Here is a 72,089-nt window from a genome sequence, read left to right as displayed (position 1 = left end):
CAATTAATACACTCGAAAAACCCGTACGATAAGGTATGTTTACATGTGCATCGGAAAAGTCGATTCGTTTGAAATAGTGTTCGTTCGATCGACTAACGAACTATCGGCTCTTAGATAGGTTGATACCTTGTGTGTGTATATGTTGATGAAGTGTGAAGTACGTATGATTATGAGAATGTGTATTACTAAAGTGATTCATTTAGCTATGTGAATGTAATACTTTAGTCAAAGCTGATTTCATTACTTGAGACTTACTAAGCATTAAAATGCTTACCCCGTTGCTTTGGCTCTTTGTTTTCTAGATTTTGTTCGTTAGCTATCGGATTCGGGATCATAGAAGTCGAAGTCATCCACACTATCAAAGCCCTTTGGTACTCTTTTAGTTGAACTCTGGATATGGCATGTATAGGACTACCCTTTGCTGTTTTTTTCAAGTACGTTTTGTGATGTATGTGTGTACAGCCATGCGAAAATGGCTCGTAAAAGTAGAGTATGGCATTAGACCATTTGTGTTTATGTATATATATATGGTTTCATGATGTGACTATGGACTGGAATGGAAGTGTTGGGCAATGATCAGCCCTTGGAATGGCTAAATATGATCATATGTGGACCTATGTATGACAAAACTCTAGTTGGTCCATGGAAACCACGAAATAGGTAAGGTTTACCTTGAAAACAGATGCTGACAGCAGCAGTGGTGTGGATTTTAAAAATCACTAAAAATTGTAGGAATGGAATTAAATAGTGAATAAATTATGTAAATGAACCTTGATGAATTTACTTTCATATGGAAGAAACGAAACGGTCATATGAGTTATTTGTTAAGAGATATTAAAGTTCTCGTGAAACAGGGTCAGAACGGTCTCTGGATCCCCTGTTCCGACTTTGGAAATTCATTATAAATTAACCAGAGATAATTAGGAGTCATGCCATATATGTATAGATTCCTCTCTGAGTCTAGTTTCTATAGAAACAAACGGCATCAGTATTGAAGCCCTGTATAGGGAGATATCCAATTCGTAATGCGTAAAGGTCAGTGTAGTCGAACCCTGGATTAGGGGAGACTTTAACTAATAAACTGTACTAATTGGCCAGACCAAAAATTCTAGAAAAAAATATGTTGATGGACTTATGAGTTTAGTTTCAGAGAAAAATTAAGAAACTGATTTTTGAGCTTTAAAACTCAAGATATGATTTTTAAGGCGACAGTGATGCAGTAACCAGCTAGTCTGGAAATTTTTTTTTATGGACTGTGAAAACAATTAAGTTAAGTCTGTGTGCACCTTGTGTTCGACTCCGGTAATGGACTCGGGTACGGGGTGTTACAAAAACATTCCAATTGCTAATAAGAGCTCATCCACCCGATAACATACCAATTGCTCATAAGAGCTCAGCCACCCAATAACATGCCAATTGCTCTGAAGAGTTAATCCAATCGAAGACACGCCGAAACAGGGAGTATGACATGAGAATTCGCAACAAATTTTGAACCTCAGCCTACTCGGGTAAAATTTATATATCACACCACATCAATCTCCACTCAAATCTCCACATAACACGTTGTTATTCAATTGTACTCTATCTTGCACTCATCCGATCCAAGTATTGAAATTCAATAATGTTTCTCAAACAACTTTACATTAGTAACAAAACTATTATATCTATTATATCATATTATAACATCAAACATTTATTGAATTATAAATCATACGAACTTACTTGGATTGAATTGTAGTAGTTAAAGAAGTTCAAGGACTAATCCACGATTTTTCCTTTTCCACGAATATCAATAGGGTCTTGATATGCAAAGCTTTATGTTTGATCGAACTTGAAGCTCCAAAAATGGTGAATTTTTCTTTTGATTTTTCGATGGAAGAACATGAAAAATGATAGCCAATATTTTTTTATTAATCTTTAGTTAATTTACTAAATTACAAATTTACCCTTAGTTATAACCTTATAATTTAACAATTTAAAAGCCTATAAATTTCCATCAATAACCTTATGGACTAGTTATTTCCTATGTCCCTTTTCATTTAGCAATTAGACTATCAAGTTAACAGAATTCAATAATTACTAAATTTTGCACTTTTTTCAATTTAGTCTTTTTTCCTTAATTAGCTTAGTAATCTGAACGTTAATATTTCTTAACCAAATTTTAATACGACTCTAATGAATCCATAAATATTCTATAAATAATATTTACAAGTCAACATTACAGAAATTTTTCGTCCCAAAACCACTGTTCCATCACCACTGAAAATTGGGCTATTATAGGAACCAAGAATGGAGTATCTAAAGTTTCCAATAAGCATGTTGTTGGTTATGCATAAATTTCATCATATCCATCATAATTTACAATTTTGATTTCTTCATAGTGTTTGAAGAAGTGGGCATAGGAATAGTCAACTCAGAACCAACAGTTGGTTCAACTAACTTATCAGCATTTGGCTCCTCTCATGGTTTAGAGACTTTCTGTTCCTTTATCAATTCTAGATTATTCAGTTCTTCCTCAGATTCTACTTCTTCTATCTCAGTTACTTAGTTAGCCTCAATTTTAGATTTGTTAGATGACTCATCATTAGGGGTGAGTGTTTGATCGAATCGAATGGAATCGAATGAAAAAATTTCGAGTTAATCGAGTTGACGAATCATATTTTATCATCCTAATTTGATTTGAAATTTTCTCGAATTGAGTCTAGTGAGATGGAATTCGAATCGAATCGAATCGAATATATTTGTTTGAGTTAAATTTTAAAAATAATTTTGGGTCCTTGTAACCACTGTCACCTATCATAATAAAATTTGTCCACATTAATCAAATTTTTATTAACTTTCATCACCTTATAATTTATTTATTAATCTTTTATATATGGGTTAGCTTCTTTGCTTACTTAGTTGTTTCAATTATCTTGATTCTTGTCACTATGTATTTTGGAATTAAAAATATATTAAATTTAAAAATGTAATTTTTAATAAAAGTTATTTTAAAGATAAAATGTGAAATTGATACAAATATAAAATTTTAACACGAATATTTTATGGCATAATTAATAATTCAATTTTAATATAAATATTCAATATGACTAAACAATTCAATAATATAAATAATATAAAATGTGAAATTTAATTTAATAATATAAATAGTATATATAAATAAAATTATTATTATTTATGTTTAGTGATTTTTTGAATAATTTTGATTTTTTATTTGAGAGTAAAGGGTGAGAAGTAAAAGTTTAGGAGGAAAATAAAAAGTTTTAGGTAATAAAAGTTTGAGGGAAAGTAAATGGGGGAGTAAAATTTTGGAGGGAAAATATTAAAAAAATTTGGGGGGATGGGTTTGGGGTAGATGGGAGGTGGGAGGTGGGATGGGAAGGGAGTAAAAGTTTTAGGGGCAAAGTGGGAGAGAGTAAAAATTTTGGGGAAAAATAAAAAGTTTTGAGGGTTTTTGGGAGTAAAATTTTGAGAAAAAGTAAATCGGAGAGTAAAATTTTGGTGGTGTAATAGGCCCAATTTGCCCAGGCTATTAAAAGTCTAAAAAACAGAATAAACCAAATAAAAGAAAAATAAAGTTTTTTAAAAACAGTCCATTTTACAAGGCCCACAGATACTTAAACCCAATGCCCCAATTACATCCAAGCCTATACCGTAGCCTAAATACTCAAATACTCAAATGCTGCCCAAAACTCATCAGACCCAAAATACACAGGGCCCAAATGGCCCAAATAGTTAACAGAAGACAGAAGGCCTAGGGTTTCTGAAAACCCTAGGCGCCGCAAGCACCAGATGAAGGCTCCTAAACTCGCGCCGCAATCGGCGCACCAATCCCACCACCGATAGATTCGTGCCATCAACACCCCTCATCTCGCGCTACAATCGGCGTGCCAGTGCGCCATCATCAGCGCCCGATCGTCGCCGGTTTTCTCGTCATCACCTGCAAAAAGAGAAAGAAATACACAGCAAATATGGCAAGGAATCGAATAGAAGAACACACCAAATTTGTACTTAGAAAATAGGGGCTATAAAAGCCGAATATCTTCACTGTAATAGGGGACGATTTTTATATATATACAAACAGTTACAAGCATACAAAAAAAATACGAGCAGTTTCTTTTGGAAAAAGGTGATTTTAGTTATATATTTTGTTCTTTATAGTTTATTTCTTTTTATTCAAAAGATATGAATTGTTTTTTTACAAAAAAACTATCGGTATTTGAAAAAGAGAAGAGATCACCTGTGATTCGCCTGAAAAAATGAAGGCTTTTAACCTTCCAACCGCCGTGTACGGCGGCGTGTGTGGCGCGTGGGCGCGTGCAGCCCGATGACTGGAGCTTGGCCGAAGGCCGGAGCCTGGAGGGCTCTTCTCTTCTCCTCTTTCAGAGGATTTCAAGTTTTTTTTTTAAAAACTAGCTCTTAAAATGAATTTTTGGGCCCAAATCTGATTTATATAGTATTATAAAAACGGTGTCGTTTTTGCTTAGTTTAAGAAGCACCAAAACCGGCCGTTTAAGTGAAGGATCCGCGCGTTGACCCGTGACATGGGGAGGATCCGCGCGTTTTTGGTAGATGGGATAATTGCCCAATTGATCCTTCCGCATTTTTAATATTTATATTTATAATTTCATTTTATTTTTATTTTAATTTGGCCATAACCTTTTATTTTTGTTCCAATTTAGTACTAATGGCCATTATAAAACTTATTTTGGGAATGACGTCGTTTTGGGATTAGGGCTAATTGCCCAGTGAGTCCCTCGGATTTTAGCACACGTTTCAATTAGGTCTAATTTTTATTATTTTAAATTAACCCTAGAGTTTTATTTTTATTTAATTTTAATCCTTTTAAAATTTTTATATATAATTTATTTATTTTAAATATTTTAAATATTATTTATTTTACTATAAACATTATTTATATATGTAAAAATTATTATATATATTATTTTTATTTATGTATTATTTATTATATTATTTATATTTTATTATATATTTTATTATATTTTATTTATATATTTTATTATATATCATTTTATTATATATATTATTCATTATATTTTTATTATTATATATATTATATTATATTATTATTTATTACTTATTATTATGTATAATTTTTAAAAATTTTATTAAATAATACATATATCATTATTGAATATTTAGCATATAATGTAATATTTTAAAATTTACTATAAAGTTTTGCTCCTATTTAATATAATATTATTTTTATAAAATATATATTAAATTATTATATCATATAGTATTCTTTTTATTAATTAATTAACCATTTTTTATAAAATTCTCCTTTATTATTTATATATTGTTTTAAATATTTTAATACATCATTTATTTTTAACGAGATTTAGTTTTCATCTTTATTTTTTAATTATTTTACATATGTTCATAATTTGTTGATTTATTTTCGTTTTATTTATTTATTTAGTATTGTTTTAGTATATTAATTTTACCTCATACATTATTTGTATGTTATTTATTGTTTTATATATTTGCATGAAAATTGATCATTTATGTTGCTATTTTTAGGTTATACTTGTATGAAATATTATTATGTGTACCATGTAATTTTATATTTTATGTTTATTTGCATGACATGTAAATGTATACATTATGTAGTGTATATTGCTATGTTATATTTGCATGAAATATTATTGCACATATATTATGTAATTTATATTGTTATATTCATTATTTTCTATATTATATTTGCATGAAATGTTAAAGTATGTATAATGTAGTTTATATTATTTAGTATTGATATCTCAGAATCATTAAATGCATCATTGTTTTAAAATTTATATTTCATTTAATCCAAAAGAATTTTAAAAATGAGGCAATGTTTTTGTATTTAGGAATTCGGGAAGTATTACCCTAACATGCTAGGTTGCAATTTCCCGTTTGTCTAGATGTCAAAAGTATCCTTTTAAATAGATTTTGTAAATCACGAGATGATTTCAGTTACGAAAGTTTAGGAACATCGTGTCCTATCATGCTGGAAGTGATGTTTGTACTCTTTTGGAGTGAAGGAATCTTGATTTTCAAATTATATTGGTTTTAAAAAAGGATCTTATTTTTAGTTCTTTCAAACTTTTGACATTAAGACAGAAAACTATTCAATTTGGTACCAATTTTGGGCGTTACAAGGGTGCTAATCCTTCCTCGTACGTAATCGACTCCCAAACCCATTTTCTCACATTTTCATGACCAAAATGTTTTATAAGGTGATCCAATCACACCTAAAAAGGTTGGTGGCAACTCCCGTTTTCAAAATTCTCCCTTTAAAAAAGGGGTTTCGACAGGTGGGAAATGGATTTTGGGTAGATTGGGAGGTTAGGATGGAAGGGGAGTAAAAGTTTTGGGGGGGGAAGTGGGAAGGAGTAAAAGTTTTGAGAGAAAAGTAAAAAGGTTTGGGAGTTTGGGGTAAAAATGTAAAATATTATAGTTTGATATTCAAATTATTCGAATTATTCGAGTTATTCGAATTCAAAAACTCAACTCTATTCGAACTCGAAATTCGAAAAAAATTCGAATTGACTCGAATAACTCGATTTGTTTAACTTGAAATTTGATTTTTTTCGATTTTTCGAGTGGAATCGAGTTTTGCTCACCCCTACTCGTTAGTTTATGGTTCTGTTAGTTCCCTCGGTTCATTTGGGTTTAGTTCATGGACAATTTCCACTAACCTTTCAATATCATGGGTTGTAATGCAACTTTAAACATGTGGGCCCTTCAAGTTTGCTTTTATTTTAACTTGGGCCCTTAAGCAAAGTGAAGTTATCAATGATGGAAAATAAGCACTTCCAGTCTTCTTTCTAGCACAATCATGGATTTCCTTAAGAATGATCTTCTCAACATTGATAGACCTGTCTATCATAATTGTATACAACAAAAGAATTCGCTCCATCGAGATGGTGGAACTGTGTGAAATCGTGATAAACCATAAAAGTAAAATGTTTTTAATCCCATTATTGACACGTTTTTGGATGATTTATTATGTAAATTAGTGAATTTGATTCTCCTAATCCTTTAAATTTATGTTTCTATACTTAGGTGAGCATAAGGAAGTGAAAGGAGTGAAAAACAGGCCAAAATTAGACAAAATGAGCTATTTTCAGGAACCAAACGACTTGGGCATTTCCACATGGGCTAGGAACACACCTATGTGAGCCACACGCCTATGTGCCAACCCGTGTCGATACCGCTCCCTGTTTCCTAAACACGAGAAAAAACCCAATTTTTAGGCTTTCTAAGCATTCTAAAGTCTATAAATACACAGTAGAAGAGGACCTAAGGAGCAATAGAGAAGAACAAAGAAAAGACTTGAAGAACGCCATCGGATTCATTTCAGAAATAGATCTTCTTCAAGATTGAAGATCTCCATTTAATTTCTTTAGAAGTTTTATTAGGATTCTTTATGTCTTGTTGTTTTCCTAACTTTGAGAAGATGTTGTTCCAGATTATGAACTAAATTCCCTAGATACCTGGGAAGATGAAACCTATATGAATCTTATTATTTGATTTCTGAATTACATGATAAATACTTGATTCTTGTTCTCAATTATGTATGTTTATTTCATGTTTTAATATTTTTAGGATATTAATTCGTGCTAATGTGCTTATTCTAATGGAGCGAAAGTCATTGTTTAAGAGTAGATCTAGTATAATTGAGTGGAGTTGCATACAATCCTAGAAATAGGAGGAACATAAATCTACCAGATTAGAGTCAAATCTAATAGGGGAATCCATAGACCGAGTTTATGTGACAATAGGGATTTTAATTAGAAAGAGATTTTAATTAATCAACCTAGAGTCAGTTGTTCTTATTCTCGAAAGATATATTAACATAATTTAGGGATTTCTACGGATCAAGGCTCAAGTGAATAAATCATTTAATTTAGATTCTAAATAATAAGTGAGGTCTAGGTGGATTCTTTCCTGGGTATTTTCTATCTCATTGGTTTATTCGATTATTTTCTTAATTCATTCTCTGTTGCACTATTAGTAATTGGTTTAGTTAATTTTAGATTAAAAACAATTCCTTTAATTTATCGGCTAGATAATAGAAAGATAGTAATTACTAGTACTTTTAGTCCTTGTGGATACAATATTCCCGACTCACCATAGCTATACTATTATTCGATAGATGTACTTTACTTTGTCGCAATTTTAGTTAGTCCAGTGAATCATCAAATAAGCATGAAACTATATCGAACAAAGTAGAACCATACCTTAGCCAAAGATTTTAGATATTCCCTTCGACAATAATGACTACCATACTTTCTTAAAATCCATTGGGATCCCGGATTTGTCCCAACATTAAGCACTTGTTGAAGAAAATCCCAATTTATATTTGTCATCATGGAAAAAAATTCATCTTCTTTAACATCAGGTAGGTTAAACAAATCATTAATTGGCTTAGAAGTTAGCGGTACCATCTTTTTGTGAACAAGAACTTTAATAGCATCTGGCTTATTTAAATTGGCATAGAACTCTCGAACTAACTACTCTTCGGGTAATCATCTTGCATCGCAAAAATAATTCCAATTGAAGGCATCAATCGTCTTTCAAATCAGCAAAGGCACAACCATCTTATCATTGTTTTCTAAGTTGAAACCTTTTTTTGGCATCATAGGCTGATTTTTGAAAATAGAATCAAACATTTCTTTAACTTCCTTGTCTTGAATCATAATGGAACTTTCAACAGAGGTGTTGGAAGATCTAGTTATTTTGCGAGACATGGTGACTTTTCCCGAAAAGTAGGCAGAATTCGAAAATGGATGAAGCAAGGGGTTTTGCAAAGGCGATAGGCTTGCGACAGCAATAGGTTTGCTGTGATGATAGGCGTGCGGCAACGATAGGGTGCTACAGAAATAAGAATGGGGCGACAATATGGTTCTCCAGCAAAAGACTTACAGTGGCAATAAGCTAGGGTTTTGCAACAAAGGAAGAAATTTGGGGAGAATTTTCAGGATTTTGGCCGACGAGTAAGAGGAAAAAGAATAAGTGGCCAGGGTTTAAGCTAATTGCTTGAAGGATTGTGAATAATATGGTGGTAAAGAGGGTTTTATATAGTGATGAATTAGGGTAAATTTGTAGCAAAATTGTAAGGCCTCGAAAATAGGTCTAGTAGTTTTAGGTAAGTTTACCGGGTTCCGAGTGAAAATTGGGAATTTAATCGGGTTAATTAGTGATTTATATTCTCAATTAATTAGCTTAATTTTATTTAAAAATCGGTAAATAATATTCTGAAAAATAAAAATATTTTTAGAAAAATTAATTTTATGATTTTAAATAATTTTTGGGTAGAAATAAATATTTTGGGTTAAATTGGAATTTAAAAATAATTTTAAATGGGGTTTGATTGGGTGATTTAAAATATTAATTAAATGGGACTAATTTGAAAAACAAGAGAAATGTGTAAGAGGTGTCGAAACCATTTTTTGTTTAAAAATGATCGACTTGTATTTTATGAAAACGAAAAACGTGGGAGTCGCCACCAATCTTTTTTTATGAGGTGTGATCGGGTCACCTAATGATTAATCGTTTTAATAAAACACTTTGATTTACTAAAACAACAATTTTGGCCTACAAAGTTCAAGAAAACAGGTTCGGGGTTCGGTTCCGTGCGAGGAAGGATTAGCACCCTCGTAATGCCCAAAATTGGTACCTAATTGATTAATTAATGTCTTAACGTTGAAAGTTAAAAACACGAAAAGAATTTAAAAACACAATCCTCTCTAAAAAGCTTGAATAAATTAAAATGAGCATTAAAGGCCTTCTCGTATCGAGATAACAAAATGTTACATCCCGTAAGTTAGGACACGACATTTGAACCCTCGAAAATAAGCTTGTCTTTATTTTCATTTGAAATTTTATGCATTTTAAAATTGAAAGGGTGTTTGGCTATCTAGGTTTAACGAGAAAACCGAAACTCCATAAGTTAGGGTACGATTTCTCGAATTCCCAAAAGTGAAATATTACTTTTGTTTTCAAGATTTTCCCTTTTTTACAAATTTGGGTAAAAAACAAATTAATGAAATATTTAAAAAGATATACATTTAATTGATTATGCTTAAAAAGAAATTGTTTAATACGTAAAAAAGGGGTCATACATGGCTAGTAATGATAGTGCAACATACATTCGAAATGACGATGACATAACATTGCATAATAAAAATTTGCACATGGCATTGACATTAACGGATCATAAAGTTAACAAGCATGAATAATAACAAGAATAACGATGCAAATGATAATCTAGGAACAATAATAATAATATTAATAATATAAGTAACAACCACAATAATGATAATAATTTTGAAAATATATTGAAATGGGAAAATAAGTAAAATAAAAAAATTAATAAAAAAACTGAAAATAATAAATAAGAAAATGTGAAAACGAAATAAGGGAAATATTAAGTAATTAAAATGAATAAGGCATTTGATTAAAAAGGACTAAACAAATAAAAAATTGCAAACAAAACAATTTGTAAAAAAAAATTGAAGTTAAATAGACCCAGGACCGAATTGAAATTAAAATAAAATTAAAGGGCAGAACTTAAACAAAAAAGGAAAAGCAGGGCCTAAATGAAACGCGTGCAAAGATACGAGGGCTGAATAGGAAATTATTCCTCGCCCCTAAAACGGAATCGTTCCTCCGGAGACCAAAATGAAAATAAATAACATTATGGGTAAAATTTAAAAAAAAAAAAAGAAAAAGGAAATAGGACTAAATTGAATAGGCCAGAAAAAGCGAAAGGGGCCAGTGCGCAAATAGCCCATTCACAATAGAAACACGCGAATCCTGAGGGCAAACGGGTCGGGTTGTCGAGTCGAATGTAACACCCCAAACCCGGCCTAGAAGTCTAGACTAAATTCGGAATGCTACATTGACCACTCGTGAGAAAATCTTACAAAACTAGTCATTCTTAATTCGATTCCTGAAATAATTAATATTGAGTATTAAAAAAAACCAGAATAATAAATTGATTAAACCGTAAAACAGAATTATACCATAGTGTTAAAAACCTTATATTCAAAACTGAATAACAAATAAAAGTTTGAAACCACAAACTAATAACTTATTAACCTCAAAACTGTCTGAGCCCTCCGCATACCGAGTCTAGCATCCAAAATTCTAAAATGTACTTGAAAGGGGAAACAAAAAAGGGGGTAAGCTATACGAGCTTAGTGTGAGATCAAGCTAACAAGTTACCGAAACATAAATAGATACAGTAAACCTGAAAATAGTTCAGCAGCAGAACACACTTACAGAGTGACTATAACAAAACAAACCATATGTAACTTTACAGTCATATGGCTCTGTTAGACACAATATCAAAAATTCTCAGAAGTCACGAACTGGCCTAAGTTTTTTTCTAGAATTAGAATCAGTTGGGCCTTATCCCATCCAACAAGGTTTCTTTAGACACGAGTGCCTTTCAGTCAAATAGTACAATCAGACTTCTCAGTCAATCAGACAATCAAATAGTTCAGTCAGACAATCAAATAGATATTGCAATCATAGAATCACATAGACGCATATGAGTGCAAATGAATTATAAAATAACCCACCGATCCAACCAATACACCATCTCCGTCCAACCCAACACATCCTGTGGGGATTTAATCAACCCACCTATCCCTGCACTCCAAGTAGGACCTCGAAAATCCCATCCAACCTTAAACTCCATAGAACGTCATTCCCGGTTGCTCGACAATGATGATCATCAATATTGTCCTCGACCTTCAGGGAATTGGGACCGCCCACGACCCTCTGGGTATTATTAAGGGCTATCAATAAGTTGTACGGTGCCATGCGGAAGACCGTGGTACAGACATGCAGTATAACTGCCAGATCATATGTGCTACGCAGCAAGACTAGCGTATAAGCTGTACTGTGCAATGCAGTGAACCGCGGTACAGATGTGTAGTATAACTGCTAGATCAGATAATGGTACGTAGCGTAGCTAACGTACATATGGTACAGTGCAAGGTGGTAAACCGCTATACCGTTATCAGTAATGTCCACGACCCTCAGGGTATTGGGACCGCCCATGACCCTCTGGGTATTATTAAGGGCTTTCAGAATACAGACAAACTGCCAAATCGTAAGTCTCCCTTCTTTTCAACATCCCACCCAAAAATATTTATGCATATGTATGTATGTATGCAGTCAGATGTACACAATTCAGAATACAAATTCAGACAGTCCATCAAAAGCAGACACACACATCCGGTCACTAAGTTACAGAATCAAACATGTGTACCTTCGTATCTTGAATCCAATATCAACTTATCTTACAACCAATCACAAATGCACACATATCAAGCCCAAATCAAGGTCATATTTACCCCCAGTAAGGCTTAGTTGGGGGTTGGAACACACAGAGTCGCATTTGCACTTGCATTTGACCTAAAACCCAAAGTTTGGAGAGATAGGGCCACACGCCCGTGTGCTCTAGCCGTGTGGGGGTCCAAACAGCCGTGTGAAGGGTAGCACACGACCGTGTGATAGAGGCACACGCCTGTGTGGTGTAGAAGCATAGCAGTGTGATCAGGCCGTGTGACCCAAAATCTCAATCCCTAATTCCCAAAATCACACGCCCGTGTGGACCAAGGGACACGACCGTGTGATTTTTGACAAAAATTCCCAAAACAGCCACACGACCATGTGGCTGGGCCATGTGACACCAAAATTGGCCGAAACCCTAATTTTCCAAATCCACACGGCCGTGTGCCACGGCACAAGCCCGCGTGGCTATTGGGAAAGCCATGAAACCACCCAGAACAGCCCCGAAAACACCATTTTGGCCACCAAACCATCCCTCAACTTTGGTACTATCGAAACCACATCAGAAAATGGAGTATCATACTCCCTTTCAGCCTTCAAAGCTATGAAACTAGAGAATTAAAGCATTCTCATAAAAAGCCGAAACAACACTTGTAAAAAACAAAAGATAAGTAGATTAGTCAGAGTTGAGTCCCACACCTATTTCGATGACGAAGAAGACAACAGAGGAGTAGAAAATCAAGGTCCTTGGACCCCACAACACCACCTATTCCAAAATGTAAAAAGAAGAACACAAGAACAAAAACCAAGAAGAAACAGAACAGAAAATAACGTGCCAAGTAAAAGCAAATAAAAATAAATTAATAATAATTAATAATAACACTAAAGACAAATAAATAAAATAATTATTTAAATTGAAATCAGAAATAACTAAAATGTTTTCTAAAATGCCCACACAGGGACTCGAACTCAAAACCTTGAGGTATGCTAACACTCATTCAACCACCAGACCAGTAGGCCAATTCTGCCACTAAACTGCACAACTTAACTTATGTGTGCAACCTTCCTACTATCCTTACACTCAAAACCCAGAACTTATAGGCCCAAAATTCGGGGCGTTACATTGAGCCCCCCAAAACGACGTCGTTTAGGGCATTTGGGGGGGCTGATCAAAACGATGCTGTTTGATCTTGCTATTTAAGCCTAAAATATTTTTAAACTTCATTTTCAGCCTCCCTTTTAAAAAAAAAAACTCTCCAAAAACCCTCTCAAGCCTCCCTACGTTTGGCTTGGGCTCCGGCGAGCCTCCACGTGGCTCTGCCGTAGGCAGTGGTCGGAGGCGCACAAAATCGAGATTTTTTAGCCCTTTTCAAAGATGATAACCTATGGAACATGGATTTGAGACTAAAATCCCCGAAAGATGGAACAAACTAGGTGAAAAGAAAGGAGAAATACTCGTTTCTCTCCCTCTTTGGTGCAATACAAATAAAAAACCTCTATTTTCCTTATTGTTTTATTTTTTACGAAAAATAAAAAAAATAAAATATCAGGTACAAAATCACCTTCGATTTATCAATCTTTTTTTTCTATTGATATTCTGTGTATCCGTAAAAAAAATTACATTTCTTTACTGCTCTTTTTATAACCGAAAAAGAAATACAATATTTTTGTTTTTTCTTCGTCTTGCTGTTGTTTGTCCCTTTTTGTAGGTGCAGAAGAGACGTGTCGTGTGTTTAGAGGGCAGGGACTGCTAGTGAAGTGTACAGAGGTTGCTAGTGGCTGTTGCGGCACGAAGCAGGAGCTAGGGTTCTAAAAAAAAATTTAGATTTTGGGCCAATGGCTGTTATAATTCGGGTTAAGGTTTGTTTGGGTTAAGGGTTAATTTGGGCCTTTTTGAGTCTGTAAAGTTTTGGGTTTTAAGTATTTTGGATTTTAGGTTTAGATTGGGCCACTGTAATTGTTTTGGGCTACTGTAAATGCATTGAACTGTTAATTATTATTTTTTTGTCTTTTGTTTCTGCTTATTTTGTTTTGTCTCAGGCCTGGGCTAAATTGACCCATTACAGTTGCCCCTCTTTGCTCATTGTTGTGTAACAAGAATGGAGCAAAGACTATAAAAGGGCCAATTTTTCCTGGACCTGTTGAGTCTCGATGCTTTTTTTTCTTCTTTAAGTAACCTTGTTCTGATCGACTGTATCTTCAGAGGTATGAGAATTGGTGCTTTGATCTGCTCCAATATAATTTCAGGGAAAAGAGATTTGCCGCTTCGATCTACTCCGCTAAAACTTCAAGGAGATAAGAATTGGCAATTTCAACCTGCTCCATTGCAACTTCAGGGAGATAAGGTTTGTGTATTTTTATCCTGCTCTACTGCAACTTCAGAGAGATAAGGATTGTGGCTTCGATCCACTCCAATGTAATATCAGGGAGAAGAGATTTGTAGCTTCGATCTACTCCGCTAGAACTTCAAGGAGGTAAGAATTGGTAATTTTGACCTGCTCCACTACAACTTTAGGGAGATAAGGTTTGCGACTTGTAGCTTCAATTTGTTCCGCTGTAACTTCAGGGAAATAAGATTCGCTAGTCTGCTCCGCTGCAACTTTAGGGAGATAAGGCTGGTGGCTTAAATCTACTCTACTGCAGCTTCAGGAAGATAAGATTAGCCAAAATTTGTAGCTTCAATCTGCTCCATTGCAACTTCAGGGAGATAAGATTCACTGTCTTCAGTCTGCTCTGCTACAACTTTAGGAAGATTAAGCTGGTGGCTTCAATCTGCTCCACTGCAACTTTAGAAAGATAAGATCCGCCATAATTTGTGGCTTTAATCTGTTCTGCTGCAACGTCAGGGAATTAAGATTCGTTGTCTTCAGTCTGCTCTGCTATAACTTCAGGGAGATAAGGCTGGTGGCTTCAATCTACTTCACTGCAACTTCAGGGAGATGAGATTTATAGATTCATCAATCTTGCTACACTGTCCTCTAGGGGACATGACCTGTAGTATCGATTTCATGAGCCAATACTTATGCCAAATGATTAGGATGCCATGATCAGAATGAATCAAATGCTTATAACTAGATGTGTTATGAATGATATTCGCATGAATACAGAATGTCATTTTGCAAGAATGATCCCTTTTTAATACTTAGGTTGTCATTACTCGTTGTTCATCAGGGTTTTATCACTATCGTATTACGCTGCCTTCTTGCTCAGCTGGTATCTTTGACAGAAAACCTAAAGAAACAATCACATTTGCTTAGTTGGTTTGCTCTACTACAACTTTAGGGAGATAAAATTTAGTTTCTTCCATCCATCCTACTGCAACTCAAGGGTATAGGATTTGTATCATCTTCAGTCCATCCCACTGTAACTCAGGGGTATAGGATTTGTATCTTCTTCAATCCATTCCAATTGCAACTCAGGGGTATAGGATTTGTATCCCAATGCAATTCAGGGGTATAGGATCTGTGGCTTCTTCTATCAATTGATCTATTATACCAATCTCTACATAACACGACCAGATGTGTATGCAAGAATGTAGAATGTCATTTTTTTCAAGAATGATCCCATTTTAATGCTTAGGTTGCTCGTTATTCGTTGAGGTTGTATCACTGATGTAATATCTTGTCTTCTCGTTCAACTAATATCTTTGACAGAAAATCGGAAGAGATAGTCACAATTTAAACTTCTCTTTCTCAAACATTTCCAACCTTTTGGTGAGTTCTAAATAACAGTTTTGTTTCAGGTTCTTGTACTATTTAGAAGCCTCCAGAGTAATATGCATAACTTCTTTTGTGAAAGTTTTATCAGTCCATTAATCATTATTTCAATCCAAAATGCTTGAAAAAGATCATAACAATAGAAAAGAAGGAAATCGGGAGCATAGCTCGAAATGAATAAATTAATCAAAGATAGCAAATGCAATAAGAAGGAAATTAACTCGAAATGAATAAGTTAATCAATGATAGCAAATGTAATAAAAAGGAAATTGATTAGGAGCAAATTCAATATGGGTAAGATGAAAACTAGGTGCCCCAGATATCACAACCTAAGCTTCTCTGTACGAACTTCTTAAGGACCATTTTGAGCTCGACATGTGTTTAGGAGATCTAGAGTACTTTGTCGATGCCCCAAGATGTAGCGTACCTCCTCCTTGTTAATTCAGGCATAGCAAGACTACCGCATGCCCCACTTTTTATCTGAATTTCCCTTTACGGGTTTTCAATTCAAAACCCCTTTGGTCTCAAAGCGCCCTTAGCCTCTCATTTTTTCTTTTTTTCTTTTCCTTTTTTTGTGTTTTTTATTGTGTGTGTGTTTCTTTTTTTTGAAAATACTAAATGTGACTAAGTCTGAATTCACCAAATTGGGCAGGTCCTTGTCATCCATCTTGGTCAATATCAAGGCTCCTCTAGAATAGGCCTTCTTTACTACATAAGGTAGTTCCCAGTTTGGCATCCACTTTCCTCTAAAGTCCTTTTGTATAGAGAGGATCTTCTTCAATGTCAGGTCCCCTTCGTGGAATTCTCTAGGATGAACCTTTCTATCGTAAGCTCGTATCATTCATTTTTGGTACGTTTGACCATGACGGGTAAATTTCAACCTCTTTTCTTCAATTAAGTTCACTGGATCCATTTTCTTCATCTGATTCTAATTCAGCCAAAGCTTGAAGAGAAGGAATCTCGATTTTAATGGGAAAACTGCTTTCATTCCATAAACTAATGAGAAAGGTGTTGCCTCGTCGAATGGCCTGGCCAATGATCAATAAGCATAGAAGGTAAACGGTGACTTCTTATACCAATATTTACAAGTCTCGGTCATTTTCCCCATGATCTTTTTTTTTTGTTGCTTTTGCTGCACTATTCATTTTGGGGTCATATGGCGTCTGATCTTAGGCAGACTACAAACTTTTGGTACAATGCTATTATACATTATTAGATATGATCCTTTCTGGCATTCCTTGTCAGCACATGATCTCCTCTTTTGGGGGGGAATTTAATGACTGTTGACTTTGTGACATTGGCATATGAAATGACTTTCACCCGCTTAGTGAAGTAATCGACGACCATAAAGATGACGATATATGCTAGAAGCTTTTGACAAGATCGGCCCAATAACATCCATGCCCCACATAGAGAAAGTCTATGAAGAAATGAAGGAGGCACATGAATCTTGTCTCCATAAATTTGACATTTACGGCATAATTGATGCGATCCCCTTCCATGGTGGATCAGTAATGCTCGAACCTCATTATTTTCCTGGCCATTGTAAAACCATTAGCATGTGTTCTTCAGGCACCTTTATGGACCTCTTTTAAGATATTCTTAGCCTTATCAGTATCCACATGTCTTAGTAGCCCAGGTGTATCTTGATACGATCACGCGAAAACATCTTTGAATTCTTGAAATAACTCAATGATGTCTTGTTTTGTCTCTGTGGTGATATAGGCTCCGATCTTCACCTCTTTCTCTTCTGCTAGGCTCGCAATGTCCATTGACCCTTTGTAAGGTAGGATCTGTTTCTCATCTTGTACTACCATCCTTAACAAATCAGGAGATATGCTACAGTCTCTATCATCTTCAAAGTCATGAGATCCCTCTAGACACATATCTTGCTCAAAATGAGATTCTGGGTCAGTAGCAATGTCGCTCATGTCGTTGATATCTGGAAACCTGTTGTAGGTACGAAGGAATATTCTAAAGAATAATAATTATTTGTATGGCATGATCATGAATGAAAAATAAAAGAATATTTAAAAATAAAAGAATATTTGAAAGAATGTCCAAAGAACAAAAGAATCTAAGAGTAATTATTTGTATAGAATAAAAGAATATTTACTCGAAATGATAGCGAAGATGCATCTTATTGAAACAGAGATTTTGGACATAGCCTATTTCACAGAAGGATTCTTATTGCTTCTAAGCTTAAAGTAACAAGCGTGTTTTGAATATTACTCTAAATTGGCTCTAAGAAATACAGGGATCTCTTCTATAGTCCCATTGTTCAAAACACTCCCAATTCATAAGGGCAAATACCCAACAAATTTTCTTCTCCAGTTCCCTCTTCAGATATGGCGTTAATGTTTAGATTTCCCAACATTCCCACTTGACCTTCAATATTTTCATAAAATTCAATTTCTTTATTACCCATCATGTCTTGCACTAGGGCCCGAACTCGATGCATTCTTGGATTTCATGCCCCTCTTCATTGTGGAGCTCACAATAATTCCTTTTCCTTTCATATACCTCCTCTGAATTTGATACGATCAGTCTCCTTTTTACTATTTCTTTCTAAACCTGTCTCAATAGGGTTTTAATTTCTACAACCTCATATTTAATTTTCTTTCTCCCACCTTCATTTATCCCATTTACCCCTTGGTCAGCATGATTGGGTAGCAAGTTTCCTACTAAATTCGATCCTGATGGGTCGTCAAACTTTACAATACCCATTTTTATGAATCTTTTGATTAACTTTTTGAACGCGGTGCAATTTTTGATTGAATGCCCAATGATTCCAGCATGGTATTCGCACTGAGCATTTGCGTCGTACCATTTGGGAAAAGGAGGTCGCATCGGTTCTAGGTAGAAAGGGGACACCACGTGTTCATTAAATAGGTTCTAATACAACTCCCTATACATTATGGGTATAGGTGTGAACTGTAGCCTTTCTGTATTCGTTCCCGTATTGGATGCTTTTCTTGGGGGGCCCTGATGGTTGGTGGTTACTGTCTTCGGCTGGCTCACAGTAATTGACTTTGAATGACCCTTGTTTTATATGCTCATGTTATTCACCTCATTCTCCCCTTGTCTTAGGGTTGATCTCTTGGTGCTTTCCCCCGTATCTATCTTATCGCTCCTCACTTCATTTTCAATCATTTTGTTGGCCATTACTATGTCCGAAAAGCTTTTAGTGGCACTTTCCAAATATGAGTGATGAATGGAGCTTTTAAAGTGTTGATGAAAAGCATTGTGGTTTCTTTTTCTAGGAGAGGTGGCTAGACTTGTATGGCAACTTCCTTCCATCTTTTGGCATATTGCCTGAAGCTCTCATTTTGTTTCTTCTCCATGTTCTGCAAAGTGATTCTGTCAGGGGTCATATCTATTACATGACTATACTACTTCATAAAAGCTTGTGCTAGGTCATTACATGAATTAATCTTGGTACAGCTCAATTGGTTATACTATTTGCATACTGCCCCAACCAGACTTTCTTGGAAACAGTGGATCAATAGTTGGTCATTATTAACATAGCTTGTCATTCGTCTACAGAACATGGTGATGTAAGCTTCGGCACAGCTAGCCCCATTATACTTCTCAAACTCCAGAGTTTTGAACTTGGGGGGAAGCACTAGGTCCGGAACCAAGCTCAAATCCTTAGCATCAATTCCACCATGATAGTTGGCATTTTCCATTTCTTTAAATTTTTCTTCTAACCATCTACAACGGTCTTCAAGTTGTTTCGGGAGCTCCACCCTTGCCTTTTTTTTTTCTACCACATCATCAAGATCGAGGACAATGGGATTAGTTGGGTTATCACCCAGATTAGAGCCTGAGCCGACTTGGTAATTTATCGACACCGAAACACTGACCTGAAACTGTTAGGGCCAATTATAACAAATGGCCTTCGCAGGTACACCTCGGGTTACGTTTGAACATTGGTCTGGGTAAAACCCGGGGGTAAAGAGGATCTTCATTATCATCTCCAGCATTGACCACAGGGTTCTTTCCTTTTTCTAGCCCACCGGTCAGTAGTTGTGTTAATTGGTTCATCATATTCCTTGGGGATTCTAGCATCTGATCCCTCATATCTTGTTGGATTTTGGCATATTGTTGTTGCATTTATGTTTGCAGTTGCTCTTGCATTTCTTTTTGAAGCTGCTCTAGCCTTTCCAATCTTGGATCTATAACTTTTGTCTTTGTATGAGTACTGTAACGATGTTTAGTTGGAAGATTTTTGTCGGTTTCCAGATTAACTAAAATAGTTTTTAACCAATTAAGGTCCTTTTGTGACATTTAATGCATATGATGCAAGGAAATACAAATGCATGGGATGAATGTAAAATGAAAGAGAGGCATTGATTCTGAATTCAATTATATTGGACAACTTTTTCTAAAAAAAATCTCCTTACATAAAACGGAAACATATATGGCCTTGCCCTCATATTTTAGGCCAATGCATCAATCCCTTTCTTCATATCTAGATGTTAAGATCAAACCTCACGAACTTTCCAATGAATGCCTCTACTAGCTCCTTTTTGCTTGATCTGGGCTGCGACCCATTGCTCACTCATCCCCGTGAGGCTTGTTAGCTTTTTTAAGGAAGTCGAGACATTAACAGCTTTCGAATAGTCTTTGTCAACTTGAATCCTCGGGTAATGGAGCAAAGTCGTGTATTCCTCTGTTAGACTGTCACCCTTCTCTCGTTGCGTTTTCTCATACCATATTCGGATGACCGTATTGTCTTCCCCTTTATCAAGAAATCTATTTTCCATGACAAGCTTTCTATTTAGTAATTGAACGTGAATCAGCAACTCTTTTCTATGATGAAAATGCAATGCAATCACAACCAAAACAAAAGAAACACATCAGTACAAAAAACATAAATGACAGACAGAGCACTTATTTGGGTGACCACTAAGGTTTGGAGTGGCTCTACCTAGGGTGGGCTCTTAAGGCTCGCTATATGAGGTTTGGTTCTAGAGAAAAGGTACCCAAACCAGAAGATTCCTCGATCCTCGCCCATTATATGCTCATATGGACCAAGTTCAGTTTAAGGGGATACATTTCCCTATGGCTGTACGGAGATAAAAATATCACGAAGACATAGGTATGGATGTAACCCGAAAGCAGTCCACTATCCTGCATGGAGGTGAAAACCTCACGAAGGAATAGTTTCCCACTCCCACTTAAAAGGGTAAATTGACCGATCATGCGATGCAAATGTGCAGAAATATATCAAGAACTCAAACCAGTAAAGCATACAAAATAATGAAGATCATAACAAAAATAGATGAAATACAACGAGAGGATCATAAATTTAAACCAAATTTTCAACTATCAACAAAAAGACAAAAAGTAATCAACTCGTGGCTTGACTCTCTTAAGTACTTCCCCAGTGGAGTTGCCAAGCTGTCGAAACCAGTTTTTGTTTGAAAACGACTGACTTTTATTTTAAGAAAATGAAAAATGTGAGAGTCGCCACCAATCTTTTTTTATGAGGTTGGTCGGGTCACCTCATGATTGATCGTTTTAATAAAACGCTTTGATTTACCAAAACAACAATTTTGGCCTACGAAGTTTGAGAAAATGAGTTCGGGATTCGGTTACGTACGAGGAAGGATTATCACCCTCGTAACACCCAAAATTGGTACCTAATTGATTAATTAATGTCTTAACGTCGAAATTTGAAAACTCGAAAAGAATTTAAAAAATGATCCTCTCTAAAAAGCTTGAATAAATTAAAACGAGCATTAAAGGCCTTCTCGTATCGAGATAACAAAATGTTACATCCCGTAAGTTAGGACACGATGTTTGAACCCTCGAAAATAAGCTTGCCTTTATTTTTATTTGAAATTTTATGCATTTTAAAATTGAAAGGATATTTGGTTATTTAGGTTTAACGAGAAAACTGAAACCCCGTAAATTAGGGTACGATTTCTCAAATTCCTAAAAGTGAAATATTACTTTTGTTTTCAAGATTTTCCCTTTTTTAAAAATTTGGGTAAAGAAAAATTAATGAAATATTTAAAAAGATATACGTTTAATTGATTATGCTTGAAAAGAAATTGTTTAATACGTAAAAAAGGGGTCATACATGACTAGTAATGATAGTGCAACATACATTCGAAATGACGATGACATAACATTGCATAATAAAAAATTTGCACATGGCATTGACATTAACGAATCATAAAGTTAACAAGCATGAATAATAACAAGAATAACGATGCAAGTGATAATTTAGGAACAATAATAATAATATTAATAATATAAGTAACAACCACAATAATGATAATAATGTTGAAAATATATTGAAAGTGGCAAATAAGTAAAATAAAAAATAAAAAACACAATTAATAAAAAATAATCAAGATAATAATAAATAAGAAAATGTGAAAATGAAATAAGGAAATATTAAGTAATTAAAATAAATAAATAAGGAATTTGATTAAAAGGACTAAATAAATAAAAAATAATAATAAAAATAAAACTGTTTGAAAAACAAATGAAGTTAAATAGACCCAGAACCAAATTGAAATTAAAATAAAATTAAAGGGCAGAATTTAAAAAAAAAAGGAAAAGCAGGGCCTAATTGAAACGCTCGTAAAGATATGAGGGTCGAATAGGAAATTATTCCTCGCCCTTAAAATGACGCCGTTCCTCCGGAGACCAAAATGAAATAAAATAACATTATGGGTAAAATTTAAAAAAGAAAAGAAAAGAAAAGGGAAATAGGATTGAATTGAACATGCCAGAAAAAGCGGAAGGGGCTAGCGAGCAAATAGCCCATTACCATAGAATCACACGGATCCTTAGGGAAAATGGGTTGGGTTGTTAGTCGAGCCCCCCAAAACGACGCCGTTTTGGACGTTTGGGGGGCTGATCAAAACGACGCCGTTTTGATACTGCTATTTAAGCCCAAATTTTTTTTAAACTTCAATTCTAGCCTCCCTTTTCAAAAAACAAAAAATAGAAAAAACCTCTCTAAAAACTCTCTCAAGCCTCCCTACGTCAGGCTTGGGCACCGGTGAGCCTCCACCTCCGCCGTAGCCGATGGTTGGAGGCATACAAAATTGGGCTTTTTCTGCTCTTTTCGAAGCCGATCGCCTATGGAACACGGATTTGAGCCCGAAATCCCCGAAAGATGGACCAAACTCGGTGAAAAGAAAGGAGAAACACTCGTTTATCTCCCTCTCCGGCACGATACAGGTAAAAAAAACCTCTCTTTTCCTTGTTGTTTTATTTTTTACAAAGAATAAAAAAATAAAAATAAAATATCAGGTAAAAAATCACCTTCGATTTATCAATCTTTGTTTTTCTATTGATATTCTATGTATCCGTAAAAAAGAAAAAAAATTACATTTCTTTGTTTCTCTTTTTATAACCGAAAAAGAAATACAATATTTTCATTTTTTCTTCGTCATGTTGTTGTTTGTCCTTTTTTGCATGTACAGAGGCGACATGGCACGTGTACGGAGGGCAAGGAATGCTGATGGAGAGTACGGAGGCAGCTGGTGGCTATTTCGGTGCGAAGCAAGAGTTAGGGTTCTAAAAAAATTTTAAATTTTGGGTCAATGGCTGTTATAGTTCGGTTTAGGGTTTGTTTGGGTTTAGGGTTAATTTGGGCCTTTTTGAGTCTGTAAAGTTTGGGTTTTAAGTATTTTGGATTTTAGGTTTAGATTGGGCCACTGTAATTGTTTTGGGCTATTGTAAATGGACTGAACTGTTAATTTTCTTGTCTTTTGTTTCTACTTATTTTGTTTTTTCTCGGGCCCGGGCTAAATTGGCCCATTACAAGAGGTTTTATAGAAAATAAACCATATTTTCAGAATTTTGGAGGGGAAGGAGCAGATTGTAAAATAAGGGAAAAGGGGGAGTGGCTTGATGGCAAATTCCTCAAATTTTGAAAATCAGATAGGGGTTTTCAATTTAAAAAAAAAACTCTGCAATTACCTCACTTTTCACTTATTTTTCACCCGAATTGAGAGCTTTTTCCCTCATTTTCTTTCTTTTTTTTTTTGCTTGTTTTCATAAACCAAATATAATAGAATAAATCTAAACATTTTCTCTCCCAAAATTCTCTCTAAAACCTCTCGAAATAATTTTCAAAGTTGGGCAAAAAGTCATATGAATTTCTTCAATCATTTTTTATTCAAATTTCCAAATCAATGATTTCAGTTCAATTAAAGGTAATCCTCATCTCTAAACTTGTTTTTAAGTTGATTTCAATCGTTATTTGTTAATTAAAGTGATTATAATGGATTTTTAACTTTAATTTTTTCTTTCTTGAACTTGAGGATCAACAATTGTTGATCTTTAATTTTGAGTTGGAATCAAAATATTAATGGATGTCTAAGCTCAAAATAGTCTAATAAGAGGGTTTTAATCTTAAACCAAAAGATCAAACACGTTTTATGAATCAATTTTGAGAAATTCGTATTTGATCAAGAACATGGATGATTTTTCTCGAAAATTATGAAATGGATTAAATGATGAAATTAACACTTAAAATACATGTTATTGGACAAGGAACGAAGATTAGAAGTGGTTTGAGGTGCTAAAAAGGGAGTTTATTTTAGAAATTCTATATTTCGGCTTAGTTGTGCAACATTGGTAAGGTAGTTTAGAGCAATGATTTAGATTCATATACCTTATCAAATTTCATGTTTCTTATTGCTATTGTTAGTTTGTAATGCATACTTTGTCTCTGTTAAAGCTCCACATTAAGAGGAGGAATGTGCAAATCAGAATCGAAGCTCAAACTTGCTTGTTTGAACACTTTTTTTACTTAAAAAGCTAAGTGTGGAGGTGAGTGATATTAATGGAAATTTCATAAATTGGCCTAATTATGTGTTAAATTAAAGGTTTTTTGGTGTTATTAATGACTTAATTGCATATTGAATGGTTGGATTTGAAAAATTTTTATAAAAGAGCAAAATGACAATTGGTTTTGTAAGTTGTGTATTATGCTTTTAGCATGAATAGATTGTATGGAATAAATTGATATTTGGAGCATGAATTGCTGATTTATTGAACATTTGATAAAGGTGTTCTAATTGATATACGAATATTGGGAAAATGATATTTGCTGTGCTTAATTTTAGTGATGTTAAAATTGCTTAACAACATGCTTTTAATTGTATTTTAACATCCTAAATTAAGTGATTAATATGTATGATTATATTGGCAACATTGCATGGTGGATCTATTGGATATAGTTGGTATGGCATAGGATTTGTGAGTACTCACCGTTATTTGTAATATTGTGAGCATATGGATCTTGGTGGACTGATTTGTTTAGAGTAGAAAAGGGAGTGTTGAGCTTGAGTCTCCATTCATCGGGTTATTTGAGGCACAATAAGGGAGCGTGTGGCTTCGACCTGCTCAATTCGGAGGACTGTATTTGATTTGTGAGAGTTCAAAGATCCGTTTATCCAATGTATAATCACACATTTACTTAATTCCATGGAAGTATTATGTCAATATAATTGACTGATTGTGCCAATATAATTGAATCTTTATGTGTTAAAAGATGATTTTACATACCATGGAAAAATTATTTTTTAATTCTTGAAATAGCATGTGGTGTTATGGTGAAATGTTAACATGTTGTGACTGAAAATTTAATGCTTAATTGCTTTGATTTATGCATGATTTAGTGAAAATTACTTGATATTTTTACTATCATTCACTAAGCTTTTTAAGCTTGCACCCTCACATTTCGTGCAAAGAATTTCTGGGCGTAAGAAGTCGAGAAGTGAGTGCAAGGGCGATCTAAGAATAAGACTCGGTAGTGGCTTAAGAAATTTACTTTAGAGACTGTATAGGGGCATTATGGTACTTTTGGGACTAATGTTATTTTACTTGTAATTGACATTGGACATTAAATTTTGGACTTTTATTTTGGTGATTTTATAATTGCTTTAATACATGATTTTATGTCTAATTGATGTTTAATTTATGGTATGTTGATGAGACTAACAATGTTTAATTGAAGCTTACCATGAAGTGGATTGCTTGTGACTAAGGTATGTAGCTTGTGTGAATTAATTGGTGTTTGCTAAGTGTGTAATTGGGTGTTAAATTTTGATTAATTGTTGCATATTTGTTGTAAAGAAATTAAATTGGAGTTGTGATGATGTTTATGGTAATTAATTGTAGCTATTTCAAGTTTAATGGGTAAGTAAAATATGTAAAATCGGGTAATTAAAACGAATTTTTGACAATATAGGTGTAGTGGTTTGCACACAGGCGTGTTTTTTTTCGCACGGGCGTGTAGGTTTTTGGGGGTTTGATTTTTTATCTTTGTAATCTAGTATTCTAATTTGCTTAATTTATAATTTAGTCTTGAAACTTGATTAGATTAATTGAAGCCTTTAATGATAGGAAAACTTGGTAATCTTTTAGGATTAAACTTGTAACCATTAATATTTGGTAGAAACACTCTTAATTTTTAATTTGAAAAATGTACTAAAAGTTTGTAAAAGTTACGATTTAGTCCCTAATAATAAACCTTGAATTAGATATAGTAATGAACTCGAATTAAGCTGAAATTTTTAGAGCTTACATAATTTGACTAAAAGAAGGTTGACAACTATTTAGAAATAAAATCGGGATAGTTTAACCTTAGGTGGTAATATGACCAAAATACCCTTAAGTTTAAATACTTTGAAAAAGTTTTAAAATGGTTCACAAATTGCTTCCACATTAATAAATAATAGTTAATTAGTCATAAATGAGGTATTATAAGGTTGGGTTGTGCGTCAGGTGGTCTTCAGCTGGAGAGTCACTTTGGTGGCTAATGTAACGCTTCGGATTCAGGTCGGTCCATCCCGGTTAGGTTTGGGGTGTCACAAAAATTTTAACTACTTAAGTGACTTGGGTGGCAAGTATTGATGGAGGGAAAAAAGTGGTGGCAATTTTAAGGTTTTGGGGAAACCTTATGGACAGTAGTGATGGGGAAAATTTCTCCTCTTTGTTGTTTCAGGCCTTGAGCCCAAACTATATTTACAAACTAAACTGCTTAAAATAAAATAAACTGATTAGTACTTAGGCTAATTTGACCCCCTTATTAAAAATAAACAAATAAAATTAACATTAAAAACAAAAACAAAAATTTCAAAACTAATTAGAAAATTTCTTCTCAAAAGATTACTTTAAATTAATTCTCAAGAAAGGTTGGAGGGGTCACAACAGTCTCGCTTAAGTTTCAATCTCCTTGGACAAAATTAATTAAATGTACTAATTTTTTAAAATAATTTCTAACTTTTTATTAAAAAGAAAAATCATGAAAAATTAATGATCTAATAATTTAAACGAGGTTTTAATTTGCTCAACTTCACCATCCCAATAGTGCTTGAGATGTTGACCATTAACTTTAAACATACCTCCATGATTGTACAATTCTACAACTCCATAAGGATAAACTTTATAGATGGTATAATGTCCTTTCCAATCGAAACTTGAGTTCTCCAAGAAATAACCTTAGCCTCGAATTAAACAACAACACTTTCTGGCCTTCTTTGAATTCAAAAGTTGTATATGATTGTCATGCCATCTTTTAGATTTTTCTTTACACATCTTGGCATTCTCGTATGAAAATAACCTCAACTCTTTTAACTCATCAAGATGTAGCATCCTTCTCTCACCGGCTTGCTTAAGATCCAAATTCAATTATTTCAAAGCCCAATGAGTTTTATTCTCCAATTCAAGTGGAAAATGACACGCCCTTCCAAAAACTAACCAATAGTGTCTTAGAAGTAGTTTGATAGGCCCATAGAGCATCATTCAGCCTTTGAGACCAATCTTTTCTGTTAGGGCGCACCACCCTCTCAAGAATACCTTTGATTTCACAATTCACCCTTTCAACTTGCCTATTTGACTGTGGGTGATAAGCACTAGCAATTTTATGCAGTCACATCGTACTTGTCAAGCAACCACTTAAGCCACCTATTTATAAAGTGAGATCCTTCATCGCTAATTATAGCTCTATAAGTCCCAAACTGTTTAAATACATACTTATGTAGGAATCGCATGACTACCTTAGCATCATTTGTTAGGTACGCCTCAACTTCAACGCACTTGGATACGTAGTCCATAGCTACCAAAATATACTTGTTCCCATAAGAGGAAGGAAACAGGCCTAGAAAATCAATGCCCTATGCGTCAATAGTTCAACCTCTAAAATATTTTTTAAGGGCATGTCATTCTTCCTTAATATGTTTCTGGTTCTTTAGCATCTATAGTAGTTTTTCACATATGCATATGCATCCTTAAATACTATAGGCCAAAAAAATCTTGCTTGTAAAATATTTTTGCAGTGCAGGAACCACCAAAGTGTCCCTCACTCAGAGATGAATGGCAGTTGTACAAAATCTCGTCAAATTCACTTCCAGCTACTAACTTCCTAATTATGTTATCTACATATTGTTTAAAAAAAATGAATCCTCCCAAAAATAATTTCGACTATCAAGAAGGAATTTCTTCCTTTGTTGGTATGTCATTTCCCTGAGTAATTATTTCATATGCTAAATAATTGGAAAAATCAGCAAACCAAGGTGTTTTGTGGATTTGACTTGCCTCGAATATATGCTCATCAGGAAAATTCTCATTAATTGGAACAAGTCAAGAAGTTACCTTATTTTATTCCAACCTCGACAGATGATCGGCTACTTGATTTTCACCACCTTTTCTGTCTTGAATCTCAACATCAAATTCTTGGAGTAAAAGTATCCAATGAATTAGCCTCAGTTTACCATCTTTCTTCGTGAGTAAATACTTAATAGTCGCATGATCGGTAAACACTGTAACTTTGGTGTAACACCCCTATCCCGTAACCGTCGCCGGAATAGGTAAGGGGCATTACCGGACTTGTAACTCATGCCAGATCAGTAAAATTTTGAACATTTTCTTGAAGTAAAGATCATTCAATTGGATAATTGCTAGACACAACCAGGGATAAAATTTAAAAACTTATAAAAGTAAACATTCAAAAGATGTCATATTCGCATGGCTTATATACATTAACCAAAATATCCTCCCACTACTAGTCTATTCTATACATGCCATAAGATAATCCAAAACATAGCAGTACCAAATAGTGGATAGTGATAGTGTGACAAGTTGCTGACGACCCCCAAGCAAAAAGGCCAGAATCAACAATCTATAAAACAGAGAAACATAATAACGGAGTAAGCTTTTGTAAGCTTCGTAAGTCTTAAGCAATTTAAAACCAGTGAACTCAAATATAACCAATTGGTTTATTTGATTCACATATAACATTTCATTTCATATCTATAGTTATCCTCATCGGACAAATCAAAATGTATATCTCCCAATATCCTATAGTATTTCTCCATAACCGAATACTCACATATTCATATGGCATTTTCATATTTTCTTTTCACTTTACAATCATGATTTAATTCTGATGGGTCTAACATGTACAAGTATTTATCACATACCTGACCAACCAAATTAAAAGTCGATCTTATTTAATTCTCATATAACCTCTTTCTAGGTATACTACCCTTTTTGGCCGAATATACACAATTACGTAATACACAATAAGCAGATAAATTCTCACTTGATAGTGATCTCTTATAAACATAGGTACATTACATATTTTCACCTAACTTTTCACATTGACCAAATGCACAATAATCATAGAACAGTCTTATTGCTTTACTCACATATGCATCACATAACGACCTTGTGATTTAATCCAAATCAAGCTTAAATATAATCTCAAAATACATACCTGACCAACATAACGCATTGAACGTATTTATTACCAATTGTTACTGTGAAGTCATATAATCTTATGCTTTACTCGAATCTTCAGCGAGACCTTTAGCTCGAATAATCCCCACACGTAGTTATTGGGTCTTACCCGGACAAAATCTCCACACGTAGTCATCGGGTCTTACCCGGACATAATCTCCACACGTAGTCATCGGGTCTTACCAGGACATAATCTCCACACGTAGTCATCGGGTCTTACCTGGAATATATTTCCAAGTTTCATGTACATTTAATCACATGTTACAACATTCACATCGACTGTCATATTTGTAATTCATTTGCCTCATCAAATATCTAATAATACACACCTTTCACATTTGGTCATTCGGCCACAATATACACACATCTCCTACATATTTCACATTAGCCATTCGGCTTTACCAAATATACACATCTCATACATATTTCACACTAGCCATTCGGATTTACCACATATATAGATCTCATACATATTTCACATTAGCCATTCGGCTTTACCACATATATATATCTCATACATATTTCATATTAGCCATTCGGCTTTACCACATATACATATCTCATACATATTTCACACTAGTCATTCGGCTTTACCACACATATATATATATTTATCTTGTACATCAATTTCAGCAATAGCTTATAAGCAACTCAAATAGTTTCATCAATGTTTACAACAAAATCACATATTCACTACAAGCTATTTTCCTAAGCAATAGTCACTAAATTATTTATAACTGGAGCTACAAAACTCAAAATAAATTTCCGTTAATTTTCCCTGAATATAGACTCATATATCTTCCATCCATAAAATTTTCAGAATTTTAGGTTTGGCCAATCAATACCAGATTTTTCTAAAACTTTCCCCTGTTTCACTGTTTGACCAATCTGACCACTCTTCACTGCAAATCAAATTTCTCATTGTACAGAATTCAAAATATGTTCTATTTGATTTTATTTGAAACTAGACTCATTAAGAAGTCTAAGCATATAAATTTTATCTTATAACCATTTTTTTACAAATTATAATGATTTTCTAAAAACAGAACAGGGGATTTCGGAGTCATTCTAACACTGTCTCACACAACTTTAAATATATCTTTATAGGAAATTTCTTTGCTTACACGGTCTCTTTTATAAGAAACTAGACTAATTAAGCTTTGATTACATATTTTATTCAGCCTAAAATTCCACACCAACAATTTATGGTGATTTTCTAAAATCACGTTACTGCTGCTGTCCTAAGCAAATTATTACAATTTGCTCTTAAATTTCCCAGTCCAAACACTTATGAACTTATCATTTGAATTTAAAACATGTCATGCCCACATCATATCTTATTAAATAAACTTATTATGTCCTATTATGATTGAATTTACTCAACGTTTAATCACTTAAAACTTACCTCGGATGTCATTGAACAATTACGGGTTGATTAATCAACTAGTTTTGCTTTCCCTTTATCCAAAATTGGCTCCTTATGCTCTTGAGCTTGATTAACAAATTCAACTTATCACATCTCTATTATTTAAAACCACATTCGGCACATATAAAAAAAACATTGATAAGTCTCAAAACACAAACAGCACTTATCAAAGTCATCTAATTTACACACTTCACATGGCACTACTACATTCATTAACCTTACTTTCATACAACCAATCTTCATTGATGAATGCTCCCACACTTATATATATACTCTTAGACCGTAATATAACATCAAGTGCACATGCTGCTCATATAGCCGAATATCACTTAACTAATTAATAAAAAATCTTTTAATACTTAATTCCACAAGTCCATTCGGCATTAGCTCATCCAACTCATATTTTCCATTGACAACCTCTATAACTACAATTTATTCACATTCTTATTCATGCTACATTCGGCCATTGTAATTAAAATATATATATATATATATAATTACACAATGATCGCTTTAGTCGATTATAAATTCTCAATTAAATCACATATATCATTTACAAGCTCAAACTCATCATTTACCTCATTTCTCTCTTTAATTCATATTCGAACACTCAATTATACCTTAACTTATCCATTTCTTTCATTTAAACAACCCACATAACTTATTCATTCATGAACACATTCGGTACTATGCATGTTTACAAATATTTCTTGGCACCTTTATCACATTTTCACAATCGGCATAACCATGTTACCAATCTAATACATCAAAATTTACTTATCCAAGACTACATTCAGCATATATATATTCACATAAACACAATAGCTGAACTCTTCATGAAGTTACCGAGACTCATCATTTGCTATTTCACACACACTCACATCCAATCCTTTTTATTAAACACTCAAAATCAACCATCTTCATGCCTCATCACAAAAACATCAAAACACCAACCAAGACACTCTACAACCCATAGCCGAATGCATCACTTCAAACCAATAACAAAAATTGAGTCATGGGCTATGAAAGGAGCTTAGCAATTAACTCAATTTCACATAAATTATCAAGAAATAAAATTAAACATACCTCCAATTAGAATCACCAAGGCCAAATATCAAAGAGCCCTTTTGTTCTACCTTAGATTTTGAGCTTGCTCCATTGCCGAAATCCTCAAAGCATTTTTCTTCATTCTTTCTCAAACATTCACAAGAACAAGGTAAGGATGTATGGCCTTCTTTTTTTTTTTTTATTCATTAATCTAACCCATTAACCATTTTAATATTAATATGTAAGGCATATATGGCTATTCCACCATCACCATGGTCGGCCACTTACTTAAAAATGGGGAATTTGACATGCAAATCCCCATATTTTAAGCCATGCAATATTTGACCACTACACTTCAACCTATCACAATTTCAATGTTTTCACATAAGTCCTTTTTAATTAATTTCACATTTAAAAGACAAAATCAAAGCATGAAATTTTCACACATACACTTTCACTTATAATAGGCATAAAATATAACATTTAATTATTCTTGTGACTCGATTTTGTGGTCCTGAAACCACTTCTCGACTAGAGTCAAATTAGGGCTGTCACATTTGGTACCTATAAGATATGAACGGAACTTGTCAAAAGTAAAAACTATAGTAAAGAGTTATTTTCAATTACCGTATAATTGAGCTGGGCTCTTGTCAAAGTTTTGCTTGCATAGTAGATAGGATGAAACACTTTGTTTCTTCTTTGACCCATCACAACTCCAATAGTGAAATTGCTTGCATCACACATCAACTCAAAAGGTGAGTTCCAATAAAGTGTAACAATTATTAGGGTTGATATTAACTAGATTTTTAATTCCTCAAAAGCTTCTAAACATGCTTTGTTAAAATCAAAAACAATATCTTTTTCTAAAAGCATACACAAAGGTATAGAAATTTTTGAAGAATCTTTGATAAATCTACAATAAAAATCAGCATGGCCTAAGAAACTTCTAACTCCTTTCACACTAACTAGAGGTGGTAATCTTTCAATTACGTCCACCTTTGCTCTATACACTTCAATTCTGTTTTTGAAAATTTTATGTCCTAAGACAATTCCCTCATTAACCATAAAATGACATTTATCCTGGTTAATTACAAGATTCATCTTCTCACATCTTTTTAGTACCTTAGCCAAATTACTCAAACAAACATCATAAGTGTTACCAAAAACAAAAAAAAAAAAATCCATGAAAAACTCAACAAAAATTTCAACCATATAAGTGAAAATTGCCATAATACATTGTTGAAATGTGGCAAGTGCATTATATAAGCCAAAAGGCATTCGCCTAAAAGTAAATGTACCGTACGGGCAAGTAAAAGTAGTTTTATGTTGGTCTTTTGGGGCTACAACTATTTGATTGTATCCCAAATATCCATCTAAAAAGCAGTAAAATTTGTTACCTGTCAGTCGATCTAACATTTGATCCATAGAAGGCAACAAAAAATTATCCTTGTGAGTGGCTTTGTTCGAATTTCTTTAGTCAATATAGATTCTCCAACCCGTGACAATTCTCGTTGAAATTAACTCATTTCATTCATTCTTGACAATCATGATTCCACCTTTCTTTGGTACACATTGTACCAGACTTATCCAAGAACTATCTAAGATGGGGTAAATAATTCTCGCATCCAACCATTTGATTACCTCCTTCAGTACCACTTCTTTCATGATAGGGCTAAGTCTCCTTTGCCCATCAATTCTACCTCTTTCACATTCCTTTAAAATAATCTTATGCATACAGAAGGAATGGCTTATACCTCGTATGTCAACTATGGTCCAACCAATTGTCTTTTTAAATTTCTTTTAAATAGTAATCAATTGCTCCTCTTAGCATTCTATCAATTTTACTGAAACAATCACAACAAATGGGACAAAAGTACATTTAGTTCAAGCTTAGACGGTTCCTCGATTTACAACTTGGGTTGTGTAAATTCCCGAACTTCCAACTCTAGGAGTTTGAACCACGTGGTTGAACATAACTCATCAAATTGTCTTCTATCAAAGCCATACCTTAATTACCTTTTTCATCTTCCAATGGTTCAAACCATAAAGTATTCTCAAATGGTCTTCTTCATAATTGCTCCCCCATTCAATAACTAAGATTTCTAATTCCTCAATTACTGAACATTCCTCCATCAGATCGAGAAATTTCATGGCCTTCAGAACGTTAAATGTTACCTTATCACCTTGAACTTGTATGATGAGTTCTCCTTTTTTCACATCTATCAACTTTCTTCACATGGCTAGGAAAGGTCTCCCCAAGATGATTGGAACTTCATTATCTGCTTCAAAGTCTAACACAATAAAGTCAGTAGGAAAAATAAATTTATCAACTCTTACCAAAACATCCTCGATCTTTCCCTTGAAATATGCTAATGAACGATCCGCTAGTTAAAGTGTCATAGCAGTGGGTCTTACTTCACCTATTCCCAATAGTTTGAAAGTAGATTTGGTCAGCAAGTTGATGCTTGCTCCAGGATTGCACAAAGCTGTACCGCAGTAAGATTCTCTGATGTTACAGGGTATTGTAAAGCTTCCAAGGTCTTTCAATTTTGGAGCTAACTTGTTCTGTAAAAACACACCGCTCTCATTCGTCAAAGCAACAGTCTCATATTCACTAAGCCTTTTCTTCTTAGACAGAATAACCTTTATAAACTTCACATAACTAGGTATTTGTTCTAAAGCCTCCACTAACGGAATGTTGATGTGTAATTGTTTTAAAACATCCAATAACTTCTTAAACTGCATCTCTTATTTCTATTTATTCTACTGAAGTCTTTGAGGATATAGAGCTCTAGGCTGATACGGAAAAGTCTTTTAAAGAGGTAAATTTGCAAAAGAAAATGTTAGCTTTTCAGAATTCACTAGTTTAGGGTTTACCCCATCAGATTTCTCAACATCTGATTTTTCTGGTGTAGGAACTTCAACTATTGGTTAACTTTCCTTCTTCTCAATAGGCTCATCTTCAATCATAATCTCCTTGGGTTCCAAAATCTTATCACTTCGTAGTGCAACTACCTTGCAATGTTCCATACCAAAACTCCTTGGATTTCTTATATTGCTCGGTAAGGCTCCTTACGGTATACTACAAAGCTTAGTAGCTAACTAACCCATTTGGTTCTCTAGATTATTTAGTGTTGATGCTTGATTTTGAATCAATGCATCATTTTTCGCTATGTATGCCTTCAACAAGTCCTCGAAATTGTTTGATGACTTAGCTTGCGATGGTTTTGGAGCTTGTTGTCTAAACCTTTAGGATTGATAGGGTTTATGTTGAATATAATTGTTCGGTCCATTTCCTTGGTTACTTCAAGAAAAGTTCAGATGATTCTGCTATAATGGATTGTAAATGTTGGATTGTGGTCCTTGTCCACTTCTATTTTGATATTGATTCCTTACATAACAAATAGACTCAGGGTTTGTAGAGCAATTCTCGAAAGAATGACCACACAATACACACAGGAAACAACATCATACTAACTTAGTGATTGAGCTGCAAAACTATTCAAACCAATAGTGGTAAACTATTTTAACATTGAGGAAATAGAAGATACCTAAGTAGAGAGTGAAGTTAGCGCGTCCACTTCATGAACTCCAGCTACTTGTCTTTCAAAAACTGCTTGATTTATTGACCAATGGTAATTGTTGCTAGCGATCCTTTCAATGATCTCATAAACCTCGTTATAAGACTTAGACAAAATCATACCATTCGTAGAAGCATCTACCATTAATCTTGTATGTGCATTGAGACCGTTATAAAATGTATCCAATTATATATAATAAGGAATCCCATGATGAGGACACTTACGAAACAATTCCTTGAATCTTTCCTATGCCTCGTATAACGACTCATCATCCAATTGTTGAAAAGTAGTTATCTCATTTCAAAAATTTTTGTTCTTGCTTGGTGAAAAATACTTTACCGAAAACCTTTATGCTAATTCTTGCCATGTAGATATTGAACTTTGTGGCACTGAATTCAACAACGCTCATGCTCGACCTCACAATGAGTACGAACATAGTTTCAACCTTAATGCATCTTCAGTCACACTAACTATCTTAAATGAATCACTCTCCTCCATGAATAATCTAAGGTTAAGATGTGGATCTTCCGTGGGCATACCACTGAACTGACCCACTTTTTCGAGCATTTGAAACATCACTGGTTTCAATTCAAATGATGGTGCCTCAATATCTTGCCTTCTGATTCCTAGATTTAATTCATTGAAGAGTAGCACAACGTATTGTCTTATGGCACGATCCCTATCATTAATAATAATGATTGGATTCTGCACATGATTGACTCTATTACCTTGTCCATCATTTTGATTTCCAAGGTCCATCTTGACTTGTCTTTGAGCAAATCTCTCGCGTCTTCTTTATCTAAATGTCTACTCAATTTCAAGGTCTACAGGTAATAGATCAATGATTCTATCTATGCTCATAAACACTTGATAAATAAATAAAAAATAAAGAATAAATTAGTAATGTTAGAAATTAAATAAAAACCAAACTGCAAAATTAATTTCACAAAGAATGATTAAGACAATAGTCCCGGTAATGGCGCCAAAAACTTGTAACGAATTATATGCACAAATGTACAAAGCCGTTCAAGTAATAACTAAGTAAAAATGAGTTATCATCTTCACAAGGACTGTGTATGTTAATCGATTAATTGCAAAATTATAAGTTCACAGTTTGGTGGTAAAAACAAAATATTTTTAGTGGTGGATGATTAAATTAAATTATCTAAATGCAAATGCTCTAAATGTATGAATGAATGAATAACTTTAGCAACAAAAACAATCAACATAAAATAGGCTAAGATAATTATATTAATCAACTCAATTTATTTTCATCATGCTTAACAATGTCAAAAAGTATTCCATGGCAACTCGATCTTTCATGAGTTTGGAAACCAAGTTAAGTCCTCTCGGATCTTTTATTTAGTGAAATATGCATTTTATTAATCATATTAAACTAAGGATTTCTTAGTATTTATGTGAGGTCACAAGGACATTTACGTTTGCAACAGTTTAATCACATAAACCTAAAAATTATGTAAGAAAATAGAGCAAACAAAAGATATCATGAACCTCTAATTTAGTCGGGTTTAATGATCTAAATTGAGAATTGCACTTTTCAATTGTGCGTCTACTAGTCGTCGTCTGGTTAGGATCGCTTGACAAATCTAACTGCATCCAATCACATATGAATGAAATATATCTTGATTTTAATTGAAAACATGACCGACTGAAGCACAAACATGTTAAACATGAATCAAATAAATCTTATTGAATTAACATGATCATCCTAGAAAATAGGATTTAAATATCATCATTGATGTCAGAAACAATAAACACATAGCAAACATAGGTAAATTAAATAACAAGAGGAAACAATAAACTCTAATTCAGTTAAGTAGTCTTTAGGATCTTTTTTGACTGATGTGTTCCTCCGTTCTGCTCAATGCTCCTTTTGCTAAGGGTTTCCTAAGGTGGTCGACCAAAGAAATGTCTTGACAAAGCCTTTGTTAGCTAAAGAATGGAAGGGAGATGGATGGCTATGAAAGGGAAAAGAATAGGGAAATGGAAAGAGAATGATGAATAAGAGATGAGGGATGTGTTATGAATAAAGGGATAATTTGAGAAGTGAAAAGGTATGTGGTATTTATAGGTGAAGGCAAGGGTAGAGTTTACTAAAAATCAAATTCAAAATCCCTCTATTTCCACTCATACATGGCCGACCACAAATTATGGAAAAGGGGATGACTTGGTTGCTTTTTTTTTTTAAATTCAAAACAACATTATTAACTTCCATAAGGTGGACGGTTTCAAAGACCAAGTTGGTGGGCTGATTTTTTATATTTTTCCAACTACAAGGACCTTCAGTTAATACCTCAAAGCTTATTTTTGGGCAGCCATCTACTTGTGCCAAAAATTGGGCTTGACTCCTCCTTGTTGGACAGTTTCTCAACCCAATAATTAATCAGACATGTCCATCTTTTAGCACATCTTTTACTGGGTCAAATTATCACCTTTATGACCTAGTCTTGCATGGTTTTTCCAATCTAAATGAAGTGGATGTGTGCATGTCCATGCATTATTTATGTCAATCACGTCCTCCATGGTCCTCCTACATAGTGAAAACTCACATATTAATATTTAACATGAAAATAATATATATTATTTACAAAAATCATGTAATTAAGCATAGTTTCACATACTTTATAAATTCATGTCCAATATTAATAATTAAGTAAAATTCACTTATTTTAATAACAATTACATAAGATTAACATATTTATTAAGTCAAAAGGTGGTCAAAATATATAGAAAACCCTATATAATTTCGAGTTTACAGCTACATGTATCCTATAGGGAGTATTGGGGACAATATAATATGCCAAACTACTTTCATGTTTAGTCATTTTGTCGAGCCTATTCTTGACTTCTAAACCACCTTAAGCTGCAGAACGTTACAACCCGAAAAGTCCTATGTGACTTAGGTAATACTTTATATGGATGACATTGTGCCATGTTTTGATAATTTTCCTAATTTTATTCATTTGATATATTTGTATATATGTTTTGTAACACCCTAAACCTATATCCGTCATTGGAGTAGGGTTATAGAGTATTACTGACCAATCATACATAATTTCAAACATTTCAGGTTATATAATATTCAAGTCAAAACTAATCACAATCAATTATGTAGTCCCTAATACGAGCCCTTGAGGCCCAAAATAAAAATTAAAAAATAGATTAAGGCTAAACCGGGTATTAAAAGAATTTTTTGGAAAACATATAAAATTTTCAAAGGTGCAAGGGACACACACCCATGTGGCCCCAAGCCGTGTAGGCATTCGAAATGGGGCTACAGGCCCGTGTCCTTATCCATGTCCAAACTAGTGAGTATTGTAACAGCCCGATTTAGGGCCTAGTCAGAACAGTGGTCTCGAGACCACAAATTCAAAGTTATAAAATTTATTTTATTACAATTATGAGGTTGTAACATGATTATAATCATGCATGAAAAATTTGGTGAGCCAATTTTAATGTTTGTGAGCCCGATTGCGAAAAAGGACTAAATCGCATAAAAGGTAAAATTGCTTTTTAGTACCCAAATGTGTTAAATAGCTAGAGAACTAAAATTAGGGAATTTTAAAGTGTAATTTGATCCCTAGAAGCATGGTGGCCGGCCATAGGAAGCAAAATTGTTCAAATAGTCAAAGTTCAGGTGAATGATGTCATGAGTTGATGATAAAATAATGCCTAAAAAGCCTAGCTATTTTTTCTTCTTCTTCTTCTCCATGTCTTCTCCCCACCAAAAATATCAATAAAAGAGGGGTTTTTGAAGCTTTGAAATTTCAGTAACTTTTTACCTCAACAAGTAAGTGATTCCTATGTCCCTAATTAATAATTTTTGCACTTTTGAGACCCTTGAAGCATAAGCTTTCAAATGAGGGGTTTATTTTGCAAAATGATTGAGAGTTTAGGGTTTTTCCATGAAAGGATTTTTGATTTTTTCTAAGTTTCTATGGAAGAATATGAGTCCTAGTTGTCACATAAACAACTTTTGTGAAAGGTATTAGCATGAAAACACCTAAAGGGGCTATTTTGTGTAAGTTGCAAAATAGGTGATATGAGTGTGAAATAGTGAGATTTTGGGATTGCTAAAGCAGTAAAAAAATTTTAACTAGACTTGAAATATAAATAAATTTGATAAAAATTGATTTTCGAGCATAAGGGTAAAATGGTCATTTTGCCAAAGTTTAGGGGAAAAATTGTCATTTTTCCAAAGATGTGAATTTATGATTGCCTAATTGTAATTAGCGACTAAATAAGTTCATTTTTTTGTTATAGATCAAGATTTACCAAAATCGAACCTAGACCGGGGCAAAGCCAAGCTATCCGACTAAACAGACTAGTCAAGTATATTTTGTAAATCGAGGTAAGTTGTATGTAAATAATACAACTACATTGTTAATGTATGTATTCGAATTGTCATTGAATTGATATAGTATGAATTGCTAGATTGTAAACTAAGATTGTATATTAATGATTAAGATAGTGGAATGGTCTAGTTGAGACCCTAGGAAATAGACCGGATATTCATGCCATAACGTTCAAATTTCTTGTGTGCCAGTGTAAGACATGTCTGGGACATGCAACGGCCACATTATGAGTGCTAGTATAAGACCATGTCTGGGACATGGCATCGACACAGAGACGAGTGCCAGTGTAAGACATGTCTAGGACATGCATCAGCCTCAACGATGATAGCCAGTGTAAGATGTGTCTGGGACACACATCGGCTAAGAGTTGTGCTACTGTAAGACATGTCTGGGACATGCATCAGCACATATATACGAGAGCTAGTATAAGACCATGTCTGGGACATGGCATCGGCAACTTATCCCATGTTCGAGGCTTATAGAATATTCGGTAGTTTTCCGAAAGGTTTAATTTTAAAGGTTATGAAAGTGATTTAATAAGGAAAGTATAATAATGTTTTGAGTGATACAGGTACCTATTTGGTATGCATGAGTAATGAGTTCAAATTAGAAAATGTGATTTGAGTAGACAGTAATGAGTAAGTCAAGTTTATGCTTACCTTTGAGCTATGAGTATGATGACTAATGGTAAAATTGTTGTTGTATATTTATTTATATGCAACTTACTAAGCTTTATGCTTGCTCTCTTTTCTTCCTCCTTTTCTTTCAGTGCCGCTTAATTTGCTCAATGATTCTTTGAAGTCAGAGATATCGATCATACTATCAATCGAAGCACTTGGTATAGTACAAATCTTCTTTTGAGTATGGCATGTATAAGGCTAGACTAAGATGTTGATTTAAATAACAAATTGGTTATGTATTTTGGCTTAAGTCAAAGTCCTTCATTTTGTATCAAGCCTAGAATAATGGTTATTTTTCATTTTGATAAATGCATATAATGTTCTTTCTATGGATGAATTGGTGTCTATTGAGGAGAAATTTGTGTATTGAATTGATATTGTGTAGATTGTGTAAATTGAGTGACAAAATGGATTGGAAATGGCCTCCTCTTTATCCACACGGGTATGACACACGGGCTTGTGTCTAGGCCATGTGTGACACACGGCTCACTCCCATGGGTGTGTGATTTGGCCGTGCGTCCCCTGCACTTAAAATTTTTAGTCAATGTTGCACACGGGTAGGTCACACGGGCATGTGCTATGGCTGTGCTCTTAAGTCAGTTTTGCACACGGGCTAAGAGCACGAGTGCGTCCCAAACCACATTGGCGTGTGTGGCTACATGGTCTTTACCCACACGGGCGTGTGGAGCCTTAAAGCACAAAATTTTCCATGTTCTTCTTAAGTTTTTGGTTTGGTCTCGTACAATCTTGAATATACGTTTTGGGCCTCGTAAGCCCATTTAAGGGATAGATTGCTTATGAAACGAAAAGTTTTAATTTGATCAAGATTTTTATGACCTGATTTCCTAAGATTGATTGAGTTTAAGTTAGGTAGCACCTCAAACCCTATTCCGGTGTTGGATACGGGCGAGGGGTGTTACAAGCATACTAACTTAAATCATACGGCCAAACCACAAACCCGTATGCCAGACTGTGTACCCTCCGAAATGGCCTCACACGCCCGTGTGCGTGAAAACTAGAGGGTATACTGACTTGTGCCATACGACTAAGCCACACGCCTGTGTGTTAGGCCGTGTGAAGCTACTGACTTAATTTCTATAGAATTTACAGGGAACACACGGCCTTGTCACTTGGCCGTGTGTCACACACTATTGAGACACATACCCGTGTTGACAAAAATAGGCCATTTTCCAAGCCATATTTCTAACCCAAATTGATACCAACCTAAACTCAACAATTTGCATATGACCATGATAAAATAGGAATTCAAACCAACCCAAAATCAAGCTTAAAACATGTAACATCATCACATACAACCATTTATTTACTAAAAGCACAACCTACCTATATCATTCCTATCGAATTGACAACCTAAGTGATAAGAATTTGTTTCACTTTACCTATAAAACAACCAACATAGATAATTCACCTTAATGACCAATTCATTTAAGCAAACATTACTTTCAATATAGCATAAGACTTTAAACATATATTTACAATTATTTACACTTACAAAATCATCTACCCTAAAGTTCAATAAATGAAAGGGATGCTAACATTAAATTTACATCCTAGGTACATGTCAAAAACACAAAAAGGAAACATCACCAACATTAAGTACGGGATTCTTGCGGGATGCTGAGTCTGATTATACTATTTATGTAACCTGCAACGTGTAAATCAATTTATCATTAATAGGTTCCATTTATTGGCTAAACACAATTTCAATCACCATTAATATGAAATTCTAACTTAACCAAATAAGACCTCGATTCTTTCGATAATTCAAGTAACCTTATCGTAAGATCTATTAGCAACGTGGCTCCCGATGCCTAGCAGTAAACCGTGAAAGAGATTGCACCCAGCGCTAGTCGGATTAACTGACAGTTTTGAATATGAGCCCAGCTCTAATTGGATAAACCAACGATATTTGCACCCAGTGCTAGTCGGATTAACCGATATTATTGAATGTGAGCCCAGCTCTAGTTGGATAAACCAATGATATTCGCACCCAATGCTAGTCGGATTAGCTGATAGTATTGAATGTGAACCCAACTCTAGTCGAATATACCAACGATATTTGCACCCAGTGCTAGTCGGGTATACCAACGATTATAATTGTGAGCCCAGCGCTAGTCAAATAAACCAATGATAATTGCATCCAGCGCTAGTCGGATAAACCGACAGTTGTGTGCCGAGCACTGGTCAGACAAGCTGACAAAGATTGTGCCCAGCCCTAGTCGAACATATCAACGATTGTACAATTATTTACTTCCACAATTTCCTCATTTATTTTCCTTACATTAATTCAATAATATGCATACATTTTATATCAAGATCTAATTTATCATTACTTTTTTTAAATAGTAATTAGAAATAAAATTAGGTTCGGATCCACGAACTTACCCGTTGTAAACTGAAAAATATATAGGATTTTTCCAATGAAATTTATCACCTTTTTACTTAAATTCGTTCTTAAAACTGAGTAATTGTTTAATAAATTAATGAAATATGTGAAAATATGAAATTAGGACATGGAAATTACTAAAATATGATTTTATGCTTTATTATATAGTTTTCATGCATAAAATGGCTTATTTTGGATTTATTTGAATATATTATATTTTTAAGAAATAAAATGGGACATGCATGATTAAATTAAATAATAAAATATAAAATTATATTTAATAATTCATTTTAAAATATTTCATTAATAATTTGGGTTTTAATTAATTATTTAAATTGGATAAATTTCGTTCTTTGGTCCTCTAATTTATCTATTTATTTTGGACAGGTCTGATAGCTTTGCTGGATTACAAAAAAACCGTCCAAATTGAAGACTAAGTCAACCCAAATCAGCTACACATGGCTGTCCACATAAACCACTTTTTGGTTTAATTGCACAAGGTCCTTACAATGTTGAAGAAATTAAAGATTTACCCGAAGATTTACATTTGACCAAGTCTCAATCTTGAGTTGTTATGGCATTTAAATTGCTTAAAAATCAAGAAAAATTCAGCTCAAAAACCACTAAGCATGGCCGGCCACTAATTGGAAAAGCTTGAAGAGACTAAACCTCTCTATTTTTAGCAAACTACCCTCCTCTCTTCACTTATAAATAAGACCTAATTTGATCCCTCATCCCTCATCATTCTCTCTTCTCTCTCAATTCTCTTAGCATTTTTCATTCCCCACTCCTAGCATCATCTCTTCATAGAGATTTTGGCAATTAAGCCTCTTAAAGAGGCCTTGGTTAGCCACCTTGGAAAGCCATTAGTAAAGGAGCAAAGCGAAGGAGTGAATGAGCCTCGTCGGTCAGAGTCTTGGGTGACAGCCACTTTGATTTAGGTTTAATCTTTCTTTTCTTTAATTTAATCTAAAAATGTCTTCTATGTCTTGTTTACAACAATGTTAGCTTAATTTTATCTAAGCTAGGATGATTTCTTTGATTAAATAATAATTATTTGATTCATGCTTATAACGTTTGTGCCTCAATCGATCATGTTTTCAATTAAAATCAAGTCTGTATTCCGTTCATACGTGATTGAAATGCACCTGAATTAGCTGAGTAATCCTAACCAGATGATGGCTAGCGGACACATAATTGAAATGTACATGCTCAATTTTGATCCTAACCCGATTAAATTGCAAGTTACATAACAAGTCTAACCAAGCTCTGCTATCTACATAGTTTTTAGATTTGTGTGAATAAATTGTTTCAAACCTAACACGTCCCTGTTACCTCACACGAATACTAAGAAACCCTTAGTAAATAAGGATTAGTAAAATGCGTATTTACTAAGTAAAGGATTCCGAAAGGACCTGATGTGGTTTCCAAACTCATGAACGATCGAGTTGCCATGGAATGTTTTTCCGAATGTTATTAAGCATGTTGATAATAAATTGAGTTTAATTAAAGTAATTGTCCTAGTTTATTTATGTTATAATTGTTGCAAATTGTGTTTAATTTTGCTAAAATCTATTTCATTATATAGTTTGCATACTTAGGATAATTTGCATTAGGGATCATTGCATTTAGTTTAATATATTCAATTTTAATCATTACTTCTCAACCATATTGTGTTTTTATTTACCAAGTTGTTAGTATAAATTTACAATTAAGTGATTTAACACAAATAAAATTCCTGTGGAGACGATAACTCAATACTTACTTATTACTTGATAATGACTGTGTACACTTGCACAAATAACTTACGTGTTACACCCGTGCAGTGGCAACCGGTATTCAACGTCGTCTACTCAACCACTTTTCCCTTCCTATGTTTAACAGCTGAATCGCTTATTTCTTGCTCTAGATACAATGATATAACTTAATTAATTTAATTGGTTATCTTAAAACATTAGGAAGAAAATAATATATTTCACATTTAAAGCATTTTGCAAAACTAACCCAAGCTATTGTATTTATTCAATTTAATCTAAATCCCTTAACCTTATTATACAACTACACCAAAATAGCAATTTAAGTTAACATCTTTCTTTATTATATTATTATTATTTTCTAGAGCATAACCATACAAATAAAACAACCTTTGCATGCCAAAAATTCTCCCAACAACATCAAGCTCAATCTAATTATTCAATACTTCACTAACTTACAAATTATGAAATTCCTTAACAAATTTGTTTTCCATAAAGAATCTATGCATAAAAAGTTCATCATTAACTCTAAGAAAACTTAAACTTCATCTATGGCATTATCCACTACTTCCAAAGTTGTCACATTTTAACATATGGAATAGCTAAATTAATCTATTCCTAACTCAAAAATATAATCAAAATGAAAATCCCTTTGAGAAAACACTTACATGCATTCCAAATTAGAAATAAAGAAAATAGCAAAGCTTTTCCATGGACTTTCGGCAGCAACAAAGAAGAAGAAAAAACCCTTTCCCCACTAACTTTCTTTCTTTTATTATATTTAATATCACTTAGTAACATTTTCCTTTATTTATAAATAAAATAATAAATAGAATATAACTAACATACTATACATGATGATACTCATACATTTCCACTATCATTAGTTATCAAATTGGTCTATTTATTTAATGAGTCCTTTATCCTATTTCCACCATGCAGTTTAATATAAATTTAATTTTTTGGTCACATACTTGATTTGGTTCCTGTATTTTAAATTTTAATATCAACAAATTTAAATTATAAGTCTACCATTCAATTCACTTCTAAGGCAACTCTAAATATTTAATAATGAAATAAATAAATAAATATTATAAGCCAGATTCACAAAAATAAAGTCCCAGAAGTATGTTTTTCGACACCCCTGACTCTCGGGTTGTTACATGTTTTGATGGAAACTTATACTTAATATTCTTTTATTTGTTTGCTTTGTAATTTATTGAACTAATCTGCCTAATTTTAGAAGTTGTGAGTCAATTGTGTATACTAGAGTTACATGTTTATTTATGTTATCTCGTTAATATATCTATGTCCAATTTCCTATGTCAAGCTATCTTAAGTACATTTTGTTTTCTTGCATGTTTATTTCTTATTTTTAGTTTAGTTTGGTTTCTATTTTTATTTCATTGTTGTTTAGTTTTCTTGAGGACAAGCTAAGACTTAAGTGTGGGGGTATTTTCCCTGCCATCAAATGTAGTAGTAATTTCAATATATTTTTGCACTTAAAGAGCTTGTATTCTAGCACTTTCAGTATTAATTATTGCAATTTTGGCATTTCGTAGTTAGTATTAAATTTTCGTAAAATAAGTGTATTTTAACACATTTATGTGTGTTTGTGACCTATTAGGCCAACACGAGCCTTAGGTAGTTTTAATTTATGTAATTAAGTCTATAGGATGATGAATTATAATCCCAATGGCATAGGAGCAAGAGACGAGTGATGCACAAGCTTCCTAAGCCTTGAAAGCATGACACAAACCAAAGAAGGTAGAAATCACCTGTCGTGTCGTGCCATAGGCTTTGCATGGCGCAACAAAGCCTCGAAGTGGTGCCCAAGTATTCCGGGACTATTTTTGTCCGCACAATCAACTTTATACGAAGACGTAATACATGTTGAAAACCTAATTCAGGCTTCCAACACTCTTATAAATAAAACCTTAGGTGTTTGATATAATTGAATTGTCTTAGATGCATCCAAAAACCCTTGTATTTTAGGAGTAAGATTAGATCAAGTTTCTTTTCTTTTCTTTAAAATGTTTTGTTCTTCTCTTGGACCTGATTTTGATCCAAGAGTTCTTTTATCAAATTGAAGTATCCAGTTTATTTCTCTTTCACAAGTGACAAGATTTGATTATTCCAATTGAGAGATATGCTACTCTGTGCACCAATCAACATCCATAAGATTATTTTTACATCTCTTTTCTCTTTAGATTCAACCGTGTTTATTTATATGTTTATTTCAATTGAGATTGAGATTATGAATGTCATGAGTGGCTAATCCCTTAGGGGAGATTAACAAGTGTATGGGGACGTGATTAACAGAGGATTTAGGGTTGGTATAGATCACGTGTTCCTAAACCTTAGGCATGAAAACCTTAGGAAGTAATTATAGGTTAAAAGAGGTTAGGAGATAAGTTTACCAAGCAAATTATAATTTATCCTGGTTGAGAAAGTGAGGTCGGGAGATAACGAGTATCAACTAATTAATTAATCAGTTAAAGGCTAAGAGGTAATAATTGGTTGGTTAATAGTTAATCTACCCAAAAACCCTAATATGAAGTTAATTACAACCCCCAAAATAAGTTAATCTTCCTTATTGATTTTATCAATTTAGTCGTTTGTTTATTTTATTGTTTATTTATTTCAATTATTTAATTTTTAATCTTCATCAATTTTATGATCTGTAGTAATATAGGATTTAATTATTACTATTTAGACTTATTCTTGTAAAGAGATTTTCTATAGATTTAATCCATCCCCTTTGGTACAAACTTCAAAATACTTCTCTTTATTCTGTTGTAACACAAATAATATATTACAATTTGACTCATACACTTGCGAACACCACCAATTCAATTATATATTTTTTGGTGTGCTATTTATACCCTAAACGATAACACATTTAAAGGCAATCAGAACCTATTTGGAATAATTGGCTACATTACTACTCGAGCAGATAACGTTTTTAATGTCTTTATTTTCTTTTAATTCTATTGCCTCTATACTAGTCCCTTTTCACCACCCCTGTAAGGTTATTTCCCCCTTTTTTCTATCTTCTTAATTTAATAATTTATTAAAGGAATCTTTGTTCCTTCTTTTTTTTTCTTATGTGTTGTAATTTTAGATCTAGTGCCTTAAGTGTAGTATTTTCATCTATGTACACTTGTATATTTTGAACAAATTGGTTTAATAAAAATATTCATAAATTACATTAATACCCTTATATATTGTCCTCAATGGTTTTTGCATGCAAAAAAAAATGAAAGCAAAGATTGGCTCATTGGTTTCCTAATGTTTAACTTATATTAAGCGGTGTTATGTGGTCAAATCGTAATAGGAAGGACAACTTATATTAGTAGATGAATCTAAACATGTCTTTAGCCTGAGCGAAAATTAACAAATCAATTAAAAGACTAATATGTCATCTATTAAGTACAATTGGGAGGTGTTCTGTCTTCAGCATTAGAGCGGATGACTCCTAGGAGAGAAAGAAGATGTGACTAACTGGACTAACAATACATTAGACATGACCCAAGTAGAATAGATTCGAGACCCGTTTATGAATTTATTACATTAATCCTGAGTGGATAATAGACTATGTATACATGACTCATATATTTTGATGTAAGTAAAAATCTAAGTTCAAATAGATAAGGAACAGAAAACTAGTGCATTGGGTATACGACTTCTATAGTATGTAGCATCATTCATAATAGTAGAATTCATAACCCAAGTAAAGGGTAAATGATATCCTCTCATTAACATTATATGATAAATGAAAAGTAAACGTGGTCACGAATCGTTTGCATTTCTGATAAATAACTTAATTATTATTTGATAGTAATTGACTTTTGATGAAAGAAGATGTAATGGTTACCATGAGATAAAATAGGATCATATTGGGAGAACAGATTTATCCCAAAGAGATTAAGGATATTTTAGGAGGGTAACACACTTATGAAAAAGTCATTGGACGAGCACTGGTTGAGTAGCTTTCGTAATAGTATGTAATTAGGGAGAGCTTAGTCACGATACTATAATGGAATGACTTCGTGACTAAATGAGTATAATTAATAGGTAAAAAGCTAAAATTTAATTATAAATCATTTTAGCCCTAATTATATATTTTCAATCAATCACTCCGCAAGCTCGTTGAAACCAAAAACGAATTGAATAAAGAATAAAATGAACATAAATAGACGGAAATGATAAAGTTAGAGAAATGGGTCACATTCTGAAATGAATGTGTTTTCTCACTTGGTGTAGAAATGACTTGAGAATTAATTTAAAATTTTTGAATTATTATTTAATTAAATAAATGAAGCTCAAAAATGGAATTAAATTAATTAGTCATTATGAATCCACTGAATTTGGAAATTAAATATATTTTCTCATACATTCTTTTACGGTAAAGTTGTCATGACTTTGACTATTAGAATTGGGTTGAGAAAATTATTTACTTGGAAAATTAATTTATAAATAATATTTATTTTTGGAAATAGGAAAACATGTATTGAGTTTGATTAAATTATAAAGTGTGAGATTAAAAATACAGGAAGCACATATAATTGGACCTAAAACAAGGGAGGACCAAACTTCCCTCAAATTAAATATGAGGAGCAGCATCCCTAGTGTATTTAACTAGGGAGTGTCGCCCCTTCTTTTAGTTAAACTATAAAAGTAGTTTTTCTATTAAATAAATATTATTTGTGTTATACTAATTCAACCAAGATTCTCCTATTTCTACCTATAAATAGATGACACTGATAGGGCTATTTAACATAATAGTTCATATAAGTTTTCAATATTGTTATTCTGCCAGAAAATGGTGAGAATTTTTTTTCTAAGTATAAATTCTATTTTCACTACAGGAAAATAGGCCTTTAGCGGCGTTTTTAGTGGCGTTTTACAAAAAAACGCCGCAAAAATTTTAAAATTCAGAGCAATAGCGGCGTTCCAAAAAAAACGCCGGTAAAACCAGAGAATTAGCGGCGCTTTAGGTAAAACGCCGCTAAAAACCCCATAACCCCTAAACCTCAAAAAGAATCATAAACACTAATCTCTAACCTCTAAAACAATAATTATTAAAATTTATGATTATACAATATATTGAATATTTTCTTATATAATCATAAAAGAGATAGTATTGAATTTAAAATATTAAATTAATTATCATTATATTTTAAGGATTATGGTTTAAGATATATGGTTTAAGGGTTCAATTATGATCGTTAACTATGGTTTAAGGTTTAGGAGTTCACTAATATTTGAAGGTTTATGATGAATTGGGGTTTATGGATTATGATTTAGGGTTTAAAGGTTAATTAGGGTTAAAGTTTAGAGTGGGACAATTATTATTATCTTCTTAAGAGATAATTTCCTTTCGATTCTTACTTGGGATGCTATATATTAAGAAAGGGTGATTTTGAATGTGGAATTAGCATTTGTTGAACTATGTATAAATTCCAAGCTTATATAACATAGAAATATCTTACAGAGTGGACATTATAACTAGAGTGTTCCAATAGAGAATTGATTGTTTTATTAAAGTTATGTAACTTAATTTGTATAAATAATAATGCTATTGTGTATTTTAATTATCTATTTTTTTAAATATATTTAGATTAAATAGAATGCCTGAAATAAAATATGTTAAAAATTAAGTTTAGGTTAAGGGTTTAAGGAAATTATGATACTATTAGCTAGATATTAACGAAGAACATAATTTGGATTTTACTAAGATTCATGTTATTTTGTATATACGTACTCATAATATTATTTAATATAAGAATATAAACATATATATATATATATGTGTGTGTGTGTTTTAATAATTTGTACTACATTAACATTGGCCACACTAATTCCCAAAAATATGTTTATTATGGTTTAGGGTTAACATTTTTTAGAGTATATATACTTTATAGTTTGGGCTTTATGGTCCAGGAGTTATGGTTAGTTTAGGGGTTACCAAACGGTTTTGGGGTTTAAAGTTTGGGGTGAGGGGTTTTTTGTTTGTGGTCTAAGGTTTAGGGTTTAGAGTATCAGGTTTAGGGTTTCAAATTTAGAGTATAATTTTGGATTTTATTTTAGAAGATAAATGTATATAAGATAAATATATATAAAATATTATTTTAAAATATATATAAATATATATATGGAAAGTGGTTTAGTGTGCAATTGTGTACATGAACTGTAATTTGATCTAGATCTTGTAAAATATTAATTTACATTCTTGATATAATAAATAAACATCATGTTTTTATTTAATTAATTAATTTATATGCATACATAATATGTATTTTAAAATGTGTATTAAATCAAAATTAAAGTTTCAACTATAGTTAGGGTTTTAGGGTTTATATATATTTTAAAAGAAATTCTAAATATATAGTTTTAAAATTTGATCAATTTCTATAAAATATTCAGGTATTAACGGCGTTTATACATAAAGCATAAAAGATAGAAAATAGCGGCGTTTTTTAGAAAACGCCACAAAATTTCATTATACATTACAGTAAAACGGCATCGTTTCCTCAGAATAGTAGTGGCTTTAGCGGCGTTTCTATAATAAACGCCACAACGCGTATTAGAACGGCGTCGTTTTATTGTGTATATAAAATAGGTATTAGTGGCGCTTTGCTGAAAACACCGCAAAAGATAGAAAGTAGCGGCGTTTTTTTAGAAAACGCCACAAAATTTCATTATACATTACAGTAAAACGGCGTCGTTTCCTCAGAATAGTAGTGGCTTTAGCGGCGTTTCTATAATAAACGCCACAACGCGTATTAGAACGGCGTCGTTTTATTGTGTATATAAAATAGGTATTAGTGGCGCTTTGCTGAAAACGCCGCAAAAGGTCTTATTAGCGGCGCGTTGCTAAAAATGCCACAAATTTTGCTTATTTGAAACGGCGTCGTTTTTTCTCTCCTGAGGTTTATGCCCTTTACCCGAAATTGGTTTTATTTTTTTGCTAAGTCCTTTTCCCCCATCTCGTCTTCCTTCCCCAAATCCCTAAAACAAAACCTCTTTTTTTTTCCCCAAATCATCCCCTAATTCCCCAAACCCGAAATCCCTAACATTTTCCCCAAGTCCCCTTTTTTTCCCTTAATCTGTTCCCCCCATTCCCGAAATCCCTTACTTGTTTTCCCTTTCCTGTCGTCGACGGTCAGATGGTTCATGGGTTTTAAATGGTTAGTTTTTTAGTCCCCTTTAGATTAATGTGTAGTTACTGTTTTAGTTGGCTTTTATTTTTTTTGGGATTTTAGATTAATGATGTTGATACTGATGTTGATGTTGATCTCGATGATTATACCCTTGTTTTAAGTAAACCCAATACCGGGTCTGGTGTTTCTGGTGCTGTTTTGAACTGAACCACCTCAATTATTGGTGCTGGAATCATGGCTTTACCTGCTAATATGAAGGTTCTGGGGCTTGTTTTAGGGATTCTCGATCAGTGGTTAGGACTAGTTCGGTTCATCATGTCTGGGTGATGTTATGTCTGGTTCATTTCGTCATATTGGGGTTCTCGATCAGTGGTTAGGACTAGTTTTGGGGATCATAGGAAGTTATTGGTTTTGGTTGTTATGGTTGTTTTTCTTGCTCCACTTTGCATGTTAGATAGGATTGATTCATTGAGCATGACTTTTGTTGCTTCGATAGCTCTCGCTGTTGTTTTAATTGTGGTTTGCTTTGCTGTTGCATTCATTAAGCTTATTGAAGGGAAGATAGAGGCTTCAAGGAGGAGCCTAGATTTTGGATCGAAAATGGCAATTTTGGATTTACTAGTAGTTATCCCTATTATGACTAATGCATATGTTTGCCATTTCAATGTTCAACCTATATACAATGAGCTCGAATGTGATATTTTGACCAATTTTGATAGGAATCTGGGAATTCGTTTTAGCACTGCTTTGAATTATATTTGGTCTTCATTTGGTTCTGGTTTTCCCTGTTATTGACTTTTCTCTACGGCAAACTGTGGATAACTTGGTGTTTGAGAGATCAGCTCCTCTCACGGAGAGTAAAAAACGGTCTTTGGCATTAACAGTAATATTGTTAGTGTTTATATATATTTGATCTACTATGTTCCCAAATATATGGACAGCTTTCATATTTACTGGAGCAACAACAGCTTACTGTCTTTTAATATGTATACAATGTAACTTACTGTCTTTTAATGGTATTGAGCTTGGTCCTATTTCTCCTGTTAATGTTATACCATATTGTCTTGGCTGTTTTTTTAATCATTTTATTTGTTTATTCCCACCTCTTATTATGCAATATAATTAATATTATACCAATCATTAAATGTTGTTTATTTTAAAACTCATTTGATTGTTTTGTCGACCGAAAACAGACTTTTGTTCTTCAAATGCAATGAGTAGGAAGTCTCGACATTATTAGAGATCAATCCCAAGCATCTCTAAATAAACCCTCAAGAAAACATTTCCATTTCAATCAAGGTAACATTTTTTCCTAACATTTATGTTTCTTTCAACATGTTTTTCCTTTTATGTTTTCAATGTTTAATTAACATTTAATTACATTCCTAAAGTTTTAATGCTTTTCCTAACATTTAATTAACATTTTAATTACATTCCTAAATTTTAAGCTTATTTCATCCACTCTTTTTGTGTTTTATCTCGATTTGGCTTCCTTCGTTAAGTTTCTGTAGAAGCTTACTTATCTTTTATTTTCAAGAAATGATTTAGGTAATGGAAGATGTATGCCTCTGTGTTTGTGTCTCTATATATGTATGTATTTGGTACTAGATGAAAGCTTTATTCAGTTTTGAAATATAGACCAAGTTTTGCATACATTGATCAATTCTGGCTCTTTTCCTTTGAATACATGGTTCTCTTGATACTAAATACTCGGTACTTTCGCATATTCGTGATTCTTATTAGATAAGTTATATATCAATGATTATGTTAGTTTCCATCAAGGCCTCTGTAAATATAAAGTTGGTATTCTGGTTAGGAGAAGTTAATGTTTATGAGTTTTATAGAGTATGATTCTGCACATGCAAAGTTGGTTTGTTTCAATCTGTGCATTTTCATGTTTACATAATAATGGTGATTCCATCTTGGTTATTTAGACGTTATTTTGATCTGTTTTCATGTTTCTATCCAACTTATGTGTTTAGTGTGGACTGAGATTGATTTAAGAGTTTATTGCTGTCTTGTTGCTCACGTTTTATATAATAAAATTGTTATATTTTGGTTATTCAGATGTTCTTTTGGTCTATTTTTCATGTTTCTATCCAACTTATGTGTTGAGTGTGGACTTAGATTGATTTAAGAGTTTATTGCTGTCTTGTTGCTCACGTTTTATATTGTTGAATTCCTCCATTCATTTTCTTTCAGTTATGTGAAGAAATTGGCTGTGCTTTGACCGCTTTCTTATCCATTTGTTTATTATTTTTATTGTTTGAATTGGAATTGTCTGGGTAGTTCTGCATTTATTTTCTGATGCTTGAATGTTAAAAGCGCATTTCTTGTTCTGCGTCCCGGAAAGGGACCTTTTCGATTTTGAGCTTCTTCAATGTTGTTTGGTTTTCAATCTCTGCATAAAACCAGGTTTATATGAATTTACTGATTTTATTGACATTATGTTCTATTTCACCATTCTTGAAATTATGTGAAGATTTTTCTAATTTTCTCCTCACTGTCTCTAGAGTCTAGCCTAATATTGATTTTTCCTTTTCATGCATTTTGAATCAAATAAAGAATTTTAGCATGCAAGAAAAAGACACTTTACTTGCTTAAGAGAGTAATTTTCATGTTCTTTTGGGAACCTACACATTGGGTTGTTAACCTGTTCATGTCTAGTTCGTGTCAATCATTTTATCCTCACTCGTTTCTGTTGGATTCTTTTTAGTTTCATACCCTCCATACTACCAAAAGGAAGTGCTTCGTGAGACAAAGTCAAAAGTTCTAAGATATTTTTTCATTATATTGTTTTTGTTCACCAAACCTAAAACTTAATAAAATGATGGTTGTGAAATTTTATAAATAATGTTCCTGAAATGTTGGTAATGAACCAAAAAAGAAGAGAATTGCCTGCCATGCTGAAAATTCTAGATGAGAGTCAAGAGAACAAGAGGTGGCTGTTGTCCTTAAACGAAATTGTTAGTATTGGAGTTTTTTCTTATGCTTTCTGTCTTTAGAATATTGATATTATTTCCTATGATGATCTGATTCATGTGTGAGTGGGAATGAGCATGCTAGTATTTGCTTGTACTTATTCTGAAACCTATTTTCAGATGTAGGATAATGTGTTCGATTTGGGCAGTTTAGGAAAGTCAAGGTTTGAAGAAACAGCTGACTGGATTTGCTAATTGTGTTATGTGCCTTGTATTTACAATTTTTTTGCAGAGGTGGAAGTCATTTGTATTCTCATAAAAGATTTTGTTTTTTTTTTGCAGAAATGGTTTGAAAAGATGTGCGCTTTTGCAGATTTTCTTTGAGGGGTACACTTCATTTATCGCTTCGCCTCCTCCTGCAAGTATTGGTTCAATGAAGTCGCCATTTAATCTTCGAATTAAAATTTGGTACTGGTATAGATAAAGTTTTTATATTTTCTTAAACTGAAATATATTTGGTGCTACTCTTATAATCTTACATCTGTTCTACGTACTATCGAGCACCTGAAATAATATTTGGTGCAACTAAATACACCTGACCATTGACATTTGTTCTAGGTACGACAGCCGTTTAGTTGCTAAATTTTTTTCCTTATTTCTATGCATTTTCACTTTAAATTACTTAACAAATATTACTTTTTTGACTCCAGCCTCTGTTTGCTGGTGATAGTGGAGTAGACCAGGTACGTTTTATTAAGGTACGTTTTAAATATTTTAAAGATTCAAAGTATATAGGTGGAAACCCGACCTTATAGTATTACTTATTTGAAGTATGAATAAGTATGAATTAATTTTATTACCATATATGTAGCTTGCTTGTCCATTATAATTACAACAATAGTGACCTTCTCTCCAACCTTATTTTAAATATTTTAAAGATTCAAAGTATATAGGTTGGAAACCCGACGGGTTGCCTTATATCGAATGCAAGATATAATGGATCCTCCTAGGTGTAACAACGCCACGTATGATGAATCTTAAAAATTCAAAAGAATTGAAAAAGTTCTATCGCTATTGAATATTTATATAACCTTAATTTATTTCCACTTTAAAAGTAAACTACGATTCTTTCTTGATATTATTATATTCAAATTACTATTTTGTTATATTAAACATGTTTGATTTTAATATTTATTATTTTTAAATGTCTTTAAAATTTATAGCTAATTTTTTCAAAATAGTATTATTAATTATTATTTGAAGTATGAATAAGTTTTTATATTTTGGTTCAACTTAAGTATTATTTGATTCAACTTAAGTATGAATTAGTGTGTTTGTGTCTCTATATATGTATGTATTTGGTACTAGATGAAAGCTTTACTCAGTTTTGAAATATAGACCGTGTTTTGCATACATTGATCATTTTCCGCTCTTTTCCTTGAATACATGGTTCTCTTGATACTAAATACTCAGGTACTTTCTGCATATTCTGTGATTCTTATTAGATAAGTTATAAATCAATAGTTATGTTAGTTTTGATCAAGGCCTCTGTAAACATAAAGTTGGTATTCTGGTTAGGAGAAGTTAATGTTTATGAGTTTTGTGGAGTATGATTCTGCACATGCAAAGTTGGTTTGTTTAAAGCTGTGCATTTTCATGTTTACATACTAATGGTGATTCCATTTTTGTTTTCTAGATGTTCTTTTGGTCTGTTTTCATGTTTCTATCCAACTTATGTGTTTACTGTGCAGTGTTGCCATATTTTGCTAAGGTGTATAGCTTCATTGGCAGTGTCTTTGATCCTGGTACAAGTGGGCACTTGCAAAATTGATATAGGTAAAGTTTCTATATTTGCTTAAACTGAAATATATTTGGTGCTACTCTTATAATCTTACATCTGCTCTAGGTACTATCGAGCACCTGAATTAATATTTGGTGCAACTAAATACACCACAGCCATTGACATTTGTTCTAGGAAATGCGTCAGCCGTTTAGTTGCTAATTTTTTTCCTTATTTCTATGCATTTTCACTTTAAATTACTTAACAAATATTACTTTTTGACTCCACCTCTTTTCTTTGGTGAGAGTGGAGTAGACCAGGTACGTTTTATTAAGGTAGGCTTTATTTCAAAATTCTAATCAATAATAGTTTTATCATGATGATTTTGGAAAAATTAATATTTTGGGGTTGCGATTTTGTAAAGATTTAATTGCTAGTTCTGTTTGGAGTAGAACTATTTTGTTTCCAAATTAATTTTAAATATTTGGTTCAACTTAATTATTATTTGATTCAACTTAAGTATGAATAGTTATGAATTAATTTTATTACCGTGTAGCTTGCTTGTCCATAAAAATTACAACAATAGCTGACTTTCTCTCCAACCTTATTTTAAATATTTTAAAGATTCAAAGTATATAGGCTGGAAACCTGACGGGTTGCCTTATATCGAGATGCAAGATATAATGGATCCTCCTAGGTGTAACAACGCCACGTATGATGAATCTTAAAAATTAAAAAGAATTGAAAAAGTTCTATCGCTATTGAATATTTATATAACCTTAATTTATTTCCAATTTACTTATAAAAATTAAACTACGATTCTTTTTGATATTATTATATTCAAATTACTATTTTTATATTAATAATGTTTTATTTTAATATTTAATATTTTTAAATTTCTTTAAAAGTTATAACTACTTTTTATCAAAATTACATCAATAGCTGACCTTCTCTCCAACCTTATTTTAAATATTTTAAAGATTCAAAGTATATAGGCTGGAAACCTGACGGGTTGCCTTATATCGAGCTGCAAGATATAATGGATCCTCCTAGGTGTAACAACGCCACGTATGATGAATCTTAAAAATTCAAATGTTTCAATTTAATATGTCCCATCTAATATACAAATATGTATATTATTTAATTAAAATAATTTTTATAAATATTATTTAATTAAATATTATTTAATCCGCTTACTTACCTGTAGATACTTGATATTTGATATGTATTATCCATGTGATTTTCCACATCGTGAAATAAAAACTTACATAATGCATAAATATATTTGATATCATAATTTACATAACTTATATAACATATATAACTTACATAACTTATATAACATATATAACTTACATAACTTATATAACCTACATAACTTATATAACTTATATAACTTAGATAAATATATAACTTACATAACTTACATAATGCTTAAATATATTTTATATCATAATTTACATAACTTACATAACTTATATAACTTAGATAAATATATAATTTACATAAATATATATCATATCATAAATTACATAACTTACATAATACTTAAATATATATCATATCATACATAACTAGTTTACAAAATTTACTTAACTTACATAATACATAAACTTGCCTAAATTAGTTTATACCCATTAGAGACTTGATATTTAGTATAATGATATGATTTAAATCAATTGAGAACATTTAAGTAACTGTAATATGTTGTCAACTTTAGATTTCAAGAACTACAAAATGGATAGGAGTTGGATGAAATTGTCAAGGGTAAGCAATGCCAATCAAAATGGAGTACAAACTTTTCTAAATTTTGCATTTCAAAATGCAAGCCAAGAGAATATGATTCTTTTCCGTGTAAGAAGTGTGGCAACATCTCTTGGCATTTTCGTGAAGTTGTCTACGAACATCTAATTGTTGATGGCTTTATTCGGGGTATAAAAATGGATTTTCCATGGAGAGTGTACATCTAGTGGAACTTCTTCAACGATTAATCGACTTATCCCGATCATCGATTACCATCGGTATGTTAGACAAGATGACATGGAAGATATGTTGCGGGATGCATTTAATATGCGTAGTCATGGTGAGCAATCGTTTCCACGACTTTATTATATCCGAGGATTGTAATATTGGTGGAAATGTTTTTTGAAACGGAACAAGTGCACCTAATGAGGAGCCAAATGAAGAAGCGGCTAAGTTCTACAATTTACATAATGAAATGAATGAAGAACTTTACGAGGATCAAAATATTCAAATTGTCCTTCGCATTCGTCTATTTCATTTAAAATGTTTGGGAGGGTGGACCGGAAACTCTTTTACAATGTTGCTAGAGTTTCTAAGAGAGATGTTTCGTTTACAAAATTCCCGATCTTGTCAAGACATGAAGAGACTAATAAAAGATTTGGGCCTTGGGTACGATAAAATTCATAGTTGCCTAAATGACTGCATGTTGTACTGGGGTGATAAAAAAAACCAACAATCTTGTCATGTTTGCGGTAAGTCTCGTTGGATGAATAGTAATACAGAAGATATGAATACGGATGAAGGTGGGGCATAGTTAAGAAAGAAGCCAGTCAAGGTCTTGCGATATTTTCCCCTGATACCAAGACTTCAAAGGCTTTTTATGTCTTCAAAGACAGCCGAATCTATGACGTGGCATAATGATCAACGGACCGATGATGGATTATTAAGACATCCTGCGGATTCTTTAGCTTGGAAATCATTTGACAGTAAATTTCCAAACTTTGCAAGCAATCCTCGGAATGTGAGGCTTGGGCTAGCGGTGATGGCTTTAATCCATTTAAAATCATGAGTACTTAAACAAAGATTACTTGGCTCTGTAGTGCTTGTTCCTTACAATTTGCCTCCATGGATTTGCATGAAGCAATCTTCATTTATTTTATCAATGATTATCCCTGGAGAGAAAGGTCCCGGAAATGATATTGACATCTATTTGCAGCCACTTATTGAAGAGTTAAAACAATTATGGTCGGGTGTTGAGACATATGATGTATTGAGAAAGGAGAACTTTAATTTACGTGCAGCTTTATTGTGGACAATTAATGATTTCCCGGCTTATGCTAATTTATCGGGTTGGAGTACTAAAGGACGTTATACTGTCCTTGTTGTCTGCATAAACTTGTTCAAGTGGTTGTATAATGGGAAGAAGTTCTCTTACATGGGCCATCGTCGGTGGTTAGATGAAAATCATAAATTTAGATTTTAGAGGACTCTATTTGACGGCATCAAGAGTACATGGAGCTCTGAGCGCACCGTTGGATCTGAAATCTTGTTTATGTTAAAAGATATCAACTTTAGTTACGGGAAGATGAATCAACCACCTATCACGCAAACGAGGAGAAGATCGAGGGATGGATCTGATGATGAATCTGACGAAGAGGATGATCCTAATGAGGCGGAGTTGTGGAAGAAAAGGAGTATTTTTTTTGAGTTGCCTTATTGGGAGCACAACATTTTACGCCATAATCTTCATGTCATGCATATTGAGAAGAATGTCTGCGAGAACATAATTGGGACAATTTTAAATGTCGATGGAAAATCAAAAGACAATCTTCAGAGCCGACTTGATTTAGTTGACATGAGAATCTGGCGTGATCTTCATCCTCAAGTACTTCCGAATGGGAAATATCGGTTGCCGCCTTCTATTTTTTCAATGTTAAAGAAAGAGAAAGAAGTTTTCGCATGGTGTTGAAGGATATAAAGGTCCCGGATGCGTATCGTCAAATATATCTCGATGTGTGAGTTTCAAAGATAGAAGATTATATTCATTAAAATCACATGATTACCACATCTTGATGCAAGATTTACTCCCAATTTCTTTACGGTGCTGTATGTCAAAAAATGTAACGTCCTGTATAATTGAACTATCCAATATAATGAAAGCTATCTGTGGCAAAGTTTTGAATGTCGAAGAACTTGAGAAAGTACAGGATCGAGCGGCTTTGACTTTATGCAATTTAGAGAAGATCTTTCCACCTTCCTTCTTCACTATTATGGTGCACTTGGTAATCCATCTCCCTCACGAAGCAATCCTTGGTGGACTGGTTTTTTATCGATGGATTTATCCTATAGAAAGGTGCTAATTTATTTCTCAAGTATTCAACCCTAAACCTCTATACATTTAGTTACGGCTTTTGATAAATATTGTATATCGTGTTTAGGTTCCTAAGCAAATTGAAGTCATATTGTCGCAATAAGCGTTATCCAGAAGGATCAATTGCTGAAGGCTACTTGGCAAAAGAGTGCATGACCTTACATTCTAGATATTTAGAAGATGTGAAACACGATTGAATAGACCAAGTAGAAATTTGGGCTCAATGATAATGACTTGGCGAAACTTATTTATTTCAAAGTTATGGAGAACCAATCGCAAAGTTGAAATTGTAGAATTAGATGATATATCGTGGATACAGGCACATCGATATGTACTTTTTAACCACGATTCAATTGAACCGTTGCGCAAGTAAGTTATAAAATTGTCTTACATATTCGTCGTTTTGATTTGTTTATCTTCTAACCAATTAAACAAACTTGTTTTTAATATAGTGAGTACAAACAAATTTTGAGATCTCGTGCACGCTCTCGAAGATTACAACATCGAGAGATTAATAAGTTATTCACAGAATCTTTTCATGAATGGTTAAGTCAAACGGTATGTAACTAAAGTTAATAAGTTACATATAATCGCGGAAATTTAGTTAATCAAATAAGAATGTTTTTAATAAATACATTTTAATTATTTAATTTACTTTCGATTCAATAGGTTTGGAGTGGGAAGGGCGTCAATGACGGTTAAATGGCTTTCCCAAGGTCCGAACGAGTAATAAAAGATATAGTGCCTTCCTCATCAATGGATCTGATTTCATACAAAGTATCGCGAGAGAATGAGGAGAACTCAAAATTGTGGAGTTGTTGTTAATTCTTCAATTACAAGTTATGCTAGTGCTAGGGATAGTAATCCGGTTGAGGGTAATGTGGAGTATTACGGACTTCTTACCGACATTATTGAGTTGGATTACTATGGCAGATGGAAAGTTATCTTATTTTGGTGTGATTGGGCAGATGTCAATACTGGTCGAGGAATTAAAAAAGATCAATTTGGTTTTACAATGGTGAATTTCTCTCGCTTGATTCACACTGGACAACAATTGATGGACGAGCCATATGTATTTTCCTCTCAAGTGAAACAAGTTTTTATTCAAATATCCAAGCGATGAGGGTTGGTATGTTGTACTCGGAACACCCCTAGAGACTTGTTTGACATGGGTAATGGAAGTAGAGATGACATCGTCGAAAGATCGAAACATTACCTTTCCGAACAAAACTTAGATGAAAATATCCTAGTACTAATACACAACATCAATGGGTTCGACATGATGTGGATGAAGATATTTCTGAATAATGATGTAGTAAGATTTTACAATTTTTAATTATATGTAATATTATAATTTTAATCTTTGTCATGTTATATAATTTAACTATTTTATATGTACTACTATTGTTTGTAATTTGTTACTAAAACTTTAATTATTTTATGTGTATTGCAGGAAAAATGCATAAAAGAAGAGTACGAGATTTAAGTATTGTCCGAATACTCCAAATTCGGAAGAAAGAAATAGTGAACAATGACAGGTTGTTGGATCTTGAATGTGCGGAGACACTTGATGAGCTGAAGAATTTCAAAGTAATATTATGTACATTTTACATGTGTTGACTTTTATTATTGAATTATTTGTCAATTTTACTATAATAATAGTATATCATTTTTCATTTGAAAGTGGTGGGACGCGCAGAGTTCGAGGACGACGCTACTTAGAGATTTATCGACTTAGATCCTGTCGAGCGTGTTAAAGTAAGTAGAAATACTCATGGTCACTGTTGGATCTGAAGCTCGACGTTTAGCAGGCTATTTGGGCATTTTAGCACGAAATGCAAATATGTTGCCCATCAACTACGAATCATGGCATCACATGCCCGATAGCAACAAAAACCGGCTCTCGCTAATATTAAGGTAACAAAATGTGAATGCAATTTATAATACTTTGGTTTAAGTTTCATTTATATTTACATTCTAAACTTATGTTTTTTTAGGAGAGATTTGCTTTAGAAGTCTCCGATGATTATATCAAGAAGGCATTAGGTAAAAGATGGAGAGACAATAAAAGCACTTTAAAGAAACAATATTTTAAGAAAGACATAAGCCTCGAGGAAAAACTGAGAAATGTTCCGCCAGAATCGTTGAGGTATCAATGGGAAGATGCGGTTAGATTTTGGAATTCAAAGAAAGGAGAGGTATTGCGTATTTCCAAACTCTTATATATAGTGTTTACTATATACGTAATAATAATTTTATTATGTAGGACCGTGAGCGAGTTGGAACAAGCAGCAGGCAAAAACAAAAATTCACGCACACGGCAGGGTCGAGAAGTTTTGCTTCTGTAGCTGAGGCCGAGGTATTATGAATTTATTAATTCTTTCAAATATTAATAACTTTCTATTATTAAATAATATTCTTACTACTATATTGTAGGAAGTCAAATCCGGACAAAAAGTTGGACGCCTTCAGCTTTTTGAGATTACACATAGGAAGAAAGATGGATCTCCTATGACATCCGAAGCTGGAGAAATTATGGTATATTCACTTAATAATATTTGATTTATTCTAAATATTTATAATCTTTAATTATAATTGTTTAATTCAATTCATCATTAGTAGTTTTAAAAAATGTTAAGTTATGTTGCATTTCTTTTTATTATATATTTCGCTTTTAAAAATGTTAAGTTATGTTGCATTTCTTTTTATTATATATTTCGTTTCTAACTCTTTAATTGATTTTTTAGGAGAAACTAAAGGAGAAGAAGGCGGAATATGAAGCGATTGCTTCGAGTGATAGTTCTGTTAATCTTGAGAACATTGATAATGAATTATCATTGAAGTTTTAGGTCTGAAAGGTACGGCCGGGTTCGATTTCAAGGATCCGGTGTTACCCCGACCCAATATTTTGGATCCGGCTCCCAAGAATACATGCCTTCCTAAGTCAAGCTCAAGTGAAGTTCGAGGTTAAGAGACCAGATAGCTCGGATGCAAGCGAACACGGTTGAGCAAATTGCCGAGGTTCAACGAAAATATGAAGAACTCCAGCAACAACTTAGAGCAGAGAGGCAGAGAGAAGGAGGCAGGCTGCAGCGAGAGAGGCAGAGGCCGGCGATGGTAGCGAGCGAGCAAAAGTACGATGACCTCCACTACTGACTTCAGCAGATGATGCATATGTTTCAACAATCATAAAAGCCGCCGTCTTAGACATTAGTTTTCTTATTGTAAGAATGTTTTTAAGTTTTGTCACGTTTAACATTATTGTAAAAATATTTTAAATTATACTTTATTATTAATTATATCATATATCTTTAGTTAAATTTGAAGTATCATTTAGAATTAATATTTTTGGTTGTATTTTTTATGTTAAATTTGCTCTTTTTGGCTGCATTTTATATTATATTTGTTGTATTTGGTTGGATTTTAATGCAGGAAGGGCTGGATATTGGTGAAAAAAAATACTACAAATCTGCCAAATTTAGCGGCGTTTGTAAAAAAAGTGCCACTAAAAGCCTTGACGTTTAGCGGCGCTTCTCCCACAAACGCCGCTAAAAGCCTTGACCTTTAGCGGCGTTTTTTTCCAATAACCGCCACAAATTTTTGTGGCGTTACATAGAGCAGCGTTTTTTGCGGCGTTTTAGAAAGCGCCGCTAAAAGTTTTAGTGGCGCCTAAAAGCGCTGCTAAAGGCTAAAAAAAGCACCGCTAAAAGTCTGTTTTCCTGTAGTGTAGTGTTTCTAGTAATAACAATCCTACAGATTTCTATTGAGAGAGAACTACTTTCCTACTGAAAATAATTAAATCATTTTAGCTTTTGTGTTTGGTTCGTGATTATTTGAGCTCACACTCGAAGTAATTCATGGTACGAGAAGAGCGAAGAAAGTCGTTCGGTTGAAAGGCGGGAACATCTAGGATCCATATCGCACAAAGCACAAGTACTTTTTTGGGAAAAAATTTTATTGCTATAAATATCACAAATTGGCTCGATTTCCAAAATTTTCATTTTTCATTGTGACAAAAAACCATTTTTAAGCAAGATTTTTCCAACAGTAATCATATGTGTGTAAATATACATTAGCAGGAAGCTCTAGAGATAAATCATTAAACAAACCTAATAAGAAATTGTGCCAAAACCTTTCATTTTAAAAAATATTTAATAATAAATTTTAAAAAAATAAACTCGGGTTGGGTCTGATCGGATCAAAATGAGTATACTATTAATTTTCGAGTTTGGATTCATGTAGGTTAAATTTTTTAAACTTGGGGTCAGGTTGGGGTTGGAGCATGGTGGTAGAGCATTAAGTCAAGTCAGGGCGGGCAAAAAACCGCCTTGCCTCGTTGCCATCACTAGTTAACTAATGGGTTATAAAGGGCTAAAACTGACTTTTTTTAATATTTTTAAAATTTTTAAAGTTAGTACTAAATTGATAAATTTTGTAAATATTAAGGTCAAAATTATTGAATTTGTTATATTTAGGATAAAATTGATAGAACATGTAAATATTAGAACACTAATTTTGTTACTAGATCAATAAAAAATGCTCACAGCAGCTCAAAGTGACTAAAATATTTCATTTCAAAAAATTTAGTGATTAAATCGAAAAAATTAATAGTTGGGTGACCAAAATTTAATAAAAAGCATAGTTTGGTGACCATTTTTATAGTTTACCTATAAAGAAATAATTTTCAGCATGTTTCAGGTCATTATTTAACAGAAAATTTTAATGTATAGGCTAATTTGCACGCTTCGAAATGTATAAGAACTAATTTGCTCATTTTTTTCAATATAAAGACTAAAATGCAATCCACTAATGCAATCCACTCTAAGTACTGAGACCTCCATAATACTTTTATCTAAAATAAATCATGATTAAAATAGTCATTAGTACATAATTTGGTCCTTAATTTAAGAATTTGCCTAATAAGCAACTAAGTCTTTGTTGAAAGAGAGATCTTTTCCACATCTCCTAGTTATCTTTTGAAAACACTCTTCAAATGTTATTTTTAGGGCGGAAAAAACTCTCACAAGCTTTGGAATTTTTGTCTTTGAGTGATCATAAAATGAAATCTAAAGGGAGTCTAAGGGTCTGTTTGTTTACATGTAAAAGGTTTTACAGAAAATGTTTTCTGCATTTTTCTGTGTTTGTTTCATAGAAAATAGTTTGGTCAACAGAAAATGACTTACAGATTAAGATAAAATAAGCCATGTTTCCTGTAAAATGACTTACCCTTTTAAAAAGCGTAAGTCATTTTCCGAAAAGAGCTTATCTATAAATAATTTTTTTATAAAATTAACTCAAATCAAGGTTAATATTATTATATTGATAATAATTTTTATTTTTATTTTAATTATAAAAATATTTAAAATATTATATTTTCAATATTATTAAACATACATATTTAATTATTTACATTTAGTCATATAATAAATAAATTAATATTTCAATTTTATTTTAATAATAATTTTAAATAATATTATTCACATATTATTGAAAATATTCAATATTAATATTTTAATAATAAATACTTACTACAATTATAAATATATTAATAATAAATGTTTTGTAGTATAAAGGTTAAACTATGTCATGAGTCTATGTACACTTCATAGATTTGTAATTTAGTCTTTGTACTTTTATTTTCAAGAATTTAGTCCCTTTACATTTCAAATTTGGAAATCAAGTCCAATTGTTGACATCATTAATTTTGTTGTTAATTTTGTTGATGTCACTTTTTAATAAAAATATTCACTTAGTAGTCATGTAATTAAAAAGACGTAGTAATAAATCTGAATTTAACATAATATTTTTAATATATGCAAAAAAATGTAAAAATATAAGAAATAAATTCAATTAAACAATGAAAAAAAGAAAATCTCAAATTTTTGTTTGTTTTATTGAAAAAACTTTTATAAAATATTTTTAAGAAATCTACCAAACAACAAAAATATTTTACAAAATTGATCCAAACACCGAAAATATTAGTTTTTCCAGAAAAGAAAATCATTTTCCAGAAGTCATTTTCAGTGAAATAAATGGAGCCTAAGTCTTTTGTTTTTCGTTTTTAAAATCCTTTCTTATTTTTTCAAAGATGATAATGCACCTATCGTGCTCGTTATGGATTATCCTCATTATTTGCATAATATTATAATGCATGGCACCATTGATATCGATTAATGAAATTTTTAATAAATTATACTATTAGTCACTAAATTATGGGTTAGTTTTTTTTGTCATTTAACTAAAAAATGTTACAATTTAATTACTGAACTATTCGAATGTTTTCATTTAGGTAACTAAACTACTCAAAAAAATTTATTTAAGTCATTGGGCTATTAAGATTTTTTTGTTTTAAAAATTCAACTAACAAGCTCTAAGCGATGATTCGACAATCGATATGGTAGATTAGTACCCAACAACAATAGAAGAACACGCCTTAAATCCAAGTTGATCTGACGATTAGTGTCGAAGATAAGAGAAAAAATACTATTTGAATTTTGGTTTATAAATTTGTGATGTCCAATGTAACACCACAAACCCGGCATAGACATTACGGTTGAATCTGGCGATGTCACATGAGAGTGTTTTTAAATGAATCGTATCAAGTCATAAAATCGTTCCAATTGTTACCTTTAATTAGAAGGAAAATCGTGTAAAGATCGAGTTGCTTTGAAAACATTTCTTTATTGCGGAAGCTTTTGAAACCCATTTATTTCTATTATTTAAGAAAGCATTTTTATTTAAGAAAACTCTTAGCTAAGTTTTTTTTAAAAAAACCAAGCTTTGGTATTGCAGTTCATATTCCATAATCACAGTTCAAAAACCCAGATTTAAAACCATAGTCCAAGTCCAAAAATTACATCAAAATTCCTAAAAATAAAAAATGTATAATAGTAGAAAATTCATAAACCAAAACATATGTGGTCGTGGTCACTATCGAGGCCTCCACCGTACCGATCCGCCTACTGTTGGGGATTACCTGTACAGATAAACAAATAAAGGGTGAGTTTTCACAAACTCAGTGTGTACATCCCCACAGTTCAGCATGCATAATCAATAGTAGGATACAATCATAAATCGACCCTGAGCCCTTTACAGAATCGGTGGGGCCCTTGACCCGTTCAGAAACAGAATCAGATACAATCCTAGGGCCTTAGCCCGCCTTAGATATAACATGCATATCAGATTAGAATATCAGAAACATGCCTACCAATCCTGCACACCAACTCTGTCCAACCCAACACACCATGTAGGGATAAAATCGATCCACCCATCCCTACACACCAAATGTGGGGATAAAATCAACCCATCCAACCCTACACACCATAGAGTACCGTAGTACGACACATATTGTAAATACGCAGCTTAGCTGCCAGATAGGGCTTATAAAGCCCTTCAGTACTTCTTTCACTTCATCAGACCCACCCCAATGCAATGCAACATACAAGAATGGCATGCTATAGTCTAAATTAACAATCATATACTCATAATCAGATTAGAACATATACTTATACATGCATCACAATATCATATCACTATATAGGGGTCTAAGTAATGCTTACTGACCCTACGACAGATCACAGTCATCTTGAGCGACCCGTGCAACCTTACAGTACAGTTTAGAAAAATAGGCTCACACGCCCATGTGGCCTGCTCGTGTAGGTCCACACTCTAGTGTGCCTTACACGGCCCAAACTGGCCTTGGCCGTGTGGTTCACATGGCTTGGCCCAAATTTCCACACGCCCATGTGGTTCACCGATGTGGGCCTACACGCCCGTGTGGCCCACACGGCCCAATTGACCTTGGCCGTGTCTCACACACGGCCTACCAGTCTTCACACGGCCGTGTCTGTCGTGCCCATGTCGCATGCGCACGGCCTGATTCGTCAACCACACGCTTGTGTGCTGTCATATGGCCTACCACACGGGCGACCACATGCCCATGTGGTGTCGACAGTAAGCTTTTCAACTTTCACCGAATCTCGTTTTCAGTGTGTTCGAAGTACACACTTGATTCGATTTCATAATGAGAGCAATCCCGAGCACTTCAGAACCTATAATCACCACACTTAAATTAAGAATCAGACTTAGTCACGATTGAACTTGCAATAATGAAACCAAGGACAACGCTTATACAAACGCTCGACTTACCTTCAACACCTTACGATTCGGCTACAAATCAGCACGGTAGCATCTCCGTTCCACCATATTCCTTGCTGACAAAACAGAAAATAGAACCTCCATTCAATAACTTAAAACCGAAACGACACTACTCCTAAATCACTTACCACTGTCAACAGAGCAAAGTGCAGACCTTAGCAAAACAAGAACGAGCGAAACGAAAAGGAGGAACCAACAATTGAAACGAGGCAAAAACAAAAGAGGGGAAAAAGAAGAACGGCGTCAAAAAAATTAGGGAAAATGAGGAGGGAGCTGAAATTGGGAAGAAAAATAAAAGAAAAACCTAACAGATGGCATAATCCTTAATTTTCTCCCCCACTAACTTTCACAATCACAACTACCTAAGAGTTTGGCTCCACCAAAACTCTAACACAGAACCGAGCAAAAATATATCATTTTTTCTCGTTTTGGCATTTGAACACAAGACCTCTAAGCAAAACAACACATCACTTAACCACCAGACCAGCAGGCCCATTCTAATATGGTTTTGCAATTAATTAAACTTAAGCCTACTAAGTAAGGTTAAGGCTTTATTCAGAAAAATATCAAAATTTGCCAAAGATAGGGCTTAAACTTAAGACCTTTCACACAAGCCTAGAACACTTAACCACTGAAGTAGATACATAATTATGGTAAATAATTACAGAAACAATTTTATGAAATTTGGAGCATTACATCCAAAGTTGTTTCATGAAACTATAGAAGAAAAGGGGAAAGAGAGCTTTAGATTGGTGCAAATAGTGTGAACAGAAAAAGCCATATAATATCGAGTTTAACAGCTTAATGACTTAAATGGAAACTTTTGAATAATTTAATAAGCAAAATGAAAATTTACCCATAATTTAGTGACTAATTGTGTAGTTTAACCTAAAATTTCTGCAAGGTATATTAAAAGAATGATAAAGTGACAAAAAATGGTAATGTGAATTAAGATATATTTAAATTGCCTTTTTTTTGCATATTTGAATATTCTATTATTATAGTTAATAATTTTGAAAATTCATTATTTTAATTTGATTTACTTTACATAAAATGGGTTCAAATTTATTATATAAATTTATTATATTTTATTTGTCTAATAATGAATTCAAATTCCTATATACTGAATACATTATTTTTTTTACTTTTAAAAATTATTTCAATTTTTGTTAAATTTATTAAATATATATTTTTAGTGAATTTAAATATCCAATAAATAATCTAATTAATCTTAAATTTAAATGGTAATATTTAATTTTAATGCGAATAATAAAAAATCAAAATTTAAAACAAACATATGAATATAAATTTAAATTTTACAAAAGATATATCCAATTAACTATGGTGAATTGAGGCTTTTTTACCTTGATAATACCAAAAAAAATTAATTAAATATCAAAATGGTATCCAGATGGTATTATTTATCAAAATGGGATTAAATGAACAATGTCGATGGATGGTGCATGAAGGGGTGGCAGCACCACCTATTTTTTTCGGCCCAATCATGCCTCCACCATTAGTTCATAACATGTTTAAAAAATTTAATGGTGGAGGGACATTATACAGTGGCACTGGTATGAAGCAACTATAGCGGGCAAAATATAGGGCAAAATACAGGTAAAAAAGGATGGAGGTTGCTACTCTAGCTATAACAGCTCATTTTTCAGTGGTGTTAGGAACTGTAGTTTCAGGGCCACCAAATCCGACGAGTTAGTTTGTAAATATTATTATTTAATATTTATGAGTAAAATATTGTTTTAACAAAGATTTTTGATAAGATAATTTATGCTATTCGAATGATTAATTAAGTTCAAGTGGGAAGACCCTAAGGTCATGTGGTTCTAGAAAATGAGGTATCGGGACCTCGTTTCTATAAACAGAGCCATAAATATTTTTATAAATATTTACGGAGTGTCATTACGGTGGTATTAAAGTTTCATTGAAAAATTTTAACGTTTTAATAGTTAATTAATTAAAAAGGACTAAATTGTAAAAGATGTAAAATTTAATCACTATTTGATTTGAGTGATTAAATGGTTAATTGAATAAAGGAAAAGGGACTTAAATGGTAATTAAACCATGGTCAAAGTTTCCAGGCGGTGGTGTTATGATTGAATCCATTAGCATTTTTCTTTTAGTCCTAATTAGTTTAGGATTAAATTGTAAATAAGTTTATTTAGTTAGAATTTAATTAAATTGAAGGACCAATTATGAAATTAAACCTTTATTTGATGGTAATTATTCCATATATTTATGTGATGGACAAATATGGACATGACTTTGGTGTTTTATTTATTTATTTAACTAAGGGCAAAATGGTAATTTGATAATTAAATTAAATTAAATTAAAATCAAAATGTTTTACATTCATTTTGGTGTCTTCTACTTCACGAATGAAAAAGAAGAAAGAAACCATGGAAGCTTCAAGTTTCGTGTAACACCCCGAACCCGAGACCGTAGCCGGTGTCGGACACGAGGGGTAACAAGCCAAAACCACTTATGGCACCGACCAATTTGACATTCCGTGCAAGTGGAAAAGCTGCGTCATTGTCGCCTTAAAAGCATATCTCGAGTTTCACAACTCGGAAACTGATTCCGTAAATTTTCCTGAATTTAGACTCATATATCCATCCATGGATTTATTTCTAGAATTTTGGTCGGGCCAATTGGTACAGTTTATTAGTTAAAGTCACCATGTTACGTGGGTCGACTACACTTGACCGCTTTGCGACCAACTCGTCGTCGACTTTTCGAGCTTCATGAATTTGATGTATCAATAATGGTTTGGCTTTCAATTCAGCTACTAACACATTGTCGGATCGAAGCAGACAAGTGCACATTCATCGTCAGAAAGCGAATAATGATTTACGACT

At 33.0% G+C, this 72,089-nt stretch overlaps 1 non-coding gene and 1 pseudogene across 1 annotated transcript; both read left to right on the top strand.

Moving 5' to 3' along the window:
- Positions 1 to 23,078: 23,078 nt before the first annotated feature.
- Positions 23,079 to 56,996, top strand: LOC128282058 (amino acid transporter AVT6E-like; annotated as a pseudogene).
- LOC128282977 (small nucleolar RNA R71) lies at positions 36,064 to 36,170 on the top strand. Its single transcript, XR_008273324.1, has one exon. It is a non-coding gene; the product is annotated as a small nucleolar RNA R71 (small nucleolar RNA).
- Positions 56,997 to 72,089: the final 15,093 nt, after the last annotated feature.

This window comes from Gossypium arboreum, chromosome 10 (genome assembly GCF_025698485.1).
Source record: "Gossypium arboreum isolate Shixiya-1 chromosome 10, ASM2569848v2, whole genome shotgun sequence".
NCBI classification, from domain to species: Eukaryota; Viridiplantae; Streptophyta; class Magnoliopsida; order Malvales; family Malvaceae; genus Gossypium; species Gossypium arboreum.
Note: the sequence above shows the minus strand (reverse complement) of the source record. Positions and strands in the feature narration are given on the sequence as shown.